The sequence below is a fragment of the Balaenoptera acutorostrata genome, chromosome 10 (genome assembly GCF_949987535.1).
Source record: "Balaenoptera acutorostrata chromosome 10, mBalAcu1.1, whole genome shotgun sequence".
NCBI classification, from domain to species: domain Eukaryota; kingdom Metazoa; phylum Chordata; class Mammalia; order Artiodactyla; family Balaenopteridae; genus Balaenoptera; species Balaenoptera acutorostrata.
Window position 1 is genome coordinate 44256055 of NC_080073.1, and position 70224 is coordinate 44326278.

General features: G+C 43.0%; 3 protein-coding genes and 3 non-coding genes across 9 annotated transcripts; 5 read left to right on the forward strand and 1 right to left on the reverse strand.

Annotated features, from left to right (window-relative positions):
- Window positions 1-3926: 3926 nt before the first annotated feature.
- Window positions 3927-15080, forward strand: SLC25A38 (solute carrier family 25 member 38). Of its 2 annotated transcripts, XM_007191442.3 has the most exons (7): window positions 3932-4337; window positions 9170-9291; window positions 9904-9988; window positions 10689-10868; window positions 11103-11271; window positions 13021-13187; window positions 14273-14538. In XM_007191442.3, exons 1-7 carry the CDS (start codon window positions 4269-4271, stop codon window positions 14393-14395), a joined length of 915 nt encoding a protein of 304 aa, XP_007191504.2. In that variant the 5' UTR covers window positions 3932-4268; the 3' UTR covers window positions 14396-14538. The 2 variants fall into 2 exon arrangements, with proteins under 2 accessions (XP_028024677.2, XP_007191504.2); XM_028168876.2 differs by lacking the exon at window positions 13021-13187 and having other exon boundaries at window positions 3927-4337; window positions 14273-15080.
- Window positions 15081-18499: 3419 nt separating this feature from the next.
- On the forward strand, window positions 18500-43945 carry LOC103013224 (caspase-14-like). The gene is made up of 7 exons (XM_057554792.1): window positions 18500-19005; window positions 20918-20970; window positions 22067-22216; window positions 27214-27439; window positions 27904-28020; window positions 37104-37213; window positions 42149-43945. The coding sequence occupies exons 1-7, from the start codon at window positions 18657-18659 to the stop codon at window positions 42248-42250; spliced, it is 1107 nt and encodes a 368-aa protein (XP_057410775.1). The 5' UTR covers window positions 18500-18656; the 3' UTR covers window positions 42251-43945.
- On the reverse strand, window positions 34943-35077 carry LOC114239061 (small nucleolar RNA SNORA70). The gene has a single exon (XR_003624260.1). It is a non-coding gene; the product is annotated as a small nucleolar RNA SNORA70 (small nucleolar RNA).
- A 2076-nt stretch (window positions 43946-46021) lies between the features above and the next one.
- On the forward strand, window positions 46022-60582 carry RPSA (ribosomal protein SA). 3 transcript variants are annotated; one of them, XM_007191441.2, is made up of 7 exons: window positions 46022-46122; window positions 48307-48472; window positions 49383-49501; window positions 57878-58123; window positions 58934-59062; window positions 59179-59344; window positions 60418-60582. In XM_007191441.2, exons 2-7 carry the CDS (start codon window positions 48340-48342, stop codon window positions 60510-60512), a joined length of 888 nt encoding a protein of 295 aa, XP_007191503.1. In that variant the 5' UTR covers window positions 46022-46122; window positions 48307-48339; the 3' UTR covers window positions 60513-60582. The 3 variants fall into 3 exon arrangements, with proteins under 3 accessions (XP_007191503.1, XP_057410777.1, XP_057410776.1); XM_057554794.1 differs by lacking the exon at window positions 46022-46122 and adding an exon at window positions 46351-46481 and having other exon boundaries at window positions 60421-60582; XM_057554793.1 differs by lacking the exon at window positions 46022-46122 and adding an exon at window positions 46353-46481.
- Window positions 49165-49315, forward strand: LOC114239060 (small nucleolar RNA SNORA62/SNORA6 family). Its single transcript, XR_003624259.1, has one exon. It is a non-coding gene; the product is annotated as a small nucleolar RNA SNORA62/SNORA6 family (small nucleolar RNA).
- LOC114239059 (small nucleolar RNA SNORA62/SNORA6 family) lies at window positions 58184-58333 on the forward strand. Its single transcript, XR_003624258.2, has one exon. It is a non-coding gene; the product is annotated as a small nucleolar RNA SNORA62/SNORA6 family (small nucleolar RNA).
- Window positions 60583-70224: the final 9642 nt, after the last annotated feature.

Sequence of the window (70224 nt, forward strand, 5' to 3'; positions counted from 1 at the left end):
GATAGTGCAGGACTGTTGGCAAATCTTTGCTTATGTGTGTGCATTTTCCTCGAGGAGCTCTGTGCCCCAGCCCAGTTCCCACACCTCCTGTGTGGGCTGCATTAGCCTGAGAGTCAGGTACGAGGCAGTCTGGGCATGGTGATCCTAGACTCACACAATATTAGGCCAGAAAAGGAACGTGGAGGCCACCTTGTTCAACCTGCTCATTTTACAAGAGAGAAAACTGAGGCCTAGATAGGTGATGAAGTGAGTTTTTGGCAGAGCCTGGACTAGAATCAGGAATTCCTGACTCCTGGGGCAGTGCTCTCTCCACCCGTGTCTGCAGTCACCCCGGCATCTCATACCTGCCAGCCCCACCCTCTCTTGTAGACCAGACAGGTGCAGTCTCAGTGAGGAATTGGGAAGAGGCAGTGCCTGGGAAGCTCAGTGATGCAGCCAGGAGGCAGTATCTTACTGACGCCTGAGGCCAGAAGCCAGAACCTGTTATGGACAGGACTCATGCTCCCTCTAGTGGTCAGTTTGAGCTGAGCTCTTGAACCAGTGAAGGACATCAGATGGAAAACAAAGACCGGATCCCGCATTGCAGAGACAGGAGCCAGCCGAAGTCTTCTAATTTTATATACCTAAGCTGTCATTCGAAATTCTGCTTTGAGATTCTTGGTAAAAATGCAGGTGTTTGATAAGTCTTGGATTTTATATACTGGAGGCTTTACCTCTAATTAAGTCCTCTAAATCATCCCCATTTCAAGTCATACTGTATAGACAAATCTCTCTGAAATCTCAGACCTGTGGCAGTGAGAGGGGACATATATACTTAATTTACAGAAAGGATTTTTGCCTGCCTATTCCTTGATCTGCCACAATCAATGCATTCAGATTAGTATTTATTATTCAGTTGATAGGAACACCGGTGTCCCGAATTCACAGGCAGTTCACTCCTCACTGCCTCTCACACTGCTGATCTCATCCCTTCCTTGGAAGCTGCTCGTCTCCTTCAGAGGTTTATGCAGCCATCCAGGGGGGTGCAGATGGGAAGCTGAGGGCAGTGGGTTTCCTGAGGACCTCCTCCGTTTGGATGCTTTCTGCCCTGGAGACCGCACCATCCCAAGGGTCAGACTCCAGCCCGATGTCTTTCTCACCGACTCAACTCTACTCTCCAGTCCAGATGGTAGAAGACACCTGCCACTTTTTCTGGATCACAGAGATGAAGAAACTCGGCTTTGAGTATGTCATCTTCCACAGTGCCTCAGAGAAGAAGTGCATCTGCTTGTTCCAGCCTGAGCCCCTCCTGGAGGGGCTGCCTGGGTGAGGCACAGAGAGCCATCCCAGCCAGTAGCTCAAATGGGCTTTTTCTTGGTCAAAGAGCAGGGAGGGGTGGGGGTGAGAGGACAGTTGGTGGGTCCATGGCTGCCTTCAGCAGGTTCTTGGTTACTGCAGCTTTATTCTACTGACTCCCTGGGTACGGAGGCTCCGCCAGCCCCTCGGTCACCCACCTGAGGTGTGGCTTCTCTCTGTTAGGGACTTCCTGAACCTCCTAAATGACAGTGGAGTAAGCAGTGGACGTTGGAAATAAGGGGGAAAAACTATTCTTGTTCAGTGGCCAGTATATGCCAGACCCTGCACGTGGAGATTTGGCTGTCTTAATTTAATGCCCACAAAAATTCTTAGGAGATATTCCTATCTTATGGATGAAGAAACAGATGGCCCAAGTGGTTCTCTGACTGAGGTCACATGGCTAGAAATGTGAGATTTAGAGTTAGGTCTCTCTGCCTGCAAACCCCATGCTGTTTTCACTGCACCTTTCTAGTTCCCCCTGAGACCAACCCAAGAGGGAACACAAGATTCATCAGAATTTGTGGTTGGAGCTGGTGGTGGGGTGGGGAGTTTCTTCTGCTTTTAGTTTATTCTCTTCTAAGCAAGTGTAACTTGCTTCAGACAGCCTTGTTTGCTTCCCCTGCATTTCTTTGCTCTCACGTCTCTGCTCTACCCTGAGCGATGCAAGAATCTTGTTCTGGATTGCAGGGAACCCTTCAGCATGTCACCTCACTGGAACCTGGCCATGTGGAGTGGAGTTCTGGGTGACTCTTTCTTTCCCTTTCTCCCCTCGTCTGCCTCTGCAGAATTATCCATGGTGGCGCACTGGGGACCATGATAGACACGTTTTTCATGACGGTGTACAACAGTGCCAATGCAGTCTTTACAGGAACCATGACCATCACCTTCAAGAGGTCTGTTTCCTTGCCTGGGTTCAAGTTAGGAGTAAGCTGGCATGGGGTTATTCCATGTGTTGCGATGGAAGATGAGGGCTCATGTAGCAATCCTGAGTGCAAAGAGGAGTTTCTACTTTTGCTTTTCTCATGGACCAATCTAAACTTGTTAGATGTTCCTTTTTCATCCAAGGACAAGGTGATAAGCTTGAAGATGGGTTATGTGTTCCAACATAAAGATATTCTACATAGGATGATGATGAACTACTTTTGGCTGCCTCTGATTTAGAGAAAGCTAGCCCATGTGCCTGTAAATATTTACTTCAGTCCACAAATAATTATTGGGCCCCTACTGAAATGAAAATTGCTGATATTTGATTAGTCTCTTGCTAAACACGCACACACTATTTTGTTCGATCTTTACTATAATCCTGGGAAGTTGGTACCATTATCTCCAACTTGACAAATGAAGAAGCTGAGGTGAATACACAGCTAGCAGGTGACAAATGCAAGGGCCCCTGATATCTTGGAGTAGAACCCCAGGACCTCCACTCTGGCAGCCTCATCCTCCCACAGGGTCATCCCTCCCTTTCTCAGGAGACCAGCCCACCAGCCGCTCTCCCCCATTGTTCTCTCCTAGACCACTCACCCTCGGCTCAGTGGTGAGGCTGGAGGCAAAGGTCACTGGCATGAAGGAAGAAAGGTGTTTCTGTCTTGCAAAGCCCAAAGCAGTGACAGGACCGTCCTCTTTGCCAAAGCTTCTGGTAAAGCCATTAGAATTCTTTTTTCCTCCTGTTTGTGCCCATCCTTGTGATCGGGCACAGAGGGTGACTTTCCACACTGCCGAGGGCACTGCCTACCCCGGGAGACTCTTAAGGCTGCGTGTTTGGGGTTGGAGGGGATGGTCACATGGAGAGGAGCCTCTATAAGTTATAGGATAGAGGCCATCATAACACACCCATTCACCTCTCTGGGAGGCCAGTGTTGTCTAGTAGAAAAGTAGTTCGAGCCACAGGTGCAATTTTTAAAAATTTTATTGAAGTATAGTTGATTTACAATGTTGTGTTAATTTCTGCTGTACAGCAAAGTGACTCAGTTTTACATACATATATTCTTTTTCATATTCTTTTATCACAGGATAATAAGTGTAATCTTAAGTGTTCTAGTAGTCATATGAAAAAAGCAGAGATAAAATTAATTTTAATAATTATTTCACCTAATTCAATACACCCAAAATATCATTTCAACATGTAATAATGTAAAAATTATTCATTAGGTTATTTTATCTATTGTCATGTCTTAGAAATCCAGCGTGTGGATAACTTACAGCACATTTCTGGCACGAAATGTTCAGCGTTTAAAGGGAAATGTGGATCTGCCAAGACAATAAAGTTGTGTTTAATGGAAAAATATTCCACACTGCTTCGGTTTTTAATACAAATTAATTATAATTAAATCAAGTTTAAAATTCTGGTCTTCAGTCACACTAGCCACACTTCAAGTGCTTGATAGCCACAGTTGGCTACTGGCTACCGCATTAGGCAGAGCGAGTCTGGACTGTAATTACCTTCAGACGTGGCGCCCAGAAGCATACCTCCCTGCAGACGCCCCACGCAGCTCCGGGCGCAGGGAAGCCCCGATCCTGCAGTTCCAGAGCTCTCCACGAGGCAGCACTAAGGAGCACACCCTCGCCAGCGCGTGACCCGCATCCAACCCCGGAAGCTAAATTCCGCCGTTATATCTAGTTCCTCCGGCTTTCTCCACTGCCGGATGCACTCCGCCTAATACTCTCAAGTCCTGAAGACGGCGACGGGACAGGATGGGCAGGGCAACAGAGCCGCGCAGTCCGCTGAGCTACTGAAGAGCGGCGCCTGGAGCCACTCACGTGCGGTGGGCGCGCAGGTCCCGACCCCCGACCAGCGCAGACTGCAGAGAAGCCCCGCGGTAGAACGCGTCGCCCGGCTACCGCCATCGCGTCGTCTTCTCTAGAATCGTCAGGGCCGGGCCTGAGCTCCCACCGACGGCACCCCGGGCCCGGTGCAGTCGCAGGCCTTCCCTCCAATGATTCAGAAGTCACGCCCGGCGCTGCTGCAGCCTCAAGATGTCGGAGACAGGGTGGAAACGCTTATGGTAACCTGTGGGGAAGGGAAGGCAGGGGTTCCGGCATTGCTGGCTCGGGGAGGGAAATTCGGAAGGTTGCCGAGGGTCAGCGGCCCTCGGGGAACCTTTTCTGCCTCCGGGATGCGCGCATAACCGGTTGGGGACGTGGCGGCAGAGATGGAGTTTGACTAAGGGATTAAAAGAGGGGAGGGAGGAAGGAGAGAAGTTGCAGTCCAGTCCTTGGGACAGGCAAGCAAAGGTATCGCTCCTGTATTGGTAATCTGGGTAGAGGTAGGCGGAATTGCCGGGGCCTTGGCCGGTGTCGGGGGGGAATGTGCCCGTGTGGTCCAGAACGAGGTGCGAGCGCTACGGGACGTTGCTTTGAGTTGGATGCCTAGAATGACAGGTGGGAGGACTCCTGGGTAGATATTTGGACCATTGCAAAGCCCGGCAATAACGCTAAGCCTGAGAAGCGGTCGTTGCTCGAGCGAGGTGGGTTGGGGCTGCACAGCGCCCGCGAGCTGGACCAGGTGGACCCTCCCGGCAACCGGTGCGGTTTGCCTGCGTCACGAGGCCACGCCCCTCCCGCGCCTGGATTGGCTGCCGTGTTCGAGCCGCGGGGCTGCCATTGGTGGAGGCGGAGGCTGGGCTGGGCCGGCAAGGACGGTCCGGCTGAGTTGCTGCTAGTGGTGGGTGGAGGCGGGGATGCGGCTTCGTTTTAGGCCGGGAGGGCCAGTTGGCAGCGGCTACTTTTCTTCCTGAGGTCAAGGTCACGGCCCACCTGCGCCGGGGGCAGGGCAGGGCTGTGGGGTTTTTTGTTTTGTTTTTTATCTTTAACAAAGGTGGAGGCGGGGACCGCTCTACGTTGACCTCTTATAACATGTGCTTACGTATTTCTTTTTGGGTCCTCCAGCTCTGGCCTGGAGATCTGAATTGGATTTAGGATATAGTTTTTTTAAAGGGGAGTAGGAGTTGCTTGTGGAACCTGTTTGCTAACTATTCAAGTGCTGCTTATTGCCTTTATGTATCTATGTATCATTGTTTGGTTGTTTTTGCCCTACCCCCCCCTCAAAAAACAAAAAACAAACAAACAAAAAAGCCAGCTGTATTACTCATTTTATTTACCTTGAATAAATTTGGGCTGTTTAGGAAAAAAAAAAATCAAACGTGCCTTAAAGGGTATGCCATCCACCATTGACAATATCTTAAGACTATTCAAAATGAAAAGTGTAAATTCTATCTTTTTAAAACAATTATGTTACCTGTTTGTTTGTTTGTTTGTTTTTAACAGAGGTTAATCTATACTGCTGGTTTATATTTTGCATCTGTTCTATGCTAATGGACCTGGAAAATTACAAAGTTAAAAAAGTTATGGGCTCTATGCATGTATCCACAAATATTTATTTAGCCAATAAAATGTCCAAGCAATGTGCTGTAAAAAAAAACTTTAAGAAAATAGTTCCTGCAGTGGAGGACAGTGTGTTGGGCATTGGGGAGCAGTATACAGTAGTTCCATACACAACCTGTGAGAGCATTAGAGAGGCAGCTCCAAAGAGAACTGCTTAGAAGCTGTAACCGCAGGTCATTCCTACAGCCTTACTGGAGCAAAGGGCTGGAGGGAGGGAGCCAGGGGAGAGTCCCCTGTCCAGGGATGTGGCCTGCAGGGTCCTCTAAGCCTTATCATGTGGAACTGTGCTCAAGGGAGAGCCATGTGCAGATTTCCTGTTAGATGAAGTGATTCGTTCATTCTTTTTTTTTTTTTTTTTTTTTAATTTATTTTTGGCCGTGTTGGGTCTTCGTTGCTGTGCAAGGGCTTTCTCTAGTTGCGGCGAGCGCGGGCTACTCTTCGTTGTAATGAGCGGGCTTCTCACTGCGGTGGCTTCTCTTGTTGCAGAGCAGGGGCTCTACGCGCGTGGGCTTCAGTAGTTGTGGCTCGCGGGCTCTAGAGTACAGGCTCAGTAGTAGTGGCGCATGGGCTTAGTTGCTTCGCGGCATGTGGGATCTCCCTGGACCAGTGCTCGAACCCGTGTCCCCTGCATTGGCAGGTGGATTCTTAACCACTGTGCCACCAGGGAAGTCCCTGACTCATTCATTCTTGATTGTTGAGCACCTGCTGTGGACCAGGCTCCGTGGTCAGTGCTGGAGGAACCATCATGAACAGGACAGTCCAGGCCTCCTGTGTCCTTGACCCTCAGTCATAAGGCAGGTGGGCTCTGGCGCCGTGGAAGCACTGAAGAGGAGCACTGAACGCGAGTGTGGGCTTAGGGTAGATCAATGGCAGGGTGTTCACTGGGATGGAGCGTCCTGGAGGAGAGGCACATGGGGGGTGAGGGAGAAAGATGAGTTCAGGTTTGGAAATGTCAACCCGCGGTGCCTGTGGGACATCAGATTAAGTGGATATGGGAGTCTGCGGAAGACAGGTTGCAAGTGTGGACAGAAGGGTGGAAAAGAAGAGGCTCTGCATGTGAAGGAGGAGAGGCCAGGGAAGTGGGAGGAAGATCAGGACAGTGTTAATCCCAGAAGCCGGAGGCAGAGCACATTTCCAGAAGGAGCTGGTGGTGGTCAACAGCCAACAGCAGAATGCTGCTGAGCTGCCTGGGAAGTGCCCTGGACTGTCACTTAGACTGCGAGGGATGGTGAAAAAAGCATGAACTTTGAGTCCTAGCCAATGGCTTCAAACCCTGTGACTTAGGATACATTGTCATCCCTGTGAGCTCCAGTTTCATCTGGAAAATGGGTTTGAACATCTAGCTCTCATGAGCATTGTGAGGTTTCGAGGTGTTCTATATGGCTGCCTCACCCCAGGCTGCTCTGGTAGCGGGGGTTGGCACTGCTGAGGCTGGAGACCCCCAAGGAGATCACTAGGATGGATCAGTTGGGGGCAGGCTCTGGGAGGAATGAGGGGTCATCAGCAGGAGTTGGTCATGAAACAGTAGGTAGACCAAGGAGTCTTATTTGTCTCCCAAATGTCCTGCTGGGACATGAAGGAGAGGCAAGCATGTGGAGAACCGTGGACAGAGTTTCCATTAGGGGATGTTGAGTTTGAGATGCCTACAGGCCATTCGAGGGGAGGTGGGGGAAGCATGGGGACAGTGGACTCGGGAGAGAGGCTGAAGCGGGCTGGAGGTGTGGGCGTTGCCGGCATGTGTGTGTCGAGCATGGTGTGGTGTGGAGGTGAGGGTGCCCTGAGAGGCCGCAGCTACGGGGAGATAAGAGGAACAGCAACATCTGTGGCTGGGGAAAGGAGGCTTAGAAGGGCAGCCAGAAACCAAAAAGAGGAGCGGCGATCAGCTGTTTCAAATGTACCAGAGAGGCCAAGTAAGAGAAGGCCACAGATGGGAAAGGGATCCTGGGGTATGGCAGGTCCTTGGTGAGGCAGCTTTGGTGGAGGGGCTTTATCTGGATGGCAGACTTTGGGGACCTGAAGGGAGACTAGTGAAGAGGGAGTGGAGATGATGTGGCATCAGGCTGGAAAGATGGGGGGCTTTCAAGCTTGTTCCAGACAAAGGAGAAGAGGTCAGTGGAAGTAAGAGGCTGAGTATGCAGGGAAGAGAGGCTCACTGATGCCACAAAGGTTCGGATGAGGCTGAGAAACAAAATTTGTGGGAATATGGGTTAGCAAAAGGAGCAGGACACACATCTGATGAAGTTGTTCCCATCTGGCTTGGTTGTACTTGTGGTCTTACCTTTGATGCTTGGAAGGCTATTTGAACGTGGTTATAAGCTCCAGTATTCATTATCTGAACTTATTAAGTCCTTTTAAGGAATTCCAGTTATAAATTGAGACTTGCTCTTTTGGTGAAACGTGGAATAATCTCTCTTCTCTGTGAAACAAATACCACAGATTACAAACATTTTGGTTGCGGGTAGGTAGTTTTTTTGACGTGTATAACAGGCAACTTCACCTTAATAGCATTTTAGAACTATAGTATGCCATTTATTAAAAAGTAATAGTGCAAATGCCATTTAATGAGAAGAGAGAAGATCTTTGGATGGAGTTTGCCAAGTGTCTCCTTTGGAAAAGAGGACATTTGTTTCCTGCTTGGATTTTTAAAAGTGTGTTTTCACAACCATTTGATTGCGTCTGGATTCCGGGGCGTGCCGTGGGGCCTCTGGAGTGCGCTTGGGGGAAACACAGTCAGTCTGCGAGGCAGTCCTGCCCTTCTGGATGCCGCCTCTCGATTAGACAGTGTGTGTGACTCTCCCGGCTTAGAGGACAGCCAGCAAACCCAGGAGTGGCTGCTGGCCTGTGGCGCCCCTGCGATCTGTTTAGGTCCCGGTGAGATGAATGAGTACATGACGGGGGAAAGTTTTACATTAAGGAAATGCATGGGTTTTACAGGAAGTGGCACAGACGTTTCACATTGTACCTGCTCACTTACGGTTTCACTTCCTTTGTCTTACTCCTGTAAATAGCCTGCAGGCCCTACAACCAAGGGAACCTGAAACCAGCAGTTCAGAGTTAAAACACTGTTCAATTGATTTTCGCTTTTGTGACGAGAAGGAGTTGGCCAATAACTTACCGTCAAGACAAGTAGGAAGGTGTGGTCAGTGGCATAATTCACAGATGGAAATAACTGTGTTGCTCAGTAGGAGCAAAGTTATCCATAAGTTTTTAATTATCAGTAATTACTAAAGTTGTTATCAGTAAGACCAGAGAGCTACCTCTTGGAGTATACTGTGTTCTCAACAATATTCCAACACTGTTCATTCCTGGCTATGCTTTTCCCTTCTGTGAAGTCTGACACTAATACAGGGCGCCACCAGGTGAGTTTCTAAGAGATCCTTACAGAGAACTGACTGGTCCAGGTGTGGCGAAGGCTGGGACAAAGCTGCTGACACAGTCTTCTCTTGCCCTGCAGTTGCAGCCCGTGATCAAAGCTTTCCTGTGCGGCTCCATCAGTGGGACCTGCTCTACCCTCCTTTTCCAACCCCTGGACCTCCTCAAAACGCGCCTGCAGACCCTCCAGCCCTCAGCCTGTGGGTGAGGCCTGCTGCCCCCTCCCCCCCTTTAACTGAAGAACTGGTTTCAACAACTTCTCTCAGACACTGGCGCATCTTTACTGTGTTCAGGCAACTTCCATTCTGTTGGATGAGCAAAGAGAAACACAGGCCAGGCCCAGCTTTCATGTGTTTTATATATACTCTGTTATATTCGACACTTCTCTTAATTAAGTGGGGTCCTTCCCTGAGTAGCTTCCTGGGATCTGCCTTGGTGACGTTTGCATTTTCCTGTGCCAGCCTGTAATGTCATAACTGTGCTGCCTGGCACAAGTAGTGGGTGGTTTTCTGGAAATAAGGTAGGTATTGAGTGTCTCTTGTGTGCCCCCGATTGGGCTCAGCCCTGTGGGAAGTGCACAGAGTGTATGTAAAATGAGAAGTTATCCCATTGCTTGCAGTGTGAATGGACAAAGAATCACGTACCTGCCACATCGTGAACGCACAGGAACTCAGAGTAACTCCAAGATGCCTTTTAGAGATTCTTAAGTGTTCTAGAAAAGAGTCCATACAGAGAGGTCTGTGAGTGGGGAGTTCTTTCACCAGGATGTGGTCTAAGTGACTTCTCCTTCCTTGCCTCCGTTTTGTCTGCCTTCAGATCCAGACGTGTTGGGATGTTGGCTCTGCTCTTGAATGTGGTTCGCACGGAGAGTCTGTTGGGCCTCTGGAAAGGGATGTCCCCCGTAAGCTGCCTTTTGGGTCTTGTCTTGCACCCCCTCCTTTAATAACTAGCCGTCTCTCATCCACCTCACACCTCCTCTCTTTTAAGGGAACGTGAGGTTGGAGGTGGTGGGAGGGTCTTTCTGGTCTTCCTGCCCATCCCTCTCACTGTCGCTGGCTTCCATTTGAGGGCCCTGGGAGTAGCACACCTGTGCGCCCTGGGCACGGCTTCTTAGTGCAGCATGAAGTCCTAGAGCAGAGGCAGCTGGCGCCCCACCTGTCAACAGGCCTTGCCCTCACCCCTCCAGTCCCTCCACACCTGCATTTCTTCGCCTAGACAGCTTTTTCTGGCCTTAGGAACTCACTTTGCTGGAAATGTCAGGGAATTCACGCTCACCGCAACCCCGCAGCAGCCCTTAACCAATGAAAGACGAGAGCTGATGTTTAAAACTTCCCTTCCCTCCTCAGGTGGCAGGGTAACACTGATTCCCAGAGTTCCCCAGAGGGATTCCGTTGCCCATGGCAATAACTGATGAGATGACACACTCTTTGTTGGCTGCCTTCTCTCCCATCTCATTTCCCTACTCTCCCATTGGTGTTCCCTCCACACCTTAAATCGACTCCTTGCATGCGAATCCTGGGTCTTCTTTGGGGAAATCCAGCTCAGACAGGATCTTACGTGTTGGTGTTTGATTCCGTTCCTCCCTCTGACTTGTTCTGCAGTCCATCGTGAGGTGCGTCCCTGGCGTTGGAATCTACTTTGGCACTCTCTACTCTTTGAAGCAGTACTTCCTGCGAGGCCATCCCCCCACCGCCCTGGAGTCAGTCATACTGGGGGTGGGCTCCCGCTCTGTTGCGGGGGTCTGCATGTCACCCATCACTGTGATCAAGACACGGTACGAGGTGAGTGGGCAAACAGAGACACCGGGCTCTTGAGTCAAGTGGCCGCTGATGCCACCTCCCGATTTATAACCTAACACAGGGTCAATGTGGTCGGAGAACTCATCTGTGTAGTCAGGCCAAGCACATGCAAACCAGAGCCGCCAGGGCTCCGGTAATGCACCCTGAGGATGGCTTGGTTCAGTGCGCAAACCCAGGGCCACTGTGCCAGCCATTGGTTCTGTGCTTCCTTTGCAGAGCGGGCGGTATGGCTATGAGAGCATCTACGCGGCCCTGAGGAGCATCTATCACAGCGAGGGGTACCGGGGTCTCTTCAGTGGCCTGACAGCAACACTCCTTCGTGATGCCCCCTTTTCTGGAATCTACTTGATGTTTTACAACCAGACGAAAAACATTGTGCTTCATGGTACGGGTAAAGGAAAGTGTGGGAAGAGATATCCCTCGAGAGAGCACATCCTCACCACTTTCTCTGAGATAGGAGACTATTCGTTGTTCTTAGCAGCTCCAGATTCTTATCCTAGTTTTAGAGACCGAGCCATATCTGCATTGTGTCAGGCTTGGGATCCGGTGCTGGGATGCAAGGGCGGCCATGAAGACATGGTCCCTGCCCTTTTGAGTTTATAGCTTCCTAAGGCAGACTACTGATAGTATGTAATTCTTGAGTCGGGAAGGGGGTAGGATAAAGCTCATTTTGCATAGGCTTTGCAGCAATACTTCCCACATTTGCCTGATCTTAAGAATTCTGGGTCCTACCCAAGGCATCCTAAATCAGAAGCTTTGGGGTAAGACCTGAGAGACTGTATTTTTCAAGAAGCACTTGTGATTCTTATCAGACAAGTTTGGGAAATCCAATGGGTTAGGAGCTAGGAGAAAAATATTTTCATGTCCCTTGCTGTGCTCCTAGTTAACATTGTTTTGAGCCCTCTGTTTGGATGGAGGGAAAGATGCCAAACCCCTAGCATTCTGGCAGGCCCACCCTTCCAGTAAGCTCGTGTTGTCAAGACATGGGCAAAATCAACAGGCAGTAAACATCCACCCAAGCAGAGCCAGGCATTGATAGAAACACATCCTGTAAAGTGAACCTGCATTCAGTAAGGTGTCTATGGATAATGTGAGCAAGGAATTGCAACCAAAGTCATTTAATTGGGAAAGGCAGAATGCCACCCCCATGACAGTGGTGTCAGTTGGGGTGCTTTTGGAGATTTGCTGCTTCTCCCCAGGCACCAGGAGGTGTGACACTACAGGTCACAGCCTTACTTTACAGGAGAAAGTTAAGGCAATAAGGGAGCTTGGATATACATTTTTAACTTCTTCATCCATCCTAAAATTTTTTTAAAATTTGGTATTTAGAAATCATTTTATGCTTACCAAAAAAGCCACAAGAATAGTACCTATAACTCCATAGCTCTTTATTATTCTATGTGTATAATTGTTTTCCTCAAACCATTTGAGAATAAGTTGCAGACATGATGCCTCTTTACCCTTAAATACATCAGTGTGTACTTCCTAAGAACAAATGCATTCTTGTATAACCATCGATAGTTTTTTCATCTGTAGTCTTGATTTCTCCAATTTTCCCAATAATATATTTTGTAACAATTTTTATTTTTTATTTTCAAGAGTATAAGCCAGTTATATAACCTTAGCGTGGGTTTTCCTGATGTTTCCTTTCAACTAGATTCGTTTATACCTTTTTAGCAAGAGGAGCACATAATTGAGGTTGTGTCTTCAGTGCCTTATATCAGGAAGCTCATGACATCCGTCTGACGCACTGTGGGTGATGTTAACTTTTTATGACTATAAAAAGTATCTCCACTGAAAACTCAATTGTTCTTTTGTAATTTCTAAGTATCTCTGTGGGGAGATACTTTGAATCTATATAAATCTATATAACACCTCCTATCCTTTCATCCATATATTTTAGCATCAGTGAATGACTCTTGCCTGAATCAATTATGCTGATGGTTGTAAAAAGGTGAACTTTTAGTTCCATTATCCTACTTACACTGATTAGTTTAGATTTGGAATTCTTAGCCTTGTTTGAATCCAGACCCTTCTGGCTTTCAGGAAGAATTAGTGGGCAACTTGGCATGGATATTTATCTGATGAATGTGGGATTTATTTATAACTGAATGTTGCCTTTGTCCTGTTTCAGACCAGTTGGATGCAGTCCTTGTTCCCGTTGTAAATTTCAGTTGTGGGATATTTGCTGGGATTCTGGCCTCACTGGTAACTCAACCTGCAGATGTTATCAAAACTCACATGCAGCTCTCCCCAATGAAATTTCGGTGGATTGGCCAGGCAGTGACACTCATTTTCAAAGTAAGGCTTTAGAATAAATATTGGTTCATATTGTGGTTAAGGCTTTCTCTCTAAGGCGGTGGCTCTTATCCTTTACATGGTAGAATCACCTGGGGAGCTTTTAAAAAAATCCCGATTCCCAGCCCATAACCTGGGCTTATCGTATTAGAATCTCTGGGGGAGATGAAACCCTGACATCAGTATTTTAAGTTCCCTGGTGATTCCAATGTGTTGCCAAGGTTGAGAATCACTGCTAAAAATCTATGGTTGTGGGGTTTTTTGTTGTTATTGTTGTTTTGGTTTGTTTGTTTAGGGAGGGAGCCTGACATTGGGACAACCTGTGATATTTGTTAAACATGCATATTGTTGGGCTCTACCCCAGACCTACCTAGTCAGGCGATCTGGGAGGACTCCTTAACCTAATCAAGGACCTAGGAGAAAATGTAGTCAGAAAAAAATCACAAGCACATTGTTTTGTTTCCAGGAGTTTGCACTAATGCAGATGGACAGATGGTATTGAAGATAAAAAGTACAGTAATTGTACACTAAAATGCTATTTAAAAGCCACTGAGTAAGCCCTTTGGAAACATGTACTGTTATCAGATATTCTTTTTGAAAATAAATTTCTCACCTAGATCTTTAGATGTTTCTGTACTTCTCAATTTTTGTATGTAGCACAGGACACATGTAAGCATCTGCAGCAAGTATCTGACTTACCCTAGATATAAGCAAGTATTTGTGAATCTGATCATATTCATCACACTGCTTAGGTTGCCTGCTTTCTTATTCTTTATACCTAAAATCATGAAGTTTGAAAATAGAGTCTTCAGTATATGTGAAGATGGTAAGATTTTCAGCTAAGAAATAAATTCCCCTGGATGGAGCAAGCCTAAAAAAGATAAAGCTTAGCAACTACTCCAAAAAATTTTTTTTTTAGTTAATTGCCTCCTTGGACCCAGTATTCACAGTTTTAACATTATTTATAAAAGTCTAAAAAGTAAGACTTAACAATGGGGTAATGCAGAGAGAGATCCTCACTCTCGTGCCAGGTATATAACTGTATTGCTGCTTTAGTCCCAGGGTTTTGGCCTCCATTTTCCTTCTAGGACTATGGGCTGCGTGGCTTCTTCCAAGGCGGTGTCCCCCGGGCCCTCCGCAGAACTCTGATGGCAGCCATGGCGTGGACAGTCTACGAAGAGATGATGGCCAAGATGGGCCTGCAGTCCTGACCGAGCCGGGACCAGGCAGAGATGGGATCTGTTGCCCTGCCTGGTTTCTGCCAAGGGCCTCTTCATCTCACTGCCCTGGAGTCGGACGAAGTCCTATCTGGAGAGCCAGGCAAACACGTCACCTTCAGTTACCCAGCTCAAGAAGAGAATAGGTGGGCCCGACTCAAGCCTTCCAGACCTCCCAGAAGAGGAGTCACTGACATGGACATCATATTGGAGAGTTAGGAGAAGGGTTTGCATACCCTGCAAGGCTACTTGAAAAGGCATTTCCAGAGAGTGCTCTGTCCAGTGGCTCTGCTCAGCCACCCACTGCACCACAGTGCCTCTTTGGATCTGCTCTTGGGCAGTGCAGCGCCAGGGATGCTGTGGGCCGCCTGCAGTGGCGGAGGAGTTCCAGCAGCCAGGCTGGATCTGCTGAGAGAGGAGTCACTGTCACCAGGCTGAAGTCTGCCTCTGAGGTGATGTTAGAATGAGGAAGAACAGATGTCACGACTTCTTTGGTTCCTCATCGACTTCTCAGAGGCTCCGGAGAAGGGGGGCAGTGGCTTCCTAGCCCCTAAGTGTCCAAATAATATTGTTTGATCTTGGCTCCGGCACTGTTTCAACTCCAAGTTGCTCTGGCATTTTTCTGCAGCTAAAGTTGGATAAATAAAGTGAAGCACTTTATCATTGAATAACCTCAAGTGCCATGACTCCACTCTAAAATAACAAAATAGTCTAAGGTGGCTGACTCTTGATCTGTATAGGTCCTCAAACCTAAAATTTTTAAAAATAGCTTTATTTTGCATATCATACAATTCATCCATTCCAAATAGACAATTCTGTGATTGTTTTAGTAACTTTACTGACTGGTGCAGCCATCACCATAAATCGGTTTCAGAACACAGTCACCCCTCCCCCCCAATAAGATCTCTTATTTACAATTAACCCTCGTTCCCAGCCCCAGCACAGCCCAGGCAGCCACTGAACTGCTTTCTGTCTATAAATTTGCCTTCTCTGTGCACTTCCTACATAGTCATACACTACGTAGTGTGTTGTATCTGGCTTCTTTCACTTAGCATAACGTTTTGGAGGTTCATCCATGATGTGGCATGTTCAACACTTTATCCTTTTTTTATGGCCAAATAATATTGTGTGCCTATTTTATTTATCTATTCATCAGTTGATGAATGTGTGAATTGTTAGCACTTTTTGGCACTTACGAATATCGTCACTATGAACATTCACGTATGAATCATTTGTGTGGACATATATTTTCATTTCCCTTGTGTACATGCCTAGGAGTGGAATTACTGGATCATGTGGTAACTATGTTTAACCATTTGAGAAACTACCAGACTGTTACCAAAGTGGCAGCACCATTTAACATCACCACCAGAAGTTTACGAGGGTTCTGATTTCCACACACCCTCCTCAACACTTGTTATTGTCTGTTTTATTTATTGTAGCCATTCTAGTGGGTTCTATCAACTTTCAAGCTTAGGAAGGGGCTGTTGTTTTATCCAAACAGCAGAAGGGGGAAGTTTGATCTCCTGGTTAAGAACATGGGCTGTGATCCAGGCGACCCAGGTTAAAAGGCTGGCTCTCCACCTACTTAGACACATTTGAAATTGTCCCCAGGGGATGGGGATAGTAATATTTCCTACCTCCCAGGGTGGTGGCAAGGGTTAAATGAGCATATGTTTCTGGCGCATTACATTAGTTTCCTAGGGCTGCCACAGCAAACTACCACAAATCGGGTGGCTTCTAACAAATTTATTCTCTCAGTTTGGAGCCTATAAGTCTGAAATCAAGATGTCCGTAAGGCCATACTCTCTGAAGGCTCTAGGGGAAGATGGTTCCTGTCTCTTCCAGTTTATCCCATGGTGGCTGGCAATTCTTGGCGTTCATCACTCCAATCTCTGTCTCTGTCTTCACAATGCTTTCTCCCCCGTGTGTCTCTCTGTCCAAATTTCCATCTATTTTTAAGGACACCAGTCATTGGATTAGGGCCCACCCTACTCCAGAATGACATCTTGATTACATTGCAAAGACCATATTTCCAAATATGGTCATGTTCATAGGAACTGGGGGTTAGGACTCCAACATATCTTTTTGGGGGACACAAGTCAACTCATATTAAGTTTAATGATTTTTAAGTTTAAGTTTTAGGTTAAAATGCCGTATTCAAAATTATATGGAGAGGAGTATGGGAGAAGACAAACTAGGATCCTAATCTCCTAGTGGTACCCAAGCCACCAGTGCTTGGTGACCTATGTGTGTGAGGCTGTGTGCTGGGAAAAGCAGGGGAGCACCTAGGGCTGGAAATGATGTGCTTGGGGCAGGAATGCAGGGCAGGCAGCTTAACACATGATGGATGGAGTGCCTGCCACCTAAGGACTTAGCCTCTGAGGCAGGATGTTCAGGTTTCTTGGCCTCTTCAGTCTCCCTTGACCCTCATCTTGGGCTCTGGGAGCCTAATGCCAGTGGGGCCCGGCCAGGGGCTCCTGGGAGTGGAGGGGCAGAGATAAGGCCCAGAGGTGCAGGCTTCATCCCAGTGCGGATTTGCTCGCCTTATACACAGCTGGTGAATTTCAGCCACCAGAGTCCCCTCCCTGCTCCTCATTTGTTCTTTTGGGGGCAAATCATCTTAAAATTTGGAGAAATCGTCTCATTTTCTCTAAATATGGAGTAAAACTGAAATTTGCCATTATGAACTCTGATTCCAGAGGCAAGTGGCCCTGGGGTCTACATATCCCAGGCCCCCAGAATTTGTTTTTTCCTCTCCCGCAGTCTCCCATGAGTATTAAAGTTCAGAAAGGAAGTGGTTAGTGAGTTTCAGAGGGCTTTGGAAACACTGCCCAGTGCCCCCCTTTTTTTTTTTTTTTTTTTTAAATTGATTCGTTCTTGGCTGCCTTAGACTTAAAGCAAATTATTTAGGGGCGGAGCTTTGTGGGAGTAAACAGTCATCTGGCGCTAGAGATAAGGCCTAGTAAGGCAGGAGGCAAAAAGGACAGAAGCAAAGCTTTCAAGCTGCTATACTCAATTTCCAAGAATATGTTATGAAATATCTCAATCACAAGAGTAGAGTAGATGGTACATTGCGCCTTCACTCACATCACTCAAATGGAACAATTATCAGGATTTAGCCACTTTTGCTTGTCTTTCCCCTCTCCCCCTCCTTTTTTCTTTCCTTAACTGAAGCTTTTAAAAGCAGATCCCAGACATCATACCATTTCACCCTTCCACATTTCAACATGCATCTCTAAAAATTATGGACATTTTTCTTAGGTAACTACAACGTTATTATCCTACTTGAAAAAAGTTAACATTTTGTTTGCTTATCATCCAATACCCAGTCCATATTCATGTTTCCCTGATTGTCTCAAAAATTATTGTTTACAGTTGGTTTATTTGAATCAGGATTCAAACAAGTCCCAAGATTCTTTCACCAGCTGTTGGAAAGGGTAAGTAATTTTGAGGCAAACCACGGTTAAAATGAGTCATCACTTCCTGAGGGCCCAATCAAGTCAGGGAGCCTAGCAATAGGACTCTGGGGGGTTGCAAAGCTGAGATCTGCTCTCCAAGGCAGTGCTCCTTCCACGCCTCCAGGCTGAGCAGTGTGCACTTCCACCTTCTTGCTGCCTTCAAATTCTCAAATATCAGCTTTTGTCACCACATCCTCTCTAAAAAAAAAATGGCTCAATGCCATAATCTGTAGGTGTTCTTTCACCTTCCAAGTTCTTCCCTGCTCCTTGGGAACTACTGGCTTAGGTAGCTGGTAAACGCTCTAAGGTCAGTGGTTCTCAAACTTGGCTGCACACTGGAATCACCTGGGAGCTTTAAAAACCCCTGATGCCTGGGTCGGCCACCCAGACGTTCTAATGTAATCAGCTCAGGTTGTGGCCTGGGCATGAGTAGTTTCAAAAGTCCTCCTGGTGATCCTAACGCGTGCCAAGGCAGAGAACCTCGGAGTAGCCCTGCAGGGCGGGCACCACTCAACTCTGCTAACCCAGGCTCCAAGGGTTAAAGAAGGAGCTCTTGTGGGCGGAGCGGGGCCTCCAGGGTGCGGGGCGTGGCTCCGGGGCGGGGGCGGAGCTCGGGCCTGAGAGGACGGAAGGCGGGAGCTTGCAGGCAGCAGGCGTCCAGATCTCCGGGTTTCGGATAACGAGCGGAAACGCCTCCAGTTTTCAAAACAAAGAGGAGACTCGGGAGGCGTGTGAGGCGCGCAGGGCTCAGATTGGTCCCTCCCGCCCTGTCGCTTCAGCATCATTGGGTGACAATGGAGGGGAGCCCGGGAATCGGCTGGCGCTCGGGGTCCGACGGTTCGCGGGCGCCTCCGAAGATCCCGCCGGCCATGGAGGAGCTGCAGAGCCGCTTGCAGGAGACCCTGGACCTTCTGTCCTCGCAGGAGCTGCGCAGCTTCCGCGACCACCTCAGGAAGGTGGAGCCGCGCGTGAGCCAGGTGAAGCTGGAGCTGGAGGGCCGCAGCCCGTCGGAGCTGGCCAGGCTCCTCGCCAAGCAGTACTACCCGCCGGCCGCCGCCAAGCGCGTCCTCGTCCAGGTGCTGGAGCAGCTGCCCCGCGCCGACCTGCTGCCGCGCTGGCAGAGCGCCGCCGCCGACGGCCCGGGTGAGCGCGCGGAGATTCCCGGGGTTGGGGGGACCGGAGCGGGTGCTTGGTGACCGCGGGGTTTGGCCCTACCGCCCGGGGATTCCCGGATTGGCGGAGGGAGGACTGACCGGGATTCCCGGGCAGGGGGAGGGGGGACTGAGTGGAGGGAAGGGGGTACTGGCAGGGAGGGGGGTGTCCTAGGTGAACGCCGGGTTAGGCCTGGGGCACAGGTGAGCGGCGGGGGACCGAGCTTCAGTAGGGTGGGGTGGGGGAAGTGGAGCAAGGAGAATGCGGGCGTCGAGGGACCAGTGAACGCGCGGCGGGAAGTGGGAACCGGGGGATAAGCGGGCAGGAGAGAGAAAGTTCCCAGGCACGGAATCCAAGTGACCAGTCCAAGAGTAGCCATCAGAGTCTACCAGTTCATTCTGGGGTGGGTTGAGAAATCAGATAGACTCAGCAGGCCTGAGATGCATTTTTAACAATTACCTCCAAGTGATTATGATGGGGGAGGTTTTTAGATGATGCAGTGAGAAACGCCGTGTTGGAATCCACCATTAGAACATTTGCCATAAATCTGGGAAGATGTGGCTTAAGATCAAGAAATGTAACAAGTTGGGGGCGGTTAGGGTTTACCCTCGTAAGTTTAATAAATGTATGTGTGCATAATATGTGAGCGAGTTTGTGTACATAGAGAAAGAGAACGAGAAAGAAAGAGAAAGCACTTCTACTGGGCACACTGAGGTAGACACTAAAATATACTGTTGCTGGTCTCTGCCATCGCATGCTTATGATCTGGGTTTTTTTTTTTTTCCTTTTTAATTATTTTGTTAAATCAAAAGTACGACCGCTACTTAACTCTACACACACATTTAACATTTTTTAAGGAATAACGTTATGTGTCATTACACCAAATTCCTGGCTAATAGCTCTCCAAAAATTTGAGAAAAATCACGCGGAGGCGGAAGGGTAACCTGGGACGAAGTGAGAGAGTAGCATTGACACATATACACTACCAAATGTAAAATAGATAGCTAGTGGGAAGCAGCTGCATCGCACAGGGAGATCAGCTTGGTGCTTTGTGACCACCTAGAGGGGGTGGGATAGGGAGGGTGGGAGGGAGATGCAAGAGGGAGGGGATATGGGGATATATGTATACATATAGCTGATTCACGTTGTTATACAGCAGAAACTAACACAACATTATAAAGCAATTATACGCCAATAAAGATCTGGTTGAGTTTTGAGGTATGTTGCTTTGCTGACTTTTAGATTCATAATGGGTGACAACTGTAAACAACCTCAAAACATGGCCTGTAGGCAGAATACTGGCCCCACGAAGGCTTTGATTCTCCCTTGACTGCATCTGCACAGTACTTATCATAATGTCTCTCCAGGCTTAGTGGTTAATGTGTCACACTTTTGTTATCACCCCTTTAGACTGTGAGTCTCTTGCAGTTGGTAAACTGGGTTTTTTTGTTTTTCAGAATCAACCAAACTACCCGGTATCATGACTACACACTGTTGGCACAACAAAAATATTTGAATTGAATGCTAAGAGTTTGTTTAATTAAAAAATTAAATAGGGTCTAGTTCCTTTAACTTCATTTTTCTCTTTATTGATGTCTTGGTCTCCTTTTCTGGAGGTGCATGTTCACTAATGTTCATTGGTGCTTCTCCCTTTCATCTCTGGCCTGGCTCTCCCTGCCCCTGAATCTGACTGGGGCCTAAGGGAGTTCTGTTAAGTTTTCATCCTTATGAGTTTGGGAGAGGGTTTTCATAATCCTAGAAACCTGTTCTAAAACATAAGAGGCAACTGATTTCCTTGGGAGGTGCTTCCTGTTAACAGGAATGACAGCAGATGATGATTAAGAAGAGAAAAAAGAAAAAAAATGTTCTTTTCTGTTTTGTCTTTTCATGAAAACTCATTCAGTGATTCCACGAAAGATTCCAAAGAGAAGCTATGACTGTGTGGAAGGTGAATTGGTAAATATCTGGACTCTTTAAGATAGTATTTAGTCACCATTTGAACATTTTTTTGTGCTGCTTCTGTTGGATTGGAGGTGGGTATCTGTGTCGTCGTCTCAAGTGGTCAGATCTCCCTGCTTTCCGTTATAAATAGGAAAAGCAAAACATTAGCCAGATAAAACCACTTTGCACGCATTAACCAAATGAGGTAAGCGCTGTTAGTATCTGCATTTTACAGATGAAGGCATTGCAGGCTGTGTGGCCTCTCGAAACTACATAAATTGCTGGCTTCCGGCCTTTTTTTGCTTTAAAACAAGCATTTATTTATTTATTTATTATGAACATTTAAAACATAAGCTAAAGTAGAGAGAAGAGAAAAATGAATCTCCAGACTCCAGCCCAACCTACTCTTTGCCCTGCTTCAACAATTAGCAACGTGGCCAATCTTGTTTCATCTGCTCCTCGCCCCGCCCCCCCCCCATTATTTTGAAGCAAATTCCCCAGCTACCATATCACTGTCATACATAAAATACTTGAGTATGTATTTCTGAGAAAGACTTTTTCCAAACATAGCCATGATACCATTATTATACCTAGAAACAAATTCCTTATTGGCAGAGAGGCAGTCAGCCTTCAGATGTCCTTGACTGGCTCCTATGCCTTTTACAGTTGGATTGAGTCAGGGTCCGACTCACACAAGGTCTACACAGTTACACTTGATGGTTTGTCTCTTAAGACGCTTAATTTATGATACCTCTCCCTTTGACCTCTTTTCTTGTTTGTTGACGAAACCAGGTTATTTGTCCTGTAGAATGTCCCACATTCTGGATTTTGATAACTGCAGCCCTGTGTTGTCATTTACCATTTTCCTTAAACGGGCAGTTATGTCTATGTATAGGAATTTAAAAATGAGATTGGCCTATTCGTCCTAGTTTGAGAAAGGTATTTGAAAAAATTATAAATGAAGTCATGGTGAGAGAGGAAATCAGTGTTGTGCCCCTGCTCTGAGCTGGGGAACATCATCATTAACTCCAGAAGAAACTCATTTCACATATAAGGCGTATTTGGATTTGGTTTGGTTTAAATATTGTTTCTTGGCTTTCCTTGAAAACAGGACCATTATGACCTGAGTGGCAGGCGGAAGGCCTTCCTCATGTGTGTGAAGAGGAACAGGCTGGGCGCTCACCAGGATGTCCTACTGATGGAGGACTGGCTTGGCCAGTGCCAGTTCGAAAATACGTTGTGCATCGATCCCGACAAAATGGTACCAAGTTAAAAACAAAAATGAAAATGTGTAGCTCGGGACTTCCCTGGCGGTCCAGTGGTTAAGACTCCATGCCTCCACTGAAGGGGCGCAGGTTTGATCTCTGGTTGGGAAACAAAGATCCCACATGCCTTGCGGCACAGCCAAAAAAAAAAGAAAAAGAAGAAGAAAAATTGTAGCTTGGATATTATAATTTTCCTTCCTTTTTAAAAAAATTGGGTTTTATTACCTGGTTAGAACCAGGGCCTGCTGAGCAATGGATGTGTATGTCCTGATGAAATTCTTACCCTGCTTACCTGTTGGATACAGATGCTTTTGTCATGTTAAGTGTGTGATGATACTCCAGCTTCCCTTCTAGTCAAGCGGGGACCTCTTGGGTCCTTGCATTTGAAGAGGGAAGGGAATCCAAGAAGGTGTAAAAGCGAGATGGGCAAGGAGGCCCAAGGACAAGCTGTGAGTCCAGAGTAGGCAAGGTCCAGAGCATTTGGGAACAGGAAGACCAAGGGGACAGCTTTGAGAAGTCATCAAGCAGCCAGGCCAGAGGAATCCCAGCAGCATTGGAGCCCAGGGGCTTTGAAAGATCCTGGTGGGACTTGCTTAGAACCATGGGAGGGGTGGGGAGAGGAGTTGCTGAGAGCCCTGGGCAGAATTGCTTTGTGATTTAACTAGAGGACACAAGAAAATGAGGTGGAAGAGTGGTGGTGGTGGATGGGAACTGCACTTTGACCTCTCTGACCCCAGCTGAGTCCTGGCCTACCCTTGCCCATGTTTTGGGATAATAACAGAGGAAAGTCCTTCATAGACCCCAGGAGGCACTGCTAGTGAATATCAAGGAACAGCATAGCAGAAGGGCTAGGAAAGCAGCACACACTGACAGGTGGAATCTTGTCTCTTACTAGTTGTTACCTTAAATCTGGTTCTCAACTGATGGTGATTTTTGTCCCCCCAGAGGACATTTGACAATGTCTGGAGACATTTTTGGTTGTCACAACTGGAGGGTGCTATTGGCATCTTGTGTAGTTGCCGAGGTAGAGCCAGGGTGCTACTGAACACCCTACAGTGCACAGGACGGCCCCCAGGGCAAAGATTACCTGACAGAAAATAATAGTGCAAGAGTTCTAGAAATTCTGCCTTAAATTAATTGACTACTTTCTTATCTCTAAAATGGGGGGGGGGGTGATAGTAATTTATCTTGTAGGGCTATGGTGAGGATGAAATTAGCTGCATTATGTAAAAGTTCTCAGAATAGTAGCTGGCTTATAGTAAGTGCTCAATAAATTTTGATTTTATTATTTCAAAGCTAAAAACAGACTCCTTCATGTTTCCCAAGGATTGTACCAGAATCTCTTCCAATATTATGTGATTTTTTAAATCCAGTCCTTTCCATTCAGATTACAGATAATTGCCAATGTTCTTCTGGTTTATTATCCCAAAGGTCCAGAAGTGGCCTCTTTCTCTACATCCTGTCAACATTTATTTGTAAATATTTAGCAACTTTACTGGTAAAATTATTTCACTGTTTCATTTTCCTGATTATTAGTTTGGTTGAACATCTTTTGGCCGTTTTTTCCTTCTGTGAATTATTGGAATTACCTGTTTGCCCTTTTTCTTACTGGTTTTTCTTTTTCCTTTTTGTTTTGGCTGTGCCATATGGCTTGCAGGATCTTAATTCCCCGATCAGTGATCGAACCCAGGCCCGGCACTGAGAGCACAGAGTCCTAACCACTGGACCACCCCGGATTTTTTTTTCTTATTCTGTAGTTCTTTTTCCTGAATTTTAGACAAACTAGAGTGCAAATATTTTTCTCTTGCCTTGTTACTTGCCTTTTGACTTTTTGTTATCTTAAGTCATATGGAAGTCTTTTTTATTTTTTTAAAAATTTATTTATTTTATTTTTAGCTGTGTTGGGTCTTCGTTGCTGTGCACGGGCTTTCTCTAGTTGTGGCGAGCGGGGGCTACTCTTCGTTGCAGTGCACGTGCTTCTCATCGCGGTGGCTTCTCTTGTTGCGAAACACAGGCCCTAGAGCACGTAGGCTTCAGTAGTTGTGGCGCATGGGCTCAGTAGTTGTGGCACACGGGCTTAGTTGCTCCGTGGCACTGGAAGACTTTTTAATTTATTTATTAAATTATTTATTTTGGCCGCACCATGCGGCTTGTGGGATCTCAGTTCCCTGACCAGGGATGGAACCCAGGCCACAGCAATGAAAGCGCCAAATCCTAACCACTAGACCACCAGGGAACTCCCCTGGAAGTCTTAGTTTTTGTGAGTAAACTTGTCAGTCTTTCTGTTTGTTGGCTTCTTGGTTTTTATGTCTTGATTAAGCCCCATGATTTCCCAACTTAAAATACCAAACTCCATAACTATCCCTTCCTCTCACTCTTCCCCCCTGGTAGCCATAAGTTCATTCTCTAAGAATGTAAATTGATACAGCCACTATGGAGAACAGTATGGAGGTTCCTTAAAAAACTAAAAATAGATTTACCATATGATCCAGCAATCCCACTACTGGGAGTATACCCAGAGAAAACCATAATTCAAAAAGACACATGCACCCCAATGTTCATTGCAGCACTATTTACAATAGCCAGGTCATGGAAGCAACCTAAATGCCCATCGACAGACGAATGGTTAAAGAAGTTGTGGTACATATATACAATGGAATATTACTCAGCCATAAAAAGGAATGAAATTGAGTCATTTGCTGAGACGTGGATAGATCTAGAGACTGTCAGATCTAGAGTGAAGTAAGTCAGAAAGAGAAAAACAAATATCATATATTAACGCATGTATGTGGAACCTAGAAAAATGGCACACGTGAGCCGGTTTGCAGGGCAGAAGTTGAGACACAGATGTAGAGAACAGACATATGGACACCAAGGGGGGAAAAGTGCGGTGGGGTGGGGATGGTGGTGTGCTGAATTGGGTGATTGGGATTGACATGTATACACTGATGTGTATAAAATTGATGACTAACAAGAACCTGCAGTATAAAAACAAACAAACAAACAAAACAACTAATACTAAACTTTCATTGGGTTATTTGTATGGAAATATGTTAATATAAATGTTTCAGACATTACATGAAATTTCTAAAAATCTTATATGTTCTGGTATAATGTTATAAGTCATAATTCTAGTTATTTAAAATGTATATCTCAGAAATAAAAAAAAAAAGATTAACTGAGTTGAACCTGGATGATGGATACAGAAGAGTTCATTATACTGCTATTTTTATTTATATTTTATTGTTTTTATTGTTTTCTGTAATAAAATGTTTTTAAAAATTAAAAAAAAATTTTTTTTTTAAATTATTTTTCTGTAACATTTTTATAGTTTAAGGTTAGCCTTGGACCCACTGGAATTATATTCTTTGGAACAGTGAGGTGGGAGGTCTAACTTTATTTCCAAGCTAGTCATCTCATTTGTTGATGATACATCCTTTCCCCACATATTTGAAATTCCATTCTTATCATAAACTAAATCCCTATATATATATTTGGATCAATTTCTGTATTCTAAAATATTCTATTCATATATTTGTTTATTCTTAAGCTGGTATATCAGTGTTTCGTTCACCATGATTTTATAGTACCTTTGGATGTCTGATAGGACCTATCCCCCATTCATTGTTTTTTATGTTTTCTGTTTTTTTTTTAAACTTCTGAATGTTCTTTGCTATTCTTGAGCACTTTGCTGTTCCTAAGCATCTGTTCTCTGTGACCTTGAGAACCATCTGGTTAAGTTTCACGGAAATCCTTTGAGATTTTAATTGACATGACATTGAATTGAGATTAATTTAGAGTTAATTGGCAAATTAATAGTATTGAGTCATCTCAGAAACATCGGTATGTCATAGTTTATGTTGCCTCTTCACTAAAGTTTTTTTTTAATAATTTTCTTCACTTAGCTAATGTGCATTTCTTGTTAGGTTTATTCCTAAGTATTGTTTTACTTTTGTTATGACCATGAATGGATCCCTTTTCCATTATGTGGTTTGACTTATTATTCCTGGGTAATTGGGGAGCTATAGATCTTGGTAAATTAACTTTGTATCTGGTCAACTTGCTGATCTCTAGTTCTAGTAGTTTTTAGTTGATTATATTTCTAGATAGTCATATTATCTGTAAGTAATGAGTTTGTTTCCAATATTTAAACTTCATTTAATTTTTTACTTTACTTTATTGAAATGGCTAGGATCTTCATTACAACATGTATGAGGCTAGTGAGAACAGCCATTCCTGTCTTCTCTTTTTTTTTTTTTTTAATATTTATTTATTTATCTATGGCTGCGTTGGGTCTTCATTTCTGTGCGAGGGCTTTCTCTAGCTGCGGCAAGCAGGGGCCACTCCTCATCGCGGTGCGTGGGCCCCTCACTATCGCGGCCTCTCCTGTTGCGGAGCACAGGCTCCAGACGCGCAGGCTCAGTAATTGTGGCTCACGGGCCCAGTTGCTCCGTGGCATGTGGGATCTTCCCAGACCAGGGCTAGAACCCGTGTCCCCTGCATTAGCAGGCAGACTCTCAACCACTGCGCCACCAGGGAAGCCCCCCTGTCTTCTCTTTTTAGCGGGGTTGATTCTGATGACGTCTCCTGATAGATTCTGGCAAATAGATATGATTGGGTAGACTCCATTCCCTTCCATTTCTAGCTTATTGAGGGTATTAATTTTATAAGATAATTTTATATATTAAAGTAAGTTAATAATATAACATTGAAATACATTAACCCTTTGGGGAGCTATAATTCTGTTGTATTTTGTGGTAGAGAATCAGAAATACCCTAATTTTGTCAAACAAGAACCACCAGTGGTACAAGAAGAAATCACACGAATTCCGAAAGCAACCAAAAGGGAAGTGACAAGTTATACTGACTCTGTTAGAGATGCAGGTATTTTCATATTTGTCATCTCATTGGATCACCTTGTAAAGGAGCCATCTCTGCGATTTCTGGGTTTTCCTCTTTGTAGTTCTTTTTAATATGTTTTCCTATTTTACAGGAGTTACTTGGAAAAATAACATCATTTCGAGATGGACTAAATGAAATTAAAGATGACATTGGCTGTTGCCTTGTTGCTCTTATGTCCCACGGAGAAGAAGGCTTTATCAGAATGAAAGATGGTGAAAAAGTCAGCCTGGAAGGCATTTTTGAAATGTTTAACAATAAAAATTGTCCAGCACTTCAAGAGAAACCAAAAATCTTTATAATCCAGGCCTGCAGAGGAGGTAAGTGGAGACCTCTTTGTAATAGTTCTGTTTCTAGGAAATTCTCATATTGATGATTGAGGAAAGAAAAGTGAGTTTTAAAAAATTATTTTACATTAGAGGACACTTAGCTGATGTAACGTTAGTTACGTAGTATAGTAGGGACTTTGACCTGGGAGGAAAGGATGAAGGGAAAGCTTTCCTGGGATAGGATAGTTAACTTAGGCTGAGGAAGGGTCTAAATCTTTAAATTCATGAGGTGGGTTGGGGAACCTCAAATTCTGGGAGAGAGGTGGGCAATTTCCAGGGGATGTCCCACCGTTCATGTGATTCCAGGTGGCTGTGGGACTAATATCTGATTTATGTTAACTTTGGTGGATATTTCTCTCTCTTATGGAGATACAAGCTTGTTGTGACTTTTATTAAAGGTTACTGGTGTCAGTGGTGTATTATCGTAGTTTGCATTTTCATTCCTCAAAAAATAGAGAGAAGAGACAGTGGTGTTGAAACGGATGATGAACCCATGGACTCGGATGACGGATCAGAGAAGAGGAGGCTGCCTACATTCAGTGATTATTTCATCATCTATCCCACCCAGGCAGGTAAGACAGTGAGGCTTGATGACAGTGAGATACACATTCATCCAGAGAGTTTAGCTTATTCCTAATGATTTTGAAAATCTTATTTTTTTTTTTTAAGCTGTGCCACGTGGCTCATGGGATCTTAGTTCCCCGAGCAGGGATTGAACCCGGGTCCTCGGCAGTGAGAGTGCTGAGTCCTAACCACTGGACTGCCAGGGAATTCCTGAAAATCTTTTTAAAAAATATTATCTGTGCTTTACAGATTGATGTACATAAGGAGAAATTTTCATTAACCTATCCGTCTTCAACTGTTCCACTTTCAGAGACGGCAGGTTTGCATCTGACTGTTCATCTCTTCCAGGAAGACGCCATCCTTTTAACAAAGTATCACATAGTAAATAAGATCATCGGCTCTCATGTGAAAAAGATCTTGGTCCAAAGCCAGCTCTGCCACTTGCTGTCTTTGAGACCTTCAATACTTCTTAGCCTCTAGATATGTCAGTTTCTTTATGCAAAAGAAGAATGTTGAAATATACTTGTGTCATTGGGATGTTATATAAATTAAATTATGTAGTGCAGGTATTGTGCTTATCATAATAACTGGCATAACAAGTTAAAAAAGAAATTAATATTATTACTAATATATTATGCTGATTACATTATTATCCTTATTACTATACTGTTAATACTAATAAGTTAAAATCCAAAAGAATCTTGTGTGCTGAAGGGGTGAACTTGATTCAGTTGTGAAAGGGAAACAGGAAAATGTAGAGAAGATAGAAATAAATGGTCAAGGGCATTTATTTAGCTGTTTTTATCTTGACTTTCTTCAAAAAGGATTAAAATAGCTTATGTGTGTGTATATACACATATACACACACACATATATATATATGCAATTCAAGATAAAATGTTAGTGAAGAAATGGAAGCAAAGGAAAATAAGGACAATAATGTAAAATGAAAATATCCCCATTAAAGTTAGATGTAACTTTATTCATCCAAGAGAGATGAAAACATATGTCCTGGGACTTCCCTGGTGGTCCAGCAGTTAAGACTCTGTGCTCCCAATGCAGGGGGCCCGGGTTCGATCCCTAGTCGGGGAACTAGATCCTGCAGGCATGCCACAACTAAGAAGCCTGCATGCCGCAACAAAGATCCTGAGTGCCAAAACTGAGACCTGGCACAGCCAAAAATAAATAAATATATAATAAATAAATAAATATTTTTAAAAAAAAAGAAAGAAAGCATATGTCCTGATAGACACTTGTACATAGCAAGAGCAAGCAGGTTTATTTGAAATAGTCAAAGACTGGAAACAACCCAAATGATCAACAGGTGAAAGAATAAACAAATCTTGGTATATCATACATAGAATACTACTCAGCAATAAAAGAAATAAGCTCCTGATGCATGCTACAGCATAGATGAAGCTCAAAATAATCCTGCTGACTGAAAGAAGTCAGACAGAATAAAGCAGATACTGTGTGTTTCCATGCATATAAAATTCTAGAAAATGCAAACCAATCTATAAGACAGCAAATCAGTTGTGTTTGGAGATGGGAGTGGAGAGGGAAGGAAGGATTACAGAGGGGCATGAGGACATTGGAGGGGGCTGATTGGATTCATTATCTTGGTTTTGATGGTTTCACCGAAGTATACATATGTCAAAACTTACTAAATTGTTTGCTTAAAATATGTGCAGGACTTCCTTGGTGGTCCAGTGGTTAAGAATCCACGCTTCCAATTCAGGGGTCACGGGTTCCCCTGGTCAGGGAACTGAGATCCCACATGCCGTGTAGTGTGGCCAAAAATATATATATATGCAGATGCTTGTCAATGATCAATCATACTTTAATAAAGCTGTAAATTTTTTAAAAAGTTAGATGTAAGACAAGCATGCCCACTCTCATTCCTACTGTTTGACATGGCATGGGTAGTCCTAGCTAATGCATTAAGATAAGAAAAGATATAAGGATCAATATTGTAGAAATCACATTATAGTTATAGTTATAGTCTTTATAACTATAGTCACATTATAGTCATTATAGTTTTGAATATCTAGCAGTAATCACTTAGAACATATAATAGAAAAGAAAAAAGATACCATGTTATTTTTTCTTGCTTTAGTGAATGATGTCTATGAATAACTAACAAAAGATGAGCAAGAACTTTATTAGAGAAAATGAGAGAACATTCCGGAAAGGCATAAAGAAAGACCTGAATCAGTGGTGGGAAATACCATGCTCATGGTTGGCATTTTCAATACCATGGAAATGACCTTTTTTTCCCCAAATGAGTTTGTAAATTGAATTCTGCGTGTTTTTTCATGGAATTTGACAAACTAATCACAAAATTATTATGGAACAGTTAAGGGTCAAGACGAGGAATCTTGAGCTCCAGTTTTGTTGAATGAATGAATTTCATGACTATGTGCTGGCTATTAATGTTGAGGACTAGAGATTCAGTATTGAACAAAAGAACTAAAAATCTCTGCCTCCATGGAGCTTATGTTCTAGGGGAGGAGGCGACAGTAAACACATACAGAAAATAGATCCTGGGTTGCTTTATTATTCCATGTCTATGAAGTTCAAAAACAGGCAAAACTAATCTATGGTGGATGGTAGAAGTCCGGATGCTGCTTGTCGTCAGGGTGCACAGTGTTTGGAGTGGTTATGACCAGAGCAGCAAGAGGCGACTTCTGGAGTACTGGTATCATCGTGTTTCTTGATGAGGGTGCCAGTTATGGGGGTGTGTTCATTTTATGAAAATTTATTGAGCTATTATATACCCATATGCTCTGCATACTTTTCTGTATGATGGTTACCCTTCAGTGAAAAGTTTACCAGATAAAATGTTAGATGGTGATAAGTGCTATGGAGAAAAGTAATGCAGGAACCGGGGAGAGGGAGTATTGAGGGGTAGAAGTGGAGATTGTAATTACTTCTTTGCTTTTTTTTTGGCTGCATTGGATCTTCATTGCTAAGCACAGGCTTTCTCTAGTTGCGGCAAGCAGAGGCTACTCTGTTGTGGTGCGTGGGCTTCTTATTGCTGTGGCTTCACTTGTGGAGCACTGGCTCTAGGGTGTGCAGGCTCCAGTAGTTGTGGCTCACGGGCTCTGGAGCTCAGGCTCAGTAGTTGTGGCACACGGGCTTAGTTGCTCCGCGGCATGTGGGATCTTCCTGGACCAGGGATCAAACCCATGTCCCCTGCATTGGCAGGCAGATTCTCAACCACTGCACCACCAGGGAAGTCCCGAGACTGTGGTTTTAAAAAGAGATGTGTAGAGATGTTTCCACTGAGAAGGTGATTACTGTGTAGAATTGAAGTCCATTATTGTGTAGACTTGAAAGCCATGAGAGTGTGAGCAATGCAGATATTTGAGAAAATGTGTCTTCTAAGATATGAATACTTAGTAGAAAGCAATAACAAAAACTCTATCAGCCGGTACATAGACAAACAGATCGTTGGGATAGAATAAAGAATGTAGAGGTAGAACCAAATATATAGGGAAACGAGACACGTGACAAAGAAGCCATTGCTAATCAATGGTGAAAGGATGGACCATTTAATAAGTGATGGGAAAACTGGCTTCTCAACGGGAGAAAAACAAGTTTATTTTCTTATTTCTTGGTGTAGGGTTCCTTGTATCTTTAATCACGTGGAATCTCTATCTGTAGTCATGTTCCCTTCTTTACCTCTAATATTTCTGGCTTGCTTCTTTTTTTTCTTGATCAGTCTTGCCAGTGGTTTATTTATTTAGTTAAGAACCCATTTTTAGTTTTGTTAATCCTATTATTATGTTTGTTTTTGATTTCATTCATTTGCCTCATATTTCCATTTTTCTCCATTTTTTAAGGGTTTATTCTACTCTTAATTTCCCAACTTTTTCAGTTAGGTACTTGGGTCATTATTTTCTACCTTTTAAAAAAAATAAGCATTTTTAGACCTATAATTCCCCTCTAATTACTGCTTTCACTGTATCTTTTATATTTTAATATGTAACATTTTTATCCTTCAGTTCCAAGAATTCTTACATTTCCATTGTTCTTTTACCCATTAGTTATTTAGAAATATGCCTCTAAACTTTTCTGGTATTGAAATTTTAAAATTTCTCCTTTTATTATTGATGTCTAGTTTATTTGTGAGAAAGAATATCAACTATGATACCAATCTGAAATCCGTTGAAACTTGATTTATGTCTTGATCTGTAGTAAATTTTTTAATGGCTATTGATCTATCATGAATATTCTATATATGCTTAAGAATATGTGTTCACTTCTTGAATACAAGGTTCTATATATTTCTATTAATTGAGCTTAGTTGTGTTGTTCCCAGTCTCTACTAAAGGTCAAGCAGAAATATTTAGTAATTTGTCTGCTTGACCTGCCAATAACTGAGATAATGTGTTACTATGTCATGTTATCATGGTGGATATGTCAGTTTCTTCTGTAGTTCTATTATCTATTTTTCTTTTCTTTATATGTTTTGAGGCAACTTTAGTAGAGGCATATGATTTTAGAATTGTTACACTTTGTGGTGAAATAAATATTTTAATCATTGTTTAGTGAACCTACTATCCCAAATAGTGCTTTTTTTGGTATTAGTTTTTCTCTGATATTAATATAGATACCCCAGTATTCTTTTGGCCCATATTTGCCTGGTATATCTCCTTCAGACCTTTTTCTATTAACCTTTCTGGGCCCTTATGTTTTAGGTGGTCCTTTAAACAGAATATAACTGGATTTTGTTTTTTAATCCAGTCTAATATCTATCTTCTTACTGGTGAGTCAGGACAATTTATCTTTATTGTGACTATTGATATATTTACATTTTTACCATTTTACTTTGTGCTATTTATTTTTATTTGCTTTTCTCCCCTCCTTTATTGCTCTTTTTTAAAAAAATTGAAGTATAGTTGGTGTGTACAATATTATGGTAGTTTTATTGCTCTTTTTGATTGATTGTGAGTTTAGTTTGTTATTCTTATGTTTTATCCCTCTACTGACTTGGAAGGTATGCGTTTCGCATCTCTTCTTCTCCTGGTTCCCTGTGAAATGTTATAAGTAAGTAAGCTTATTCTTACTGCCTGATGATACACAGAACCTTAGAACACTAATTCTCATCACCTTCCACACTTAAGCGCTATTGTTCAACATTTACTTCTAACTTTTATTGTTTGTATCTTTATTTATATGAAATTATTTATGTATTCTTACACTCCTTCTCCTTCCACCATAATTTTCTTCTAAATTAGGACATTAATCCAAACATTTTCATCAGATAGGTTGGCATGTTCTAGGGTGACAAGCACTACACTAGGTAATGCCTATTCCTTTTTTAAAACCCCACAAATTAGAACACTTTTGTAATATTTTATACAGTGTATGTTTGTTTATATTTATGCATGTGTTTACCATTTTCTTCTCTATCTGTCCTGAATCTCAGGCCATTTTCTTTCTTAATGAAGTATATCCTTTAGAAATTCATTTAAGGAAGATTTATAGGTGGTAAGTTCACTTTACACCCAAATCTGGCTGATCATGTAACAGTGTCTTTGGTTGTTCTTCCTTGTGATTCCATCATTTATTTCTTTAAACATTTCATGCACAGTTATTTTATATTTTGTACCTTATACTTTCAATATCTAAGGTCTTTGGGGATCACTCTTGTGGTCGTTTCTGTTGCCTGTCACTCATGGGGGTTTGTTTCTTTGTGTGTCTGAACTCTTAGCTCATTTATTGAATCTTAATCTGTGATACTCCTGGGGGCATAATTCAGTTATGCTTTCCTTGAGAGAGGATTATCACCCTCTTGGACCTCTGTAGCTCTGCTCAGGGTCACATGGTTAATGCAGGATCTTAAATTCATCTCCCTATCTCCGAGGTACACCTTCCAGACTTGACATTTCCCCTTAGACACAAGCGCAACTCTGGTTTTCCCGTTTGCTTTCCGCTTCTAGCTCAAGTTTCAGCTTCCTCGTTTGGAGGAATGGCATGCCTTGGGGATTTCCATTCATTCCTATCAGCCCAGAATAGCATTAAACTTTTGCTTTAATCAAGAATTAAGTTTTGGGGCTTCCCTGGTGGCGCAGTGGTTGAGAATCTGCCTGCTAATGCAGGGGACACGGGTTCGAGCCCTGGTCTGGGAAGATCCCACATGCCGCGGAGCAACTAGGCCCGTGAGCCATAACTACTGAGCCTGCGCGTCTGGAGCCTGTGCTCAACAAGAGAGGCCACGATAGTGAGAGGCCCGCGCACTGCGATGAAGAGTGGCCCCCGCTTGCCACAGCTAGAGGAAGCCCTCGCACAGAAACGAAGACCCAACACAGCCCTAAATAAATAAATAAATAAATAAATAATTAAAAAAAAAAAAAGAATTAAGTTTTATAGCTGGAGCGATATTTAAAGTACCCAAAGTGCCCAAAGTGGAAAACTTGGAATATGTGATAAAATGAATCTTTTGGATCACCCATTTTTTTTGGCATGATCCCAGTTCTTTCTATTTTTAAATTTTTTTTTTTTTTTGACAGGAAAGTAGGATTTATTGGTGGGCACGAGTAAGGAGGGGACAGCGCCAAGGCTCTCGTGAGCGCAGGGCCCGCCATCTGTCCAGAGGGCCACGATTAGGGATGTATATGACCCCACAGCCCTCTGGGATGAGCTGCTTTTCTGCCACCATGTTTTCAAATTCATCTGCATTAAACTTAGTAAATCCCCACTTCTTGGAGATGTGGATCTTCTGGCAGCCAGGGAACTTGACCTTGGCCCTTCGGAGGGCCTCAATCACATGCTCCTTGTTCTGCAGCTTGGTGCGGATGGACATTATGACTTGGCCAATGTGGACCCTGGCCACTGTGCCCTGGGGCTTTCCAAAGGCACCTCGCATACCCGTCTGGAGCCTGGATTGGGGACAGCATGCCAGTCATGATGTCCACTGGAAAGGGCTGTCTCCAAGGTCCCTTAGGGCAACCCATACAGGCAACAGGCTGCATACACTACCGAGGAGGCTGCTGTTTGCAGCCACTGTGCACCGGGACCCCATGGGGAGAAGAGCACAGTCGGCTTAATTGGCTGCAAATATTTTTTTTTTTTTTTTTTTTAAGGAAATGGGTTTTTTTTTTTTTTTAATTAATTTATTTATTTATTTTTGGCTGTGCTGGGTCTTCGGTTCGTGCGAGGGCTTTCTCTAGTTGCGGCAAGTGGGGGCCACTCTTCATCGCGGTGCGGGGACCGCTCTTCATCGCGGTGCGCGGGCCTTTCACTATCGCGGCCCCTCCCGTTGCGGGGCACAGGCTCCAGACGCGCAGGCTCAGCAGCTGTGGCTCACGGGCCCAGCTGCTCCGCGGCATGTGGGATCTTCCCAGACCAGGGCTCGAACCCGTGTCTCCTGCATTAGCAGGCAGATTCTCAACCACTGCGCCACCAGGGAAGCCCCAAATATTTTTTAAAATTTTTAATTAATTTATTTTTTATTTTGACCGTGCCACGTGGCATGTGGGATCTTAGTTCCCCAACCAGGGATCAAACTTGAGCCCCCTGAAGTGGAAGCTCGGAGTCCTAACCACTGAACCACCAGGGAATTCCCTTGGGTCACCCATATTTACCTGAGTGGATGAGGCAGTACCAAATATGTGTGGGGATGGGGGGCAAGGGGTACTTCCATATACCATTGATTAGAGCAAGTTATAATGCCTCTTGGGAGAGCAATGTGTGATACCTAGAAAGTTTGTTTATTCCATGACCCAGCAATTTCACTTCTGGGTATACACCCTAGTACTGCGGTCTCCAAATCAGTGGGCCACAGTGAAGTCACACAGCTATACTTAATTCTGTGAACCACCAGCTCAGGTGAGGTATGGTTCCAAAAATTAGATTGTGCTGTGTTCTTTTTGATATCATATTTTGGTGGTAGCTAGGTTTTGGAGGTTCGCTGAGTTAAAAAGCAAGTACCATGGTGGTATCCTAGGTTGAGAAGTCATGCAGTGCCCAAAAGGGGCACACATCCCATTAGTAATTGTGGTTATTTAAGAATGAGGAAATTCCCTGGCGGTCCAGTGGTTAGGACTCTGTACTCTCACTGCCGAGGGCCTGGGTTCAATCCCTGGTCGGGGAACTAAGATCCCATGAGCCTCTCGCACAGCGCAGCCAAAAAAAAAAAAAAAAAGAATGAAAAAATATTTTTTTATCAATTTGTATGATCATCACCTTTCAATTTTTTTGACCATCTATTCATGTGCCTATTGGCCATAATGTATCTTCTTTTGCCCAATATTGCATTGGGTTGTTTGTTTTCTTATTAAGCTGTATATGTTCTGAATACAAGTCCTTTCTCTGGTACGAGTTACAAATATTTTCTCCCAATGTGTGACTGGCTTTTCATTTTCTTAATGATGTCTTTCAAAAAGCAAAAGTTTTATAAGCCTTGGTCGTTCAGTGGTAGAATTCTTGCCTGCCAAAAAACAAAAGTTTTAGATTTTAAGTCCAATTCATCATCTTTTTTTCTTCTATGGCTTATGATTTTTGTATTGTAAGAAACTTCTGTCTACCCTGAGGTTGAAAGATGTCCCATGTTTTTTCTCTTCCAACCCAGGTTTACTATGAGAGTGTGCAATTTTAATATTCCCATTGAATTTCCACACTATATAGACATATTTCATGTTTTTCAGTCTAATAATAAAGATAATTTCAGAAAACTCTTGAATACCCCCAAATAAATTCCGTATGGTTGTATTTAGGGCAATTTAGCTTAAAATGCTAGAGCAAAAGTCAGCAATAAAAAAAATAGAAAAGGAATAAATAAAGCAAATATGACAAAATGATAACTCTTGGATCTGAAGGATGATTATATGGGGGGTTGTTAAACTTTGCTTTCTACTTTTTTGTATATTTGAAAAGTTGTATTTTAAAAATGCATATAAAAAGAATGTCCTCTTGAGAGGTTATGTGCTATTGGTCACATGAGTTCTCTGTGATTGTGTCTTAATGCAAGTGTTTATGTATTCTTGATTCAAAGCCATTTTCCAGGTTTTAACTATGGGTCAAAGAACAAGTTTGCTGTAAGTTAGAGGAGGAAAATGGATGAAATGACTTTTTTCCTTTGTAGATCATGTGGCTTTACGGGACCCCCGCACGGGCTCTGTGATGATCAAAGCAATGACTGAAGTCTTTAAACAGTATGGAAATAAGTGGCACATTGCTGACTTCTTCACCAAAGTAAGTATATTCCAAGTGAACATGTGCTCCATTCTGTCTAAAGCTAATGCACTTGATGAGAACGTTTTCACGAGAAGATTGACTTAAGCCCGAGAAAGCGTGAGAGATGGTGAGAAGTTGTTTGGAAACAGCAGGCTGATGGTGCATTAAGAGGACTGTTGCAGAAGTCACGGCCGAGCCAGGTGCAAAGGGAAACTGATAGTGACACTTTATTCATCGGTACATGAGTGAGTTGGATTTTAGGTGAGCTTTGAAGTTCTGCTTGCTCTGTGGTCCTGCTGGCCTGACATAGCCTCCCCCCAGGGAGAGGGGAGAACCCAAAGGCTTCTTCAAGGAAGAAGCTCACATTTGTCTGAATGTTCACTGAATGAATGAGTGGCCAAGAATTGCAGCAGATTTATACACGAACCGTAGTTTGGAGGAGGGCCTGATGATAGTGGTTTATCATATCAGGATTGAAGGGTAATTTTCTGCGCAATCTGTGGGTTTTATTCCTAAAGAGAGCTAATTAGAAGAGGTTGTAAATGAGCACAGTAACAGCAACACTAACACCCGCTGCAGGTCTCACTCTGTGCCAGTTGCTGTTCCCTGCGCTTCACAGATATTAATACATTAAGTCTTTCAACAGCTCTCAGGCAGGTACTGGGATTCCCATCTCCTATTACAGATGGAAAGCAGCCTTGGCTTTCTAACCCAGGCAGAGCACTTCTAGAGCTCATGCCTTAACCACAGTTATATAGGATTACTTACTCCTTATCTCCCCAAGTTATGGTAGCTATTTTTATTTCTTTTAAAAAATTGTTGGGCTTCCCTGGTGGCGCAGTGGTTGAGAACCTGCCTGCTAATGCAGGAGACGCAGGTTCGGGCCCTGGCCTGGGAAGATCCCACATGCCGCGGAGCGGCTGGGCCCGTGAGCCACAGTTGCTGAGCCTGCGCGTCTGGAGCCTGTGCTCCGCAGCGGGAGAGGCCGCGATGGTGAGAGGCCTGCGCAGCGCGATGAAGAGTGGCCCCCGCTTGCCACAACTAGAGAAAGCCCTCGCACAGAAACGAAGACCCAACACAGCCAAAAATAAATAAATAAATAAATTAATTAATTAAAAAAAAAAAAAGTAACTGAAGTGAAAAACCAATTGAGGACACAAAACAAGGCAAAAAAATATTAAAAAAAAAAAAAAATTGTTTAATGCTTTACATATGATGCTTAACAGCTTTCAAAACTCCTTTTCACCTCATTTTTTTAAAACATCTTTATTTGAGTATAATTGCTTTACAATGTTGTGTTAGTTTCTGCTGTATAACAAAGTGAATCAGCTATATGTATACATATATCCCCATATCCACTCCCTCTTGCGTCTCCCTCCCACCCTCCCCATCCCACCCTCCCCATCCCACCCCTCGAGGTGGTCACAAAGCACGGAGCTGATCTCCCTGTGCTATGCAGCTGCTTCCCACTAGCTATCTATTTTACATTTGGTAATGTATATATGTCCATGCCACTCTCTCACTTCGTCCCAGCTTACCCTTAACCCCTCCCCGTGTCCTCAAGTCCATTCTCTTTGTCTGTGTCTTTATTCCTGTCCTGACCCTAGGTTCATCAGAACTTTTTTTTTTTTTTCGATTCCATATATATGTGTTAGCATATGGTATTTGTTTTTCTCTTTCTGACTTACTTCACTCTGTATGACAGACTCTAGGTCCATCCACCTACTACAGATAACTCAATTTCGTTTCTTTTTATAGCTGAGTAATACTCCATTGTATATGTGTGCCACCTTCTTTATCCATTCATCTGTCGATGGACACTTAGGTTGCTTCCATGTCCTGGCTATTGTAAATAGTGCTTCAGTGAACATTGTGGTACATGTCTCTTTTTGAATTATGGTTTTCTCAGGGTATATGCCCAGTAGTGAGATTGCTGGGTCATATGGTAGTTCTATTTTTAGTTTTTTAAGGAACCTCCATACTGTTCTCTGTAGTGGCTGTATCAATTTACATTCCCACCAACAGTGCAAGAGGGTTCCCTTTTCTCCACACCGTCTCCAGCATTTATTGTCTGTAGATTTTTTGATGATGGCCATTCTGACCGGTGTGAGATGATACCTCATTGTAGTTTTGATTTGCATTTCTCTAATGATTAGCGATGTTGAGCATCCTTTCATGTGTTTGTTGGCAATCTGTATATCTTCTTTGGAGAAATGTCTATTTAGGTGTTCTGCCCATTTTTGGATTGGTTTGTTTATTTTTTTGATATTGAGCTGCATGAGCTGCTTGTATATTTTGGAGATTAATTCTTTGTCAGTTGCTTCGTTCACAAATATTTTCTCCCATTCTGAGGGTTGTCTTTTCATCTTGTTTATGGTTTCCTTTGCTGTGCCAAAGATTTTAAGTTTCATTAGGTCCCATTTGTTTATTTTTGTTTTTATTTCCATTTCTCTAGGAGGTGGGTCAAAAAGGATCTTGCTGTGATTTATGTCATAGAGTGTTCTGCCTATGTTTTCCTCTAAGAGTTTGAAGGTGTCTGGCCTTACCTTTAGGTCTTTAATCCATTTGAGTTTATTTTTGTATATGGTGTTACGAAGTGTTCTAATTTCATTCTTTTACATGTAGCTGTCCAGTTTTCCCAGCACCACTTATTGAAGAGGCTGTCTTTTCTCCACTGTATATTCTTGCCTCCTTTATCAAAGATAAGGTGACCATATGTGCATGGGTTTATCTCTGGGCTTTCTATCCTGTTCCATTGATCTATATTTCTGTTTTTGTGCCAGTACCATACTGTTGTGATTACTGTAGCTTTGTAGTATAGTCTGAAGTCAGGGAGCCTGATTCCTCCAACTCCATTTTTCTTCCTCAAGATTGCTTTGGCTATTTGGGGTCTTTTGTGTTTCCATACAAATTGTGAAATTTTTTGTTCTAGTTCTGTGAAAAATGCCATTGGTAGTTTGATAGGGATTGCATTGAATCTGTAGATGCTTTGGGTAGTATAGTCATTTTCACAATGTTGATTCTTCCAATCTACGAACATGGTATATCTCTCCATCTGTTTGTATTGTCTTTAATTTCTTTCATCAGTGTCTTATAGTTTTCTGCATACAGGTCTTTTGTCTCCTTAGGTAGGTTTATTCCTAGGTATTTTATTCTTTTTGTTGCAGTCGTAAATGGGAATGTTTCCTTAATTTCTCTTTCAGATTTTTCATCATTCATGTAGAGGAATTCAAGAGATTTCTGTGCATTAATTTTGTATCCTGCTCCTTTACCAGATTCACTGATTAGCTCTAGTAGTTTTCTGGTAGCATCTTTAGGATTCTCTATGTATAGTATCATGCCATCTGCAAGCAGTGACAGTTTTACTTCTTTTCCAGTTTGGATTCCTTTTATTTCTTTTTCTTCTCTGATTGCTGTGGCTAAAACTTTCAAAACTATGTTGAATAATAGTGGTGAGAGTGGGCAACCTTGTCTTGTTCCTGATCTTAGAAGAAATGGTTTCAGTTTTTCACCATTGAGAATGGTGTTGGCTGTGGGTTTGTCATATACGGCCTTTATTATGTTGAGGTATTCATCTCATTTTAAGGTAAGCTCTTGGGGGAAAAATGTTAAATGGAAGGAGTATAGACAATTTTGACAGTCATTCTAACCATATTTCCAAATCTCTTATATTGCTCAATTTCTCTTTAAGAGAATAGTTTCTTGTCAGCGTCTCAATAAAATGTAATAATAAAGACAGATTTACCGTAAGTAGAAATCCATTTTAGTTAATGCTAAGTGAAAGTTGTTTTGCCGACTGGTGTTCATTAAGTCTTTATTGAACAGCATTCATTTTTTTAAAATTGAAAGCCAATTGTTTTCTAACTGAATGAAAGATTCTTTAAATTCTATAGTGCTTTACAATTTTCAAAAGTTTCACACATGTTTTCATATAATCCCATAATAACCCTTCTCCCCCCACCCCTACGTTACCCCTGCACCCTTCCCTCTCCCCACGGTAACCACTAGTTCTCTATATCTATGAGTCTGCTTCCTTTTTTTTTAATTCACTGGTTTGTTGTATTTTTCAGATTCCAAATATAAGTGATATCATACAGTATTTGTCTTTCTCTGACTTATTTCACTTAGCATAATACCCTCCAAGTCTATCCATGTTGCTGCAAATGGCACAACTTCATTCTTTTTTATGGCTGAGTAGTATTCCATTGTGTGTATATGTGTGTGTGTGTGTATGACATCTTCTTTATCCATTCATATGTTGATGGACACTTAGGTTGTTTCCATACCTTGGCAATTATACATAATGCTGCTATGAACATTGGGGTGCATGTATCTTTTCAAATTAGTGTTTTTGGTTTTTTCGGATATGTACTCAGGAGTGGAATTGCTGGGTCATATGGTATGAACAGCTTCTTTTTTTCTTTTGAAATGCGGGATCTTAGTTCCCCAACCAGGGATGGAACCTGCACCCCTGCAGTGGAAGCGTGGAGTCTTAACCACTGGACCGCCAGGGAAGTCCCAACACTGTTCATTTTTAAAGCACTTGCTGAGTAGACACTGGCAAGAAAGTCCAAAAACGAGCATGATGCGACCTTTGCATTAAAGGCACTTAGAGCTTAGTGAGGCAGCAGATGGTGGGGTTACAAGCAGCACTGGAATTAATAGAGCTATTGGATACTTTGGACAAAACATAATCCAATGCTTTCATATGCCATGAGTTACCAAGGCTCAGAGAAGGTTACTGTCTTGCCTGATGTTACCCAGGGGCAAGTTGACTTGAACCCGGGTCTGTGCACGCAGCCACTCGATGCCTTCAAGCACTTGGTGGGTAATGTCTGCATTGTTTTCCTGGTGCAGTCAGAGAATTCTGCCGTCTCCTTCTGTGGGCTTTACTAAGAGGCTTTTGCTGAGGGCTTTACATTCTTTTGGACAGTTTGTGCTTTTATCTTACAGGTGAATAACAGAGTGGTGCACCGTGAATTTAATCTTCGTAATGAACCAATAAAAGTATCACTTGTAATGGAGTCAACTTTAACTAAATTTGTATACTTTTGACATCAGGAAGATTAAAAAAACAAGGACTGCTTTACAATAGAATTTGAAAAGAGCTGTGAGCATTTGTAGCATTGTACTAATGGTTACCATTTTGCATTATTTTTGTCATTGGTTGTATGTGTCCAATTTGTTTTGTATATATATATATATATATATATATATATTATTTTTCTAAGATTTAACTATGCTTACTTGATACTTGTAAATAATTTGACTTTTTTTTTTTAAAGATCATTGTTTTCTGAAAAAAAACGTTTTCCTGAACCGTTACCAAAACATGGACGTCCAGCTCCATTTGTGTACTGTTTTTATCCTGTGTTTCTCTTGGTGATTACACCCTACCTTCTCCACCCTCAGCTTGGTGCTGGTGTTAAACCTCAATTTCTTGGCTTAGTCAAGAATTGCCTGTGTGTGGTCTTGTCCTCTGTTTCACCTTATTTACCCAGATTGTTTTCTGCAGTCAGTCTGATCTCCTCTTTGACTCCGTAAGCCATTCTCAAGTCTTACGTGGATGTCTCTGTGCCCTTGATGCTGTCATGTGTTCCACCTTCCATCCATTTCCCCGCTTCCTCCTTGCTGCCTCATACCTTTGAACTGCTGTTTACTCCACCTGGAACCCTCTGTTCCACCCCACATAGGTAAGTCCTTTCCATCCTTCAGAGTTTGGTTCAAGCATCACGTGCACAGCCCCTCATGCTAGGTCAGCTTCTTCTAAGTGCTCAGATACCCTCTGCTTCTCTTCTGTAGCATTGAAATGACTGTCTAGTGGCTGTTTAATCTCTCTCTCCAGTTCAGTCGTAAGACCCAAGAGGCAGAGGCTGTGTGTCTCATTCATGGCTGCATCCTAGCTTCCATCCGTGCCTTAGGACACAGAGAAGCCATGCAATGAGCGTTGAGTGAGTGACTGATCCCTGTCTTTTAATTATTTTATCCATCCCTCAGACCTCTGTGCATATCTAGCCACTTGCTACTTATCCCCACACACGTGGATGTCTCATGGCTACTTTAACTCAACAAGTTGGACGTTAACCTGGGTTTCCCCTAAATCTCTTTATAAAACCCATCCCATTGTTAATAATCCTTTGACTCCCCACTGCCTGCTGGATATACCCCAAAATCCCGTAGGAGAATATTGCAAGTCTTTCTCCATCAGGCTTAATCTACACTACTCTTTTACTGCCTGTTTGTCCTCGTAGTTCGCCCTTCCCTTAATAATCCTGTCTCACAGAATCGGGCTAGTGGATCAATGACTGTGGATAAACACTCTTGGATATGTTATCATATCATAGTTCAATCTCTCCTTTCTGTCTGAAATGCCCTTCATTCTCACTCTGTGCTTCCTCTATACTGTGTATTCTTTAGGGTGCAACTTGGGTCCCCTCCCACTATAAAGTAAAGCTGTATGTAGACTAGTGTTTTTAGAGTAACAAACTGTGGACTGAGCATGACTGATGGGCCTGTACGAGGATGCAGGTGTTTGGTCAGAATGCTGTGAAGACTGAGAGCCAAACTGACTGAAGCAATCCAGAATCTCCAGACCTGTCTCCATTTCAGGGATAATTGTGTCCTTTTTAGTTAATGTGATTTCTTAAGTATAAATACATGTGATTTAATTTTTAAGCTTTTGAGTTCTGATATTTGATATATAGTTTTGTTTTTGTATAGAGCATTAAAATGTCTCTGGTTCATAAAATATGAACATCAGCTGAGCCTTCTCTTTCACTTGGATTCTGGAGGATTTCTAGGCACAGAGGCTCGTTTCGGGGGGACAGCAGCAGCTGAAATATCAACAACTCTTATTTCCTGGGAGAAGTTGTGTGACTTGGTCAGAGTCACAGCATGTGGTGAAGCTGGGATTCCAAAGCATGAACTAATTCAAGACATGAAGTGCCAAGTGATAGAGAAAAGTTTTAAGACAGAATGCTTTTGATGGACAGAAGGGACCATTCCATTACCACTTAACTGATGGAATGAGGGCTTTGGGACAAAGGAGGGAAAAGTGATTTTGGAACCCTGCTCAGACCACTACAGGTAAGGGTTGTGGAGAAAACTGTAGGACAACTGGATACCAGACAAACAGGTGAAGAGGAGCAAGGAGGAATTCTGGTTAGAAAGGTAGGTGGCCCAAGATGAACTTGATGCCTGGGGCTAGCTAACTGTCCCATATTCTCTCAGCTTCAAATCAGTAGAGACTCTCCTAGCCATCCAATGCCATGTGAAATATAGCCCAAAAAACTAGTCTCTGGCACAAATTTATATTTGAAAAAAAATTTTTAAGCCCAGTTTTTATTTATTTTTAAAATACAGACCCCAGGAACCAAAGTTTGCAAAAGGAAGGCTCTGAGATTTTTATTAAAAATGTGTATGAATAAAAAATAGTGGAGAAACTTGTGCAGAAGACTAGGAGGCTGAGGTGGGGAGAAGGACATGTGGCTGGGGAGCTACAGCCCTTTGACAAGTGCCTCTCAGGCCAAGGGCCCCTCACCATGGCTTACTATCACTACAGTACGTTTTCACCTTTGGACTTAACTCACTTCCTTGCCGAATATTTTCATCATGCAGATCACGTCTTAAGGACAGTTATTCTGTGGGAAAAAAAGTATTTTGTAGAGAAACAAAACCTAAATGTAATTACAGTACCATTTCCTAGTTGTCATAATGGAAGTATTCTGGAGATTCTATGGTGCACAGGGGAGGGAGCTGCTGAGATAGTTTGGGAGTGCCCCAGAATGCCCTCCAGAGAAGTCCTGCAGTGATAGAAAACTGTCCCTAAAAGCCAGCCATTCTTTTTAAGTCTTCCTTTTTTTTTTTTTTTTTTGCGAGCCAAAATGTCTACAGGTATGCAGTTTCTAAGGATGCTTGAAGCCATGACTAAATTTACTCCTTTCCTTGTATGTCAGCTCTTTATTTAAATGGAGTGGGGTTTGTTTTCAGTTTAAAAACCTGTGTTCCTCATAGAAAATTTCAAGAAACACTAAAAAAATGAGGCCAAGAACCTACCCAGTTTCTCTACTTGTGTATCTGTAGTTCTCACGCTGGCTGCACATTAAAATTACCTAGATTCTTTTGGTTTGGAGTTGGGCATATGTTTAAAAGCTCTCCAAGTGATTCTAAGCGCAGCCAGGCTTGAAGCCTACTGTATAACTAATAATCTGGCTATTGGTTATTTGTTTACAATCATTTAATGCCTAGGGCTTCAATTTTTAAAAATAATCATCCTCATCCTGCAACTCCTTTTTGTATTTTAATTATTTTTTTAACGGCTGCATAGTATTGGGCGGAATAAATATTAACTAGTAATGGATACTGCAATTTTTCTCCTACGAGAAAGAAATTCTCATGCAAACCACCTGTGCAGTCCTCATTTTATTTCATTTTTCCGGGAAACTTCCCGTAAGATAACTTTTAAAAAATCTGAATTACACATTGCTAACTTGTCCTCCAAAAACGCAAAATAATTTCTCCAGCTTTTGTTTATCCAATACAGGCTTGTGTTCAACACCCCTTCCCATGTAAGGAAACTGCAGCTTAGGTGAAGGACCCGCTCAAGTTGATAGGTACAAAAGGTTGGGCGAGAGCTCGAATCCAGACGGGCGGTCTGGTTGGCTGGCTGACTTGCTGGCTGACTTCCGGCCCGCGTCCCCGGTCGCAAACCGTGTTACAACTGGCCCGCCCCTTTCCGCCATTCGATAGCGTCCGCGCCAGCGCCGCAGCCCGCCTTCCGGAGGAAGACCCGCCCACACGACGCCCACCTTGTTAGCGCTTCCGCTCCCCTTTCGTTGTCATTGGCTGGAGGCGGACTATATAAGGACGTCATTTCAGCGCGCGCGTTCTTTCTGCGCCAGATAAGGGTCCATACGGCTTTGTTCTGGGTGAGTAGCATGTGGCGTCCGGGCGTACCCCAGGGCCACCAGGACGAGCTTCCTGCGGCGAAGAGTGGTGCGAGCACCTGGGTGGAAGCCCGCAGGCGGAGCGCGTCTGTCTTCGGCTCGGCGCGCTCCCCCTCGGATCTGGCGTCCTGCACGTGGCCGGGCTCGGGCCCGCGCGTTCCCACAAGGCCGTGGGAGCCGGCGGAGGTTTCGCTCCAGCCGCGGAGGACCAGAGTTGGGGTGCGGGTGGCTGGGGGTGCGGAGAGACCGGCCTACGCAACGCGCTACGGTCGCTTCGGGTCCCGACACTCGGCGGTAAACCCAGAGACCTAGGCTCCAGTTTTCTCCAGCTGGTTGGGTTGGTATGTTTTCCCCGCTCGTGGTATTCCGTTCAAGAGTTAAGGTTCTTGGCGAGGTTTTTGATGCCGGAAAGGCTAAACTAAAGGTCCAGGTTATTATTCTGCTTGTCCAAAAGAAATCTTTTGGGGACAGGGGATGCAAAGAAAGACACATACAGGGACTTCCCCGGCGGTCCAGTGGTTAAGACTCCGCTGTTACACTGCAGGGGCCCCGGGTTCGATACCAAGTCGGGGAACTTAAGATCCCGCATGCCTCGCGGTGTTTAAAGAAAAGAAATTTTTTTAATTATAAAAAAAAAAGACACACAGAGACTGAGGTGTAGAGAGACACAAAGAAGCAATTTATGAAGGGGCAGAAGCGAAAGTACGCACTCGGAGAAGAATGCGGGCGTCCTCACGAGTGAGGAGCGCACCGAGGGGTTTTTCTGACCCTCCCCCCACCACGCCTTTTATTTCACTTTAATTCCTTGAATGGGCGCATATTTCTTTGTTTAGGGGCGGAATACTCATTGTTGGGAGAATCGGAGTGGGATTTTGATTCCACCTGGTTACATCAGGTTTTGCTCTTTCCCGTCCGCCTCCAGAAGCCACCGCACCTGCGCTCTAAGAGCCATTTTCCCTTGCTAGTCGAGTGCCAGGCGTGTGAGGTTGTACAGCAGTCACCTGCAGCCTGTGGGCTCGGCCAAGCTCTCTGGGTTTTATGGTACGGGTTCCCTCTTAAGGTGTCACAGAGTTTAACCAAAGTCTAATTTACGTTCTTGTTGCTGACCCCATTCCTCCATGCTTCATGGTCTCATTAAGTGCAAAACAAGGAGGTGGTTTTTTGTCTTTTGCCTAATGTCTGAGGAGGCTGCTCTTGGGTCCAGCCCTGTCTTTCCTGCCTGATTTTGAGGAAAACTAGTTGTAATCACAGGGAGAAGTAATGCCAAAGCTCCTGGCTTCAGTCGGATTGAAAATAAACTTCACCACCTTTGCTCACCTTTAGAATAGTCTCGAACATGGCTGCTCTTCCCCGTCTAAGTCCTGTGTACCTTGAGAAGTATTAAGTCTCAGTTCACTATTTTCGTTTAGTTTGATGATCTGGGTGTTGTGTCCATCTCCATAACACTCTTCAGCAGGATTTCCAGCAATTTTACAAGGTGTGGCATATTTTACAAGGTGTTCATGTGTCTCATCCCACTAGACTAAGCCCAATGCCTGACATGAGGAGGTGTGGTCTGTGGTTAGATTGTTTGTTTCAAGTTTATCAATATTTTTTATTGAAGTATAGTTGATTTACAATGTGTTAATTTCTGCTATACAGCAAAGTGATTAGGTTATACATATGTATACATTCGTCTTTAACATTCTTTTCCATTATGGTTTATCATAGGGTGTTGAATATAGTTCTCTGCTATAGAAGAGGACCATGTTTATTCATTCTGTATATGAAAGTTTACATCTGCTAATCCCAACCTCCCACTCCACCCCTCCCCCTTGACAACCACCAAGTCTGTTCTGTCTGTCTGTTCTGTTTGTTTCATAGATAGGTTCATTTGTGTCATATTTTAGATTCCACATGTAAGTGATATATGGTATTTGTCTTTCTCTTTCTGACTTACTTAGTATGATAATCTCTAGTTGAATCCATGTTGCTACAAATGGCATTCTTTTTTATGGCTGAGTAGTAGTCCATTGTATATATGTACAACATCTTTATCCGTTCATCTGTCAAGATGGTTAGATTTAAACATTGAGTCATTGGACTCTCAGGAGTTAGAATGCACCTGTTACCTCATCTCACTTGTCACTGGAGTGTAAAGGACTTTTGTTAACTATTGTTTTTCAGATTCCCGTCGTAACTTAAAGGGAAACTTTCACAATGTCCGGAGCCCTTGATGTCCTGCAAATGAAGGAGGAGGATGTCCTCAAATTCCTTGCAGCAGGAACCCATTTAGGTGGCACCAACCTTGACTTCCAAATGGAACAGTACATCTACAAAAGGAAAAGTGATGGTCAGTCATTGCTTTAGGGTTCTTTTTCTTGGTCATCCCAGCTCTAAGGACAAATTTTGATGCTTCTGTTGTGATGGGTAGTGCTGAGTAAAGTGACTTCTAAAATATCAGCCTTGGGGGGCTCTCACTAAGTAACAGATGAAACTAGATCTTTAGATGGGTAAGAAGCTTTAAAACCGAGTAAAAGTGCTCTGGTGTTTTTTGGAAGGAAAGGTTTCTGGACTCCAGTGGAAGAGTGGCTATTGCTAGGTTATGTGACCTGGGTTGGGCCATGAAGAAGCATGATGTAAACATAAAGAGGAAGTTCGTTAGCTTGGTTCCTAATAACTTATTTCCCATAGTGCCTTATATTTTGTAGCTACTGATACAGGTTTGTAAAGCTGAATTCTGAGAAAAAGCCACAGATGGGAATTTGGCTTGCTTGAATGTATCAGAAAAGGGAATGTAGGTTGTGATGAGAATATGGAAGGCATTAAGCTCTTCAGCTTAGAACCACTGAAGGAATTATGTGTGTGAGTGGCAGGGTTTAAAGGAGTTTGGGATGAATCTGACTTCAAGGCAGAAGATAAGAGGAAAAGAGTGGTAAGAGGCCACAAGTAGGTAAGAGCTTGTTGGATTCTGCATGGGGGGCCTGAGGGCGGGTTAGTACAGGGGAAGAGTAGGGAGAAGGTGCACTTTGCCTACTGAATCAGGGTGCACACTATTAAAGCTCAGAGTGGAGGCCAGTCTTGGCCAAAGAACTTCTGAGTGTCGGAAGTGTGCTATATTAACGGCAGGATTTTCGCTAACACCAGTAGAGCTTGCCTCTATGACTGGAGTTTGATAGTACTCGCTGCCACATGCATTCAGCTTTTTAGAAGAATGTTAACTTTTAAAGCTTGGCTAGGTGTTAACAAAACCTTGTGTCTAGGCATCTACATCATAAATCTGAAGAGAACCTGGGAGAAGCTTCTGTTGGCAGCTCGTGCCATTGTTGCCATTGAAAACCCAGCTGATGTCAGTGTCATATCCTCCAGGAATACTGGCCAGGTTTGTGGAACAATATGCTTGGTTTTTCTTATAAAACCTAAAGATGTTTTGGGATGTGTAGAAAAGCATACGGAAAAAAAAACCCTGTAATTTCACTGTCCAGAAATCATTTGAAATTGCCCTGAGTCAGAGGAATTGCCAAAATTCAACCATTTTGGTATATTTATCACTTTGCATCTGACAGTATGTCAAGGTTCATGTTTTCATGTCATTGTGTGTTTTCTTGTGCCACTAAATATCGAGAAATGACCCTATTAAAGTGGCTCACCACATTTTTCTGCAGTGAGCTTTTTATATTTAAAATGATGAAATACTGGGTTAAAAAAAATTAAATGCCAACTTCAGAATATTTCAGGAAGGTCTTATGAGGGTAGGGTACCCCCAGTCTTTGTCTCATAAGCAAGAGTAATAATCTTTGCCAGCCTAAATGAATAAAAAATAGCTTAATATTTTTTAATGGCAAGTAAGGTAAAACTTTAGTCTTTTTTGTCCCATTTCTATCTTGATAATTATTTCCTTTTTCTGCTGAGAAAACTAATGGATTTTTTTAAAACATGCTTTATAAAAGCATTAAAGCTCTTAAAAGGATTTCATTCACCCTGTTTCTAACTTTTAAAAATTTGACTTGGATTTTGACAGTGTTTAAATTATGTATTGATAGTAAGATGCTCTTTTTGAATTTCATTTTTAAAAATTTATTGTATAGTATTTGATTTACAGTGTTGTGTTAATTTATGCTGTACAGCAAAGTGACTCAGTTACATATACATATATTCTTTTTCATATTCTTTTCCATTATGGTTTATCACAGGATATTGAATATAGTTCGCTGTGCTATACAGTAAGGCCTTGTTTATCCATCCTATATAGCATAGTTTGCGTCTGCTAATCCCAGACTCCCAATCTTTCCCTCCCCCATCCCTTATCCCCCTTGGCAACTACTAGTCTATTTTTCTCTTTCATGGATATGTTCATTTGTGTTGTACTTTAAATTCCACGTATAAGTGAAGTCATACGATACTTATCTTTCTCTGTCTTACTTGACTTAGTGTGATAATCTCTAGGTCCATCCATGTTGCTACAAATGGCATTATTTCATTCTTTTTAATGGCTGAGTAGTATTCCGCTGTTGTACACGCCACGTCGTCTTTATCCATTCATCTGTCTATGGACATTTCAGTTGTTTCCATGTCTTGGCTATTGTAAATAGTGCTTCTGTGAACATTCGGGTGCCTGAATCTTCGAATTACGGTTTTGTCTGGGTAGATGCACAGGAGTGGAACTGCTGGGTCATACGGCAACTCTAGTTTTTTGAGGAACCTCCATACTGTTTTCCGTAGTGGCTGCACTAGTTTACGTTCCCACTAACAGGATTAGAGGGTTCTTTTTTCTCCTTACCTTCTCCAGCATTTATTATTTGTATACTTTTTCATGATGGCCTTTCTGACCAGTGTGAGGTGGTACCTCATTGTAGTAGTGATTTGAATTTCTCTAATAATTAACAATGTTGAGCATCTTTTCATGTGCCTATTGGCCATCTGTAGTTCTTTGCAGAAATATCTATTTAGGTCTCCTGCCCAGTTAAGTTGTTTGTTTTTTTGTTATTGAAATGTATGAGCTGTTAGCATATTTTGGAAATTAAGCCCTTGTTGGTCACATCATTTGCAAATGTTTTCTCCCAGTTCTTTGTATATTTGGTAGAATTCGCCTATGAAGCCATCTGGTCCTGGACTTTTGTTTGAAGGGAGCTTTTTAATTACAGATTCTGTTTCATTTCTAGTAATCGGGCTGTTCAAGTTGTCTATTTCTTGATTTAGTTTCGGTGGGCTTTATGTTTCTAGAAGGATGTACGTTTCTTCTAGTTTGTCGAGTTTGTTGGCATATAATTGTTCATAATGTTTTTTTGTTGGCATATAATTGTTTGTAATGGTATCAGTTGTGGTTTCTCCTTTCTTATTTGGGTCTTCTCTCTTCTTGGTGATCCTGGCCAGAGGTTTGTCGATTTTGTTTATCCTTTTAAAGAACCAGATTTTGGTTTTATTTTAATCTCTATTTTATTTATTTCCTCTCTGATCTTTTTTTTTTTTTTAATATTTATTTATTTGGTCATGCTGGGTCTTAGTTGTGGCTCACGGGCTCCTTAGTTGTGGCATGCATGTGGGATCTAGTTCCCTGACCAGGGATCAAACTCTGGCCCCCTGCACTGGGAGCGTGAGTCTTAACCACTGCACCACCAGAGAAGTCCCTCCTTCCATATCTTTATCATCTTCTTCCTTCTGCTGACTTGTTTGAGATTTTTCTGGTTTCTTAAAGGCCTGTATCGCTGTGAACTTACCTCTAAGAACTGCTTTTGCTGTATCCCATAGATTTTGTGTTTTCATTGTCATTTGCCTCAAGGTATTTTTTAATTTCTTGGATTCCATTGTTGACCCACTGGTTTCTTAGTAGCATGTTGTTCAGTCTCCCATGCAGTTGTTTTTTTCTTGTTTCTTTTTCGGTGGTTGATTCTAGTTTCATGCAGTTGTGGTCAGAAAAGATGCTTGGAATAATGTCTATGCTTTTAAATTTGTTGAGGCTTATTTTGTTCCCTAGTATGTGGTCAGTCTCAGAGAATGTTCCATGTGCACTTGAAAAGAATGTATATTCTGCTTTTTTGGCTGTAATGTACTGAAAATGTCTTAGCCCTAGTATGTGGTCAATCTCAGAGAATGTTCCGTGTGCACTTGAAAAGAATGTATATTCTGCTTTTTTGGCTCTAATGTCCTGAAAATGTCTTAAGTCTGTTGTATCATTCAGGATCTCTGTTGCCTTATTGATTTTTTTTCTCTCCCAGATATGTCCGTTGATATGAGTAGGGTGTTAAAGTCTCCTGTTACTAGTGTATTCCTGTCAGTTTCTCCCTTTATGTCTATATTTGTTTTATGTATTTGGGTACATGTTGATGAGTATAGTGTCCTCTCCTTTTATTGATCCTTTTACCATATGTCGTGTGCTTTTTTATCTTTTTTAGTCTGTTTTGTCTGAGTATTACAACCCGCACTTTCTTGTCATTTCCGTTTGCATGCAATATCTTTTTCCATCTCCTCATTTGCAGTCTCCGTGTGTCATTCGCCCTAAAGTGTGTCTCTTGTAGGCAGCATATTGTAGGCTCTTTTTTTTTTTAATCTAATCTGCTGTTCTGTCTTTTGATGGAACATTTAGTCCATTGACATTTAAGGTAATTTTATTGCTATTTTAAACATTGTTTTCCTGTTGGCTTTATATTACTTCTTTGTCTCTTTTTGTTTTTCCTTTTGTGGTTTGATTTTCTTTTGTATTGTGCTTTTGTTTTCTTCTTGGTTTTTGTGAATCTATTGTGTTTTTGATTTGTGGTTACCCTGTTTTTCAAATATGTTAACCCCTTCCTATATCAACTTGACTTAGACTGGTAGTCATACAGGCTCACTTTCTAGAAGAAAAAAAATCTACATTTTCTTTCATCCCCCACATTTTGTGATTTTGATGTCCTCTTTTACATCTTCATGTTTATCCTTTTGCTTTAAGTGGTTATCATCGCTTTAAGAGAAATTTTTTGATTTCTTTTTAAAATCTGTTTACTGGCTTATTTAAGTGATTTACTTTCCAACTGTGATTTTTTTTTTTTTCCCTTTCCTATAGATTCTTCTTTTCTATTTAGAGAAGACCTCTCAGTATTTCCTTTAGGGTAGGTTAGGTATTGCTGTATTCTTTAAGTTTTTGCTTGTCTGAGGAAATTCTCCTATTCCAAATGATAACCTTGCTGGGTAGAGCTGCAGATTTTTCCCTTTCAGGACTTCGAATATATGTTGCCACTCCCTTATGGCCTACAATCAGCTGAAAGCCTTATAGGGGTTCCCTTGTAATTAACTCTTTGTTTTTCTCTTGCTGTCTTTAGAATCCTTTTGGGGGGCAGGGGCATTTTAATTACATCTTGGTGTAGGTCTGTTTTGGTTTATCTTGTTTGGGATGCTCTGTGCTTCCTGTACCTGGATATCAGTTTCCTTCTTTAGGTTTGGGAAGTGTTCAGCCATTATTTCTTCAAATACATTTTCAATCCCCTTTCTCTTCTCCTTCTGGGATTCCCTATTATGTGTAGATTGGCATGCTTTATGTTATCACATAGGTCCCTTATATTGCTTTCATTTTTCATTTGGCTTTCTGTCTGCTGTTCTGATTGGGTGATTTCCATTATTCTATCTTTCAAATCACTTTCTTAAGATACATCACTGTCTTCCAGATAACGTTCTTCTGCATTATTCATTCTGCTATTCATTGCCTTTAGTTCAGTTTTTGTCCCTGCAAATGAATTTTCTGATTTTTCTTGGTTCTTCTTAATAATTTCTAGTTCCTTTTCACAGTAATCTGCATTTCTGTTGATAGTCTTTCTCAATTCGTTCAGTATTTCATTATTTCCTTTTTTAACTTGATGTCTATTAGACTCAGAGGTCTTTTTCGTTGTTTGTTTTTTCAGGGGAATTCTCTTGATCTTTTAATTGGGAGTGGTTCCTCTGTCTCTTCATTTTACTTATATTTCTCTTGCTCTATGAGTTGAGAAACAGTTACCTGCTGTGGTGTTGGAGGGCTTTTTTTTTTTTTTAACTTATTTTATTTTGGTTGCTCTTGGTCTTAGTCATGGCATGCGAACTCTTAGTTATGGCATGCATGTGGGATCGATCTAGTTCCCTCAGCAGGGGTTGAACCCGTGTCCCCTGCATTGGAAGGTGGATTCTTAACCACTGCGCTACCAGGGAAGTCCCTTGGAGGGCTGTTTTTATGTGGGAATGTCACTGTATAGCCTCTTGGGGTTTAACATTTTTGGTGCGAGGGCTGTTTTTACTGTGGATGCCCGCTGCCTCTTTCCTCGGTGTATGGTGGCCATCATCCCCTTGACAGGAGGTGTGACTGGTGCTGTGAGTAGAGCCTGCACTGGATGTTGTTTACTCTGTGGTTGTCACTACCCCGTCAGGGGCAGGGTATACTCCCTAGTTGTTGTTATAGAGTAGAAGCCCCCAGAGCTGAGCTGCAGCATAAGGTAGGCTGGATTGGAGCGTTTCCACTGGGAGAGGAGCCACTGCGTCTTTCTCTGCTGGAGCTGTTCACCAGCGAGTGTGCTTTGTGGTGCCACCTGTCACCGTTGTGCTGTTGGCACTGCCCTCGGCCCCATCATAACCCGGGGAATGCTGGCAGTCAGCCCTGGTGTCCTTCAGGTGTTGTTTTTACAAGGCCACCCGCGCAGATCCACTGAAGTCAGGTGCCAGGACAGCAGTAGTCGCACACCTGGACCCCCTGTAGGAGCTATGGAGGCAGCTCAGACCCTGGCCCAGCCCCCGTGTGCCCGTGCCCACAAAGCCCACAGGTGCTTAGGCAAGACCCATCCCAGTTGCAGGAGCACTCGTCCATTTGGATGTCCCGCAGGAGCTGAGTTTACAAAGCTGGTGGCAGATGTGTAAATCCACAGCTCATGCAGCTGTGGGGAGAGATTTCAGCCTGCTTCCAAAGTTGCGTGGCCCCTGGGGCTCAGCTGTAGTTTCAGCCCTGCCTCTGTTCCTGGGCAACTTGCTGGCGTCTGCTCCTGGGTCCACTGAGCCGGCTGTTGGCGCTGGGGCTGGTGAGTGGAGAAGGAGGCTGCAATGGCGACCCCACTTCCCCTTTCGCGTGCCACTTAACAGTGGCGCTTCCCTTCTGTGGTGGACCCGGCCTTTTTCCACGAACACTCCTGGTTGCGGCTGTGCCACTCTCCAGCCCCTTCAGGCTGTCTGCACAACCAACACCAGCCATCTTTCTGGGTCTGTCCTCTAAACCAGCACCCAGTGCCCACCTGTACTAACGGACACGCATCTCAGGCTGGGGCGTGCAGGTCTCTCTCTGTTACGCCTACTACAAGCCAGTTGTTGTGCTCTCCTCTGAGCCTTAGGAGCTCCCTTTCTGTCCCAGTTGATCTCCCCACCGTTGAGGGGGCTTCCCAGGGTGTGGGAGCCTTTCCTCTTCTTCACCTCTCTCCCTGGGCACAGGTCCCATCCAGCTTCCTCTTTTTTTTCCTTTTGTCCAACCCAGTTATGTGGAGATCTTTCTTGTCCTTTCAGGTGTTTGAAGTCTTCTGCTAGTGTTCAGTAGGTGTTCTGTGACAGTTGTTCCGTTTGTAGATGTATTTTTGACATAGTTGTGGGAAGAGGTGAGTTCCACGTCATTCTACTCCACTATCCTGATGGGAGCCCCCTGCAGATGTATGTTAACGGGGTTATTGCCCCAGAGGCTGGCTTATGACTGGACCTCTGTGGTTTGATGTATGGTTGACAGTTTTAATTACTGCTGTAGAATGAACTTAGTGACCACTCCGTGCTTCCCTCAGTGAAAATTTACTGAGTATGTAGATTGGTCCAGGCAGTGCTTGCTGAGTGCTTGGAATATAGCAGAAAAGCAGTCTTTTTTTGAAGGGATGAAGGAAATAAGCTTTCTGTAGGGGGAAGTTAGAGGATAAGAAAGGTGGGTGTACTGCTCTGTACAGGTTGGCTGTGAAAATCTGACCGGTACAGAAGTGCTTACTGGATGCTGGGCACTGTTCTGCGTGGTGTGTCGATTCATGTAATTTTTACAATTCTATGAGGAACTTGGAGGCACGTGAGTAACTTGCCCCAGTTACTCGTAGTGACCTACTTGGTACTTGAAGCAGGCTGGTTGGCTCTGGAACCTGCAAAGTGAGGAAGTGGTGAGGCTCAGATACCTGAGGGAGGAGCATCCCCAGCAGAGGGCCTAGGGGTGGGGCCGTGCTTGGCATGGTTTTTGGCTCTAATTTTGTAAGTATTTTTCATGTAATAAGGATATAGAAGAATTACTGGGTGTTTTGAGTGTTCGATGGTTTCATTTTTGAGTAAGGGATTTCGGGAGGTTCTGACTAGATAGGCTGCTTCATGTGATGACAGAACTTGGTGCTGACTCATTTACAACTGCAGGACTCCTGCCATTCTGCAGGGTGGCGCCATCTCTGGAGCACCGTTAACTCTTTTTTTTTTTTTTTTAACATCTTTGTTGGAGTATAATTGCTTTACAATGCTGTGTTAGTTTCTGCTTTATAACAAAGTGAATCAGCTATACATATACATATGTCCCCATATCTCTTCCCTCTTGCATCTCCCTCCCTCCCACCCTCCCTATCCCACCCCTCTAGGTGGTCACAAAGCACAGAGCTGATCTCCCTGTGCTATGCAGCTGCTTCCCACTAGCTATGTATTTTACATTTGGTAGTGTATATATGTCCATGCCACTCTCTCACTTCGTCCCAGCTTACCCTTCCCCCTCCCCGTGTCCTCAAGTCCATTCTCTAGTAGGTCTGTGTCTTTATTCCTGTCTTGCCACTAGGTTCTTCATGACCTTTTTTTTTTCCCCTTAGATTCCATATATATGTTAGCATACTGTATTTGTTTTTCTCTTTCTGACTTACTTCACTCTGTATGACAGACTCTAACTCCATCCACCTCACTACAAATAACTCCATTTCGTTTCTTTTTATGGCTGAGTAATATTCCATTGTATATATGTGCCACATCTTCATCAGTTTACATTCCCACCAATAGTGCAAGAGTGTTCCCTTTTCTCCACACCCTCTCCAGCATTTATTGTTCCTAGATTTTTTGATGATGGCCATTCTGACCAGTGTGAGATGATATCTCATTGTAGTTTTGATTTGCATTTCTCTAATGATTAATGATGTTGAGCATTCTTTCATGTGTTTGTTGGCAATCTGTATATCTTCTTTGGAGAAATGTCTATTTAGGTCTTCTGCCCATTTTTGGATTGGGTTGTTTTTTTGTTATTGAGCTGCATGAGCTGCTTGTAAATCTTGGAGATTAATCCTTTGTCAGTTGCTTCATTTGCAAATATTTTCTCCCATTCTGAGGGTTGTCTTTTGGTCTTGTTTATGGTTTCCTTTGCTGTGTAAAAGCTTTTAAGTTTCATTAGGTCCCATTTGTTTATTTTTGTTTTTATTTCCATTTCTCTAGGAGGTGGGTCAAAAAGGATCTTGCTGTGATTTATGTCATAGAGTGTTCTGCCTATGTTTTCCTCTACGAGTTTGATAGTGTCTGGCCTTACATTTAGGTCTTTAATCCATTTTGAGTTTATTTTTGTGTATGGTGTTAGGGAGTGTTCTAATTTCATACTTTTACATGTAGCTGTCCAGTTTTGCCAGCACCACTTATTGAAGAGGCTGTCTTTTCTCCACTGTATATGCTTGCCTTCTTTATCAAAGATAAGGTGACCATAGTCTGCGTGGGTTTATCTCTGGGCTTTCTATCCTGTTCCATTGATCTTTGTTTCTGTTTTTTGTGGAGCACTGTTAACTCTCAATATTGATTCTTCTAGCGAGCTGTGCTGAAGTTTGCTGCTGCCACTGGAGCCACTCCTATTGCTGGCCGCTTCACTCCTGGAACCTTCACTAACCAGATCCAGGCAGCCTTCCGGGAGCCAAGACTTCTGGTGGTTACTGATCCCAGGGCTGACCACCAGCCTCTCACAGAGGCCTCTTACGTTAACCTGCCTACCATTGCTCTGTGTAACACAGACTCTCCTCTGCGGTATGTGGACATTGCCATCCCATGCAACAACAAGGTAACAATTTTATGATCTAAACTAGAGCTGGAGAATAAGTGCTCTAGAGACAGACATTCCTCTGCACATTGTTAGAGCTTGGAGTTGAGGCCACTGGCCAATGAACTCACAAGTGTAGGTAGTGTGCTACATGAGGGGCAAGTTTTTCGCTAACATCACAAGGGTCTCTGGCCCAATGAGTGGAGTTTGATAGTAATACTTGCTACAAATGTATGGTTTTAGTATATGAAAGCTTTAAGGAGAGATGAAAAGACATTTTAAAAATGGCCTGTGTTTTCTTCTGCTTTTCTCCATTATTTCTTACTCCTGGACCTCTCAGGCATTACTTGGCCTTTCTGTTTTCAGACTAACTTGATGTATCCTGATGTAAGATCCTAAAAAGCTGGGTTGCATATGGTTCAAATTAGTCTGGTTTGTCACTGGTCACAAAACCCTGGTTACACAAAAGAATCAGGCAAAGAGGTTTTTTTTTTTCTCCTACCAGTGTTCAGGCACTGACCCCAGGTAATTCATTTTGTTGTCTAGAGTGGAGTCTTGATTAATCCCCATGATTCATTCCAGTGGCAATCAAGGTTGAGAACCAGAGTTATGGAATAATCTTGTTAAATAAGTAAAAAGTCTTTTATTATTTTTATTGGAGTGTAGTTGCTTTACAATGTCGTGTTAGTTTCTGCTATACTATAAGCACTTTTAAACTAAGACATGTCTGTTCACATGGTACCAAGGGACCCAGCTGTTAGATGGAATGGGAGGTGCTTGCTGTTTGGGGTTCGCCGAGTATCACTTCATAATAACCTGGCACTCTTGCAGGGAGCTCACTCAGTGGGTCTGATGTGGTGGATGCTCGCCCGGGAAGTCCTGCGCATGCGCGGCACCATCTCCCGTGAACACCCGTGGGAGGTCATGCCTGATCTCTACTTCTACAGAGATCCTGAAGAGGTGAGCTTCCTCCACAAAGGCTTGTGGTAACATGAACAAATTGGACACTTAGTCTGTGCCTCTTGGAAGTAAAGTCTGTCAGTCCCTATAAACGAAAAAATTTTTTTCTAAACCAGATTGAAAAGGAAGAGCAGGCGGCAGCTGAGAAGGCTGTGACCAAGGAGGAATTTCAGGGTGAATGGACTGCTCCAGCTCCTGAGTTCACTGCTGCTCAGCCTGAGGTGGCAGACTGGTCCGAAGGTGTGCAGGTGCCCTCTGTGCCTATTCAGCAGTTCCCCACTGGTACGTATCAAGATCCAAGGGCATCAGGCTGGTGGTTTAGAACTGTGTTTTCAATGTAACATACATATATGTGTGTGTGTGTGTGTGTATATATATATATACACACTTTATATATATATGCATGAATATGCTTATATACGCACACTTTACATATACGTATACAGTAAATCCCGTACATACAAACGAGTTCCATTCTGAGAGCACATTCGTAAGTCCAACACAGTTAGCCTAGGTACCCAGCTAACACAATGGGCTATATAGTACTGTACTGTAATAGGCTTATAACACTTCACACAAATAACACAAAAAACAAAAAACATTTTTTAATCTTATAGTACAACAGCTGGCATACAGGGGTTGGCATCGAGTGAATAGGCAAGAAGTGTTACTGGAGGAGGGAGAGGAGGTGGGAGGGAGATGGTAGAGCTGAAAGGTTGTCAGCTATCGGAGATGGAGGGTAATTTCACTCATGCCTGACCTTGATGGCACAGGTCTGGTTCCCTCCTGGATTCAGTTCTGTCTACTCTTGAAAAAACGAGTCAGTGATGTCTCGCTAGTACTGTACCAGCTACATCACCACTGCTTTTACACTTGCTTCCGGACATCCTGGGCTTGAAGTAAAGATACTGTAACTGTGTGTGCTCTATACAGTACTGTACAGTACACAGAAGTACAAGGATGCAGGCACGTGACTGTACAGCAGACATGTGAATTAACTTACGTGATTGGACATGCGAATGCACTTTCTCATCTTTGAAAGTTCGTAACTTGAAGGTTCGGATGTAGGGCACTTAGTGTATGTATGTGTACATGTATACGTATATACACACCCATATACACACACACATACACTAGCATTAAAGGGTTTTTGTCTCGGTGTGCTGTAGCTGTGCTAATAACTTGACAGGTTGAATTCAGGTGCTTTTGAAATGTTCTGTCTTTTGTCTTTGTCCTTTGAAATGTGTATCTGTTGGAATGCAAGGCAGATTGCTGTTGGTGGTGGGGTGACAAAAATACTATGGGAATGGGGCTGATGGCTTTTCTTTTCTTTTTTTTTGGTATTTTCTCAACAGAAGATTGGAGTGCTCAGCCTGCCACTGAAGACTGGTCTGCAGCTCCCACTGCTCAGGCCACTGAGTGGGTAGGAACGACCACTGAGTGGTCTTAAACTGTTCTTCCACAAACTCTTAAAATGGAAATAGGTTGATGGAAAATAAAGTTTCTAAAAATTGTGTCCATTTATTTCAGTTCATGGGACAGGCCTGGGATGAAACCCTTGCTCAGCCCGTTCCTAGTGTGTGGCTCTGGGCAAGAGATGATGTTTCTGGGCCCAGGTGTCCTCAGCAGGGGATAATCTTGGAGCTGTGATGCAGAGCAATGTATCACATTGTCCTTTGTTAGTATATAATTTAAAAATAATTTTAAAGAGTAAAATATACATGCAGATGATCATGAAAGACATACCTGTGTATTCTTGGAGAATAAGGATCGCGTTAAAGCCTCTATAGCCATTACACAGGTTACCAAGTAGGAAGGTGCCAAGATCTGAGAAAGTCTTCATGTTCCCCTCCCTGCTCCTTCCTGAAGTCACAAGCTTCTCTTCTTTGATCCTTTGGAAAGGGTAAGATGATCAAGAATTCTTTAGTTTGTTTTTGAGCTTCCTATAAATGGAATCATATCTTGTGTGACTTGCTTCTTTTCCCTCTGTTATTTTGTGCTTTTCATCCCCTCTTGCCATGTTCCTAAAGAATCATCCGTGACCTCTAACTGCAGTGGCCGTTTGAGTTGTTTCCATATTTTGGCCATTACCAGCAGAGCTCTTTTGAACATTTTTGATAGATCCTGGTGTACGGAAATTTCCTCACTCTGGGTTTCAAACTCTAGCTTCACCAGATAATGTCAGGTGATTTCACAGTCATCTATAAAATCCTCTGAAAACACAGCCACAACCCTTAGTACTAAAGCACTGTCCTTTATTCACTGCTCGGAACTGCTGTCTCAAAAATGCAGGGTGTGATCCTGGCCCCTCTCTTTCCCCACTGCTCTTATGACTGTCCCCAGGCCAATGCCACACTGTCTTTCCTGCTTACGGTCCTCCTGCCTGCCTTTTCTCCAAATGTCATGGTTATTATTGAACCTTCTGCATTGTCATATAAATTTTTTAACCTAGTGCAGCTCCAGTATAAAGCCAGTTGGGATTGCATTGACTCTGTAATTTAGTGACTATAATTGATTCACTGCATGGAGTTTTTCAGTCCATGAACAATCTACATCCTGCCAGATTCTCATTTTTATGTTCCTCCCTCAATAAAATTTTAGAATTTCTTCTAAAGAGGTTTTGCACATCTTTGTTAGGTAAATATATTCCTAGATTCTCAAGGTGTTTTAAATCGTACTCGTCAACAATTAGGGATCCTGTTGGAATCCATATTTAAATAAAACAGGTATGCAGTGGTAAATGTCACAACCGCCATAGTGCTTCTGACCCTGCCTGAGCAATCCACACTTTTCGTGCAAGGCAAGAATGAGATTACCAAACTCCACCTGTGAAAAACCTGCTCCAAACCTACATGCCAAACACTGAACTCATTTAGTAGAGAAGAACCTACTGCACTCCTACCCATGCTAAGTTCAGTGGGTTTCACTTACGAATAACCTGATAATTTTCCAATTCTACCTTTGCAAAGAATCTCAAGTAAAATAATTCAGTAATCAACATAATTATTAAGTGCTTACTCTGGACCAGACATTATTCTAAGCACTTGGGGGTAGAGCAGTGAATGAAGCTTGTGACCCTATGGCAGTTACATTTTGATAGGCAGGCAGTAATAAAGCTAAGTATGCCGTTGTCTATAGGATCATAAGTGAGGATGTAAATGTGAAGGTTTGCCTAAATCACAGGCATCAGGCTATAGGAGAGAAAAATGGGAGAGGATTGCTGGGGGAGAACCAAAAGAGCCCAAAGAAACTCCTCTGGAAGGAGTCGTCTCATCAAGCTGGGAGAGGTTCTGCCCTCCTTCAGGACTTGGGGCCCTTTACCAGAGGCCATGGAGTCTCTTGGAGCCCATGCTGTGTGAAAGGTATGGACCTGCACTTTCCAACCCATGGAAAACTTTTTCTCTCCTCCTTAACTCTTTCTGGAAATGAGTTGGGAACCAGGGGGAAGAAAAATCTCTAACCATACAGACATCTGTCCCAGTTCTGCTCCCTGCTGTACACGCACTGGAAGACAATGGCCCAAGGAGCACCCCGCAGCCCCACTCCCCGCCACGTGTCATGCACGCAATCCACACCGGTGCACAGAGCTCTCAGCGTTGCCAGAAGTGTCCACCATCATGTCCCCATTGGAAGGCCCTCTGCCATATCCTCAGCCACTGATCTCTGCATTTCCTTCCACCCAATACCCTGTGCCAACCCAAGGGGTGTCTTCCACTTAAAATTTTCAAGAGAAAGTTACAGCTTTCAGCATGGGAAAGCCCTCCAGACCATCGTGGCCACACATTGCATAGGGGCCTTACAAAATTCCAAGACAAGGAATGACTGGGCTGGCATAACATGACGTTTGTTTCAAAATCCTTTTTGGAGGGTTTTTTTTTTTTGTATTTATCATTTCATATCGAAATAATTCTGTTGTAAATTGCTTCTTAAAACAATGTCTAATGATTAACACTGCTTTTGCAATTTAGAAATGAAAAAAATTGCAATTTATAACAAAATGGGCATATGAAACAATAAGACACTGTTGGAGAGGAGTTTAGTGAACTAGAAAAATATATGAAGAAATGAGAGAGGGATAGAACATAGGAAAGAGAAGATTAATATAGAGGACAAAATGAGAGTCAAACATTAGTTGGAGTTCCAGAGGGAGAAGAGAGAATGAGGGAAGTCAGAATTTTCTGAACTTCTCATGAATCCACCAATTCAGGAATTCCAGTGTTTACCAAGTAGGATCAATTTATTTTATAAAACCTATCCTTACACTGTTGAGGAATCAAGGAAATGCCAAACACAAAAGTGTTCTTGAAAATAACCAAAGAAAAAGGACACCCGACTGTTCCCTATCAACAGAGACAGAAGACAATAAGATGAGAAAAAGAAGTGGTCAACCCAGCTCTGTTAGCCAAGAGTTAGGACACTATACTTTTCCAGAAAACAAAGTTACTAAGAAAAAGTGATGCCAGAAGGAAGCTGTGGCCAAGAGTGCTGGTGGTCGACCAATGTCCATCCTCCCTTCTTCCATAGTAACATGTGCTGATTGTTAACTGGGTATAGGCTGAGAAGCTGGTGCCTCACATTACATGGTGATAAGATGTTCAGTCAGGTTTGGAGGCCTGCATTACTTTGGAGGGTAGACTATAATTTGACCAAATCTGTGTCATTAGGGACATGGTCAGGAAGATTTAGAATGATGGATTATATTGACAATTTTTTGACTGCTTTGAGCAAAGTCCTGTGAAGGAACAACTCCAGCTAAATCTAGGCAGCCTGTAAGCAGAAATGGAAGGACACAGTTCTGCTAATATAGGCACGTTCTGTCTCTGACCTGCAATATACTCAGCCAAACGTTTCTGTACGACCAAGTCAAGCAGTTATGAGCTATGCATCTGAAGGGGCAGACTCTGAAGAAGCTAACACTCTTGCTCCTTGGAAAGCTAGCACACAGAAAGATTAGGTAGTATTAAAGGTGTTTTCCATTACAAACCTGCCATAAAGAAGAAAAAAATCTGGAAAAATCAGATTATGGTAACCAGGCTTTGGAACAGGAACTCTCATACTGGCTGGTGGGAGTATAAATTGGTACAGTTTGGCATTATTTAGGAACACAAGCATCTGTAACATCCCTCTTGGGGGTATACACCAAAGACATCTATGCACATTTGCACTAGGATATGTGGACAGGAATGCTAATCAATAAACCTGGAAATAGCCCAGGGTCCATCCAGAGCACAGTTCCTAAGTTGCGGTATATTTATATCAAAGACTGCCAGGCAACAGTGAAAATGAACGAAGCACAGCTACATGCAATGATATGCATAAATTAAAGTGTTTCAATGTCTCTGTAATCTGAGAGAGGTTAGAATATAAGAATGTCTCTCATCCACACGCTCATTTTACGATGTGACCTTCCCACAACCCCATGGGCGGAACCTATGTTCTCTCCCTTTTAACCTGAGTGGAACTTCGTGACTCCCTCAACTAATAAGGTACAGTGAGTGATGCTACGTGATTTCCAAAGATAGAGCATAAAAGTGCCACTCCGTTCTGTCTGCATCTCTTGGGACATTTGTTCAGGGAACTCAGCTGTCATCCAGTGAGGAAGCCCTAGCAGATTAGAAGCCCACTTGGAGAAGCAGCAGTAAGGCCCCTCACTCCCAGGCCCCAGACCAGCAGAACTGCCAGCTGACAGCCAGCATTAACCCGCCCGCCATGGGAGTGATCTGTACTGAAAGCGGACTGTCCACTATCAACTAGAACCATCTCAGTTGATGTGATGTGGAGCAGATGAAAGTCACTCCTGTCAAGCTCTGTCAACAACTGCATATTCATGAGCAAAATAGATGATTATTGTTGTTTTAAGCCACTTAGCTTTAAGAAAACTTGTTACTCAGTAACAGATAGCTGATATAATGGGAAAATTCTAGAGACATTTTCACTGAAGTCAGAAACAAGACATAGATGCCCACTATTACCACTACTTTATATCATAGCAATGAATTTATCAGGCAATGCAATGAAGCAAGAGTAACTAATTATATACACAATCTATAGCCACCTGATTTCTTTATAGAATTTACCATAAGCATTTCTCCACAATATTATAGCTTTTGTATATATATTGTGTGTATATATATATAGATATATAGCTATTATATATATTAACTATAAAATAAAGTATTAAGTGGCTACCAAATGCTTTGTATATGTTTTTTCCTAATTTTAATATTTTCCAAATTTCTACTTTTATAAACATAGCTATCACGAACATCCTGTGGTTAACTGGATCAAATAACAGGAATATTTTAAGGATTTAAAATAAAATCATTGAGTATTCTGGAATTACATTTTTAGTAGCAACAAAAGGGACTGCAGGCTCAATTTTATCGTCACCCACAATAATAATAATAATAAATAATAATTATTATTATTATTATTATTCTGGTCATGCTGCATGGCTTGTGGGAGCTTATTACCCCTACCAGGGAACAAACCCAGGCCCCTGGCAGTGGAAGCACAAAGTCCTAACCACTGGACCGCCAGGGAACTCCCCATAATAATTATTAATCTCTGTTAATCTGATTAATGAAAATTTTCATTTCAGTGTTGTTTCTTTGCATTTCAATTATGTAAAGAGCAGTTCTTGACCTGCTTTGATTTGAACATCCAGAAAGAAGCTACAAGGCTTGATGCTTCCAAAAGCATTTCTCCACATACTGGGAAGCTAGTCTAGGTGGCATTAAGGTACCCTCTGCCAGCAATAATCTATGCATAAGATGACCAAATAAAAAAGCCACTGCCTTCCATTTTTGTTGCAAAAATAGAGGAAGATAACAAATTGATATCTTGTAATTTTACTATTCAATGGTATTTGCTAAAAACGATGTGCTCTGCACAGAACTAGGGACATGGGAACCGACAGAGAACTAGGACCATTCGCTACCCTCCAGGAATTTACTCTTGTAATTTGGAGAGAAGACAAATAGAAAGGTGTCTATTGGGACTTCCCTTGTGGTCCAGTGGTTAAGACTCTGCGCTTCCAGAGCAGGGGGCGTGGGTTCAATCCCTGGTCGGGGAACTAGGATCCCACATGCCACACGGTCCAAAAAGAAAGGCATGTATCATGTGAAGGTGACAAAGGGCAGAGATACCTATGCTACTTTTGTTTTTCTATCAAAACAGTAGGTTTATGAGTTAAAAAGATACAGACTTGAGAAAAGCGTTCCATTTCGTATTTCAAATAATTTAAGTATTTTACCTTAGCTATGCCCATAACAGAGACTACCATCTAAATGAAAATGGGAAAATAGAGGAATTTATGGCTTTACTACATCTAAATCTAGAACCCTAAGCAGAGACCTTGCCATGTCACTGTCGATCACTCTGTTAACCACAGGAGGGCAGACTTCACGGGAAATGCTTCCTCGCCAGCACTTTTCCAAACCCTGGTGAAGATCTGTACCTTCTCCACCGTCTGAGATCTGGTGCTCAGGGACCAGAACATGCTCCAGGGTGCTTAAAACATGGTTTCTCACCTATTAACCCTGCACAAGGTTTCCACCGGGAGATAGGTCAAAGGACAGGGAAGAATGTGTCCCCTTTTGTGACATGAGATTCACAAAAAATTCCTTTGAGCCCCCTGCATTGTGCCAGTGATGGGCAGCCCGAGGGGCTCAGTATTGCAGAGGGCTTTCTCCAGATCAGGTGGGCGCACGGGATGAGAAAGGCCATGGAGAATGAATGTCTTTCTTGGAGCACTTTTCTGAGGCTGGAAGGGACGTATTGTCATCACCAGCATAATTCCTGTTGTTTGAACAGGCCCTGAATGACCCTACACTTTAGTGTGAAAAAGCTTTTTGTTGTTCTTTCTCGTCTTTTCCCTTAGACTCTCTCATTTTATTCTAACTTTCGAAGATGCCAGCTAGTACGTTATTTACCATAGCATGGACTCTAAAACACTTGCTACTGTATAAATGCCATCTACCGTTATTCAGAAAACCAGAACCTTAAATGTAAGACTTAAAACTTTCAGCAAGTAAAGAACACCCAATTTTATTCTGAGCAAGAAACCTGGTGTATTTATACACCTTCCAGATTAAAGCCTGCTTTTGTGAAACAACCCAGACAAATTAATTGAGTTCTTGTTCTTGCCTTTGAAAGAATCCCTTTAGGTGGTGGCTTGGCCACTTCATACCTGGGAGATTGTGGCTTATTACCACTCTTGGGTGCCCCCCTACCCACCCAAAGTCCATAGCTCAAGGGGCTTTGTAATATTTTTTAAGGTGGGACATCACTATGAGAGTGAACTGAATTTTTGATACATACTGAAAGAAGTTTGGAACCAATGATGTGAATAAAAGGGCAATCAAACTGCATACTCCTATTCGAGATGGGAAATGGAAACTGACTCTATAGGCAATGAGACCAAGTTGTTACGTGACTTCTAAGCTGGCTCCAAAGGGGATTTCCAGTGATGGGTCCTAAACATATTTTGACCACCTAAAGGGCCCTATTGCTGTGCAAGTTTAGTCTGGAGTTTAAGGGTTAGTCATGAAACTTTACCCATATTTCCTGAAACTTTGTCAAAGGATTGGACCTGCTTTTGTAATGGCCAAACAGCTCCTATCAGATATAATCTCCCCTTGATAACCACTAAAAACTCTAGGGAAAATATTTTTTTTAAACTATTGCCAGAAGCTCTTTGCTTGAGCTGACACATCCATCTTCTTCTGCTCTTGGACACAGGTGATCCTGACTTTCAGGCCTTCGGACTCAGACTGAGATTCATATCACTGCCCCCCACCCATGGCCCTATTCTCAGGCCTCTGGACCCAAACTGAATTACACCACTGTCTCTCCTGGTTCTCCAGCTTGCAGATGGCAGACTGGGGGACTTAACAGCCTCCGTAATCATTTAATATAATGAGCATCTCAAACTGGAGAATCACAGCTTTCAGCAGCACTTCACTACCTGCAAGTTCTGCAAAGAAGCTATGTGAGGGAGTGAGTAGGAAAATTTGCTTTCTCCGACATGATTCCTGATTCCTGGGAGAGGTGAAAGAAAAAGAGAACCTAGTATTTTAGAAGATGGTGGAGCAGGAGGGCCTTCAGTTCACCTCTTCTTATGAGCACACCAACATCACAATTAACTGCTGAAAAACCATGGATAAAAAAGATTGGAATCAGGACCAGATGGCTTCACAGGCAAATTCTATCAAACAGAGAAGAGCTAACAACCATCCTTCTGAAACTGTTCCAAAAATTGCAGAGGAAGGAACACCTTAAAAGTCATTTGGAAGATCTAAATAGACATTTCTCCAAAGAAGACGTACAGATGGCCAAGAGGCACATGAAAAGATGCTCAACATCACTAATTATTAGAGAAATGCATATCAAAACTACAACAAACCTCACACTGGTCAGAATGGCCATCATCAAAAAGTCTACCAATAATAAATGCTGGAGAGGCTGTGGAGAAAAAGGAACCCTCCTGCACTGTTGGTGGGAATGTAAATTGGTACAACCACTATGGAGAACAGTATGGAGGTTCTTTAAAAAAGTAAAAATAGAGGTACCATATGATCCGGCAATCCTACTCCTGGGCATATATCTGGAGAAAACCATAATTCAAAAAGATACATGCATCCTAATGTTCATTGCAGCACTATTTACAATAGCCAAGATATGGAAGCAACCTAAATGTCCATCAACAGATGAATGGATAAAGAAGATGTGGTGCCCATACATACGTACATATATACATATACATATAGATATATAATGGCATATTAGTCATAAAAAAGAATGAAATAATGCCATTTGCAGCAACATGGATGGACCTAGAGATTGTCATATTGAGTGAAGTAAGTCAGACAAAGAAAGACAAATATCATATGATATCACTTATATGCAAAATCTAAAAAAAAATGATACAAATGAACTTATTTACAAAACAGAAACAGGCTCACAGACTTAGAGAACAAACTTATGGTTACGGGGGGGGCGGGGAAAGGGTGGGGTGGGGATAGTTAGGGAGTTTGGAATTGACATGTACACACTGCTATGTTTAAAATGAAAAACGAACACGGACCTACTGTATAGCACAGGGAACTCTGCTCAATGTTATGTAATGACCTAGATGGGAAAAGAATTTGAGAAAGAATAGATAAATGTATATGTATAAGTGAATCATTTTGTTGTGCACCTGAAGCTAACACAACATTGTTAATCAACTACACTCCAATATAAAATAAAAAATTTAAAAAAAAGACTGGAATCTACCAAAAAAAAAAAAAAAGATATTCTACATCCAAAGACATAAAGAAGAAACCACGAGACAGTAGGAGCGCACTCAGTATATTATCAAATCCCATACCACTTGCGTGGGCGTCCCACAAGCTGGAGAATAAGTACATTGCAGGAGTTCGAGATCTCTGAGTCCCACGCCAGTCTCCCCAGCCTAGGTGTCCAGCATCGGGAGGAAGAGACTCAAGAGCATTTGGCTTTGAAGACCAGCAGGGCTTGACTGCAGGAGCTCCATGGGACTGGGAGAAACAGACTCCACTCTTGGAGAGTGCACACAAGGTCTTGTGCACACTGGGTTCCAGAGCAAAAGCAGTGACTCCATAGGAGTCTGGGCCAGACCTACCTGATGGTCTTGGAGGGTCTCCTGGGGAGGCAGGGGTGGCTGTAGCTCTCTCTGGGGTCATAAAAGCTGGTGGCGGACATAGCGGGGACCTACATGAACTCTGGCTGGAGGCAGACACTTTGAATCCTAGGTACTGAGACCTGGCCCCACCCAACAGCCTGTAAGCTCCAGCCTCAGGCCAAACAACCGACAGGGCAGGAATACAGCCCCACCCATCAGCAGACAGGCTGCCCACAGCCACCTCTAGACATGTCCCTTGACATGGCCCCTGCTCACCAGAGGGCCAGGACCCTGTTCTACCCACCAGTGGACAAGCACCAGCACACCCCCACCAAGAAGCCTGCACAAACCTCTAGACCAGCCTCACCCACCAGGGGGCAGACACCAGAAGCAAGGAAACTATGATTTTGCAGAACTGAGTCTGCAAACACAGGTCAGAAACTACCCTGGGACCAGCTGGTCCCTGGTCCTTGGGTGATGAGAGGGAAGTGTACTGCTGGAACATACAGGACATCTC

Excerpts from the sequence above, each read along its gene's own strand:
- SLC25A38 (XM_007191442.3), top strand. The coding sequence starts at position 4,269 with ATGATTCAGAAGTCACGCCCGGCGCTGCTGCAGCCTCAAGATGTCGGA. Across the intron at positions 9,292-9,903 it reads CTCCAGCCCTCAGCCTGTGG|ATCCAGACGTGTTGGGATGT; the intron begins GTGAGGCCTGCT and ends GTCTGCCTTCAG. Across the intron at positions 13,188-14,272 it reads CAGTGACACTCATTTTCAAA|GACTATGGGCTGCGTGGCTT; the intron begins GTAAGGCTTTAG and ends TTTTCCTTCTAG.
- LOC103013224 (XM_057554792.1), top strand. The coding sequence starts at position 18,657 with ATGGAGGGGAGCCCGGGAATCGGCTGGCGCTCGGGGTCCGACGGTTCG. Across the intron at positions 22,217-27,213 it reads GCATCGATCCCGACAAAATG|GAGTTACTTGGAAAAATAAC; the intron begins GTACCAAGTTAA and ends CCTATTTTACAG. Across the intron at positions 28,021-37,103 it reads CATCTATCCCACCCAGGCAG|ATCATGTGGCTTTACGGGAC; the intron begins GTAAGACAGTGA and ends TTTCCTTTGTAG.
- RPSA (XM_007191441.2), top strand. The coding sequence starts at position 48,340 with ATGTCCGGAGCCCTTGATGTCCTGCAAATGAAGGAGGAGGATGTCCTC. Across the intron at positions 58,124-58,933 it reads CCATCCCATGCAACAACAAG|GGAGCTCACTCAGTGGGTCT; the intron begins GTAACAATTTTA and ends GCACTCTTGCAG. Across the intron at positions 59,345-60,417 it reads TATTCAGCAGTTCCCCACTG|AAGATTGGAGTGCTCAGCCT; the intron begins GTACGTATCAAG and ends TTTTCTCAACAG.